Source organism: Pinus tabuliformis, chromosome 7, assembly GCF_031772625.1.
Source record: "Pinus tabuliformis cultivar Carrire ecotype Pingquan chromosome 7, CPIR1, whole genome shotgun sequence".
In the NCBI taxonomy this organism is placed as follows: Eukaryota; Viridiplantae; Streptophyta; class Pinopsida; order Pinales; family Pinaceae; genus Pinus; species Pinus tabuliformis.
In genome coordinates, this window is record NC_142293.1 from 2,053,666,317 (window position 1) to 2,053,738,405 (window position 72,089).

The following is a 72,089-nucleotide window of genomic DNA, read 5'->3' on the forward strand; positions in this document are numbered from 1 at the left end:
AAAGGGCCAAATTCACCTCCGTTTCGCGAAATTTCGATTCACGACTTTCTCCAAGTGGGCCCACTCATCTACACTACACTTTTTTCGGCACCTAAGGCAAAATTAAAATTATTTCCACTAAAGGTTGGCTTCCATCCAAGTGGCAAAGGAAGGCGAGCAGTCACCCAAGCCATTTGTCATTTTTGTAACGCTGCACCTGTAACTAATGGTTGGCTTTCCACTTCCACTTTGTAATGATTCGAAAAACTCCCCAACTCTTGGTCATTCTATTCCCTCATGGCATATTCTATTTATTGTAGGCAAACCATTTGCAAAGGGTTGGTTGGCTTGTAATTTCTGGGAGACTGTGGGAGAGAAACTCAGTTCATGTGGTTGTGAGTGTAGTAAATGTGTCTCTTATGTTTCATATGTATTTCGTAATGTTTCACAGTTCATTTCATATTCATTTCCAATGAAATTTTCTAAGTTAGATAAGGTAGAATTCATTTTTATTTCTCTGCCTGTGGGAAAATTTCATGTTCAGTGTTCTTCTTCTGTTGAAAAGGATTCATGTACTTATGCCCTTTTCACCCTCCTAAACAATTCCTCCATTCCATGTTATTTCAAACTAATTTTGCTAGACTTTCCTCCTGTATTGCTTCACGAAGTAATCTGTGCCTTTGTATTAATTTCTTTGCTCATTGCTGTCCGTTGGTCCCATACCATCCCAGAAACTCAGTCATTCATAAAAAATTGCTTCTTGTATCCATATTTACTTACTAGCCTAAGATAAATATTTCACGGTTAGTCATCTCAGACCATTCTATTTACTTATTCGCTGAGCGTGACTTGGAGAGAGCCCTCTCCTGTTTTGGTAGGGCTAGCTACCAGATTGAGCGTGGTTTGTGGTTACCCTGAATTTTGCCTTCCTTTAGCCTAAGGAAAATTTAGGTGCTAACACCCCCTTCATAACAACTTGGTATAAGATTGAAGGATGTACAAAGATGACACAATAGGAGAAGGAAGGAGGCATTAGAGCCTACCCCCCCTTAGTGACAACTTTTTGAACTCTAACCATAAATCAAAGTTTAGTGAAATTCACCTCTGTGAGATCCTTTTAAAGATGTCTGCAACTTGATCATCGATTGAAAAATATTTCACTTTAAGAACATGGTCATGAATGAGCTTTTTGATGAAGCGCATCTATAGTTCAATGTGTTTGTTGCGCTGATGTTTGACTGGATCTTTGCATAGTTGAATGGCACTTTGATTATCACACCAAAGTGTAGTCAGATGTTGTTGTTGAAAACCAAACTCTAACATGATTTGACAAATCCACAAGGCTTCCTTACTAGCTTCAATGACACCATGTGTTGGAGGAAGTGTAACTAGGTTCGGTCTTCATAAATGTAAACCGTACACGATTTTCTATGTCAACAAGAATTTAACTCCTGATGAACATAATTATACAGTCACAGAAAAGGAATTTTTGGCTATCATATATGCTATTAATAAATTTCAGCATTATAATACAGGATAACCCACCTTTGTGCACATAGACCATTCAACCATCAGGTATCTGATGAACAAAACGATAATTCTTGGTTGAATTAAAACATAGCTTTTATTGATACTAGAATTTGATATTACTATTATAGATAAACGAGGAAAATATAATGTGGCAGAAGATTTCTTATCTAGGTTGAATACTAATGATGAAGATACACCTATAGAGGATAGTTTTCCTGATGATCATCTCTTTGCAATTTCTACTCACATTCCTTGGTATGCAAATGTTGCTAACTATATTGTTATAGTAAAGGTACCTCATCATTTGTCGTACATGGAACAATGAAGAATTATCCAGCAAAGTGTAGGTTCTAACCTCGTACAAAAATACCTGCATACGAATTCTAAAAATAGAAAATAAACAATGGCTAGAGCATAACACACAAAACACATATACAGAGAGATTTTCCCCTGAATCCCAAAACCGAGACTACCAGATTGATTTTTCATTATATTCCTTTCAATGTTACAATACATATATATACTTTCCAAAGCATCCAATACCATGGACCGAAAACCATTGCGCCCAAAACCATGTGCGAAAACCATGCATAAAACCATATAGGTAGGTCTGTCCACCTAATATAGGGTCCAAAAAAAATTTAAACATCTGCAGTATTGTCTCGACATACTTCCTTTGGTTTAACCAAAGCTTCCTCTTTGCTCGATCTCTTTTGATTTCGATGCCCAAAATATAGTTTGCAGCACCAATATATTTCATGTTGAATTTGGAGGACAATTAGCTCCTCAAACCTTGGATAATTTCTTTGTCATTTCCAACCAGCAACATATCATTCACATATAAGACCAAATAAATAGCACAGTCACCAATTAATTTAAAATACACATAGTGATCTGCTTTGCTTTTGGTGAAGCCAAGTCCCCATATAAATGTATCAAATTTCTGATACCACATCCTTGGTGACTGTAAACCCATACAAAGAATTTTTTAACTTTCATACCAGTTCTTTCTTACCCTTCATCAAAAAGCTGTTAGGTTGCTTCATGTAGGTCTCTTCTTCCAGATCCCCGTGAAGAAATCTTGTCTTCACATCCATCTGTTCTACCTCAAAATTAAAAGCAGCAACAACAAATAAAAATAATCTAATAGAAGCTATCTTGGCAACAGGAGAAAAAATATCACCAAAATGAATTCCCAACACTTGGGAATAACCTTTTGCTACTAACCAAGCTTTGTATTTCTCCACCTTTCCTTCTACATTCATCTTCTTCTTGAACACCCATTTGCTGCAAATGGGTTTCCTTCTAGCCAACAACTCCACCAAATCCCAAGTCTCACTTTTGTGCAAAGATGCCATTTCATCAACCATGGCCTCTTTCCAGAGTTTGCGATTCTCTAAATATATTGCTTCCTTCACAGTTATGGGATCATCATCAGCAATAGATAAAGCAAAATTTGAATAGAAATCAAATGGACTATACCTTTTTGGCTGCCTTCTTGTTGGCTTGTTGGGGCTTGACCTAGGTTCGGAATTAATTAGCCAAAAAAATCCCTATACTACTGGCCCTTTTGGCAACAGTCCGTGGAGCGCGGACTGAGGTCTCACCCGAAGTAGTATGGGGGGGTGATGGAACTAGTTTTCCACACCCTTGAGATGTTTAAGGGTTTGGTTCGGTCCAACTGCTCATCCCTGCGTGGAGGCTTCTTCATGCACTTCACTAGCCTTCGTGCCTTGATATACTTGCCTCCAAGCAGCCCTAACTAGGGGCTATAGGGCTTCCGCGCTACTGGAGCAGTGCTCTACACTATTTCCCTAAGTCACACCTGAGATCTTACCTATCTTCCTTCACTAGTTAGTTATCTTCGCGTAAATAGAAGCCTTGTGTTATATTTATTTATACACACATATAAGTTCGCATAGCAAATAAATAGTACACTTGCAATTTATACCCAATAATACATTTAAACAGGAAAAGATACATAGAAATATGGTAAACTTCTCTTTATTAATTCTTCCAACGGTTACAGACTCGACTTGCCCTGTGCACTCAGCTGCAGGGGTCTGCGCACTCAGCTGTAGACTACAGAACTCTGCTCACTTAGCTGAAGAGCCTTCTCCTACTCTACGACCCAACGAAACACTTTACACTTCGACTTAATCTCTTAGACTCATCATCCTTCTATTATTTTTCTTAGCTATATGTTATCTTCTACACTTAGAGCCTCACTCTATTTATACAATCCCATGGTTCACGGACCATGGGTAGGTCTATCAAGCCGACATTACATTACAAAAATGAGGGTGGACAACCCTGTGACTCTATTATGACTTCGCGCTCTGCACCCACAACTCACAGAGCTATTACAAAGGACTTGGTCAAAACTTGGTCTTTAAGCCCTAAAACATGCCTTGGGGGGATTTCATGCCTAACAAGCCCCCAACACAAACATCGTGACTCACCTTCGAGTCACTCTGTTGGTGCATTGATCTTCGCACGGAGTCCCTCCAACTCTACTTGAACTGCTGCAAGGTCAGTAGCACACTGAGCGATTGCTTGCTGGATCTCCTGTACACGTTGTTCCGAGACCACAGTGTCAGAACTGCTTCCCTAAATCTGTGCCTATGTCCCCTGCATTTTTGCGAGCTTGCCTTCAATTGCTGCTATGATGGTGAAAGCCTTGTTGATCCAAGGCTGAACACGCGCCTTCAGGACTGCTTCTTTGTGCCGTGCCATGTCCACCTATTTTTTCAGCGCTTTGGCCTGTTGCATCCACACGAGCCTCTAAGTGAGGGCCATCATCTACACAGTTCCTTTGACACTGTCATATTGCTGCTGGAGTTCACGCACCTTTGTATCTAAGCGCTGGATGTTGGGGTCCTCCTACAGGTTCGTGAGGACCTCAAATGACTCCTCCAACATTCTAGTGCAGTCCCTCACTGCACTGTTGATCTCGTCTAGTCTCGCAGTAATAGCGCTGGCGCGTTGTTCTCATACTTCCGGAGGGGTGGACGACTGCACCACCATAACTTTGCGATCTGAAGGTTCAACTGCAACTGAACCTTAGTCATTTGTTCTCGCACCTCACACACCCCTGCTGCTAGCTTGTGGATGCGTGCCTCTGCCGATGTATTTGCTGGGATGGCCAGCTTAGGGGTGCTTTGACAAGCTTCGTCCAGTACATGTACCATCTGCCAATTCTCTGACACCACTTCGTCATGCTATAAGCTCAACTATTCCATGTTGATCTTCTTCTCGCTTAGTACTTGTAGCGCGTGACTCTCCCTAACCTGTAGTTCTACAGTAATCCCATCTTGTAGAATGTATAATGTCTGTCATGGGAGTGCATCCATCTTGATCCTGACACCCTTTACAGCGCTAATTGTAGGCATGTCGGCCTCATTTGTTGTCACTAGTGCCGGTTCCGGCAACACTATGGTACTTTTTTTACGAGCGCACAACATCTGCTTTGCTGCAAATGTCCCTACTACGAGGCTAGTCGAAAGGCTACCATCTTGAGGAGTGTGCACCTGCAACTTCTACAGCTATGCTCTGAGGGCCCCCAACACAATTTGGTTTTCCTACGTAAAATTTTGGAGGGCCTTGGAGGTGACATCACGCACTATCTCACCGATGTCGTGCAGATCACCCTCGGTAAGGGTGATCGGGTCAATAGACAACTTTGATGCCTTGACCTTCTTGCGCATCCTTGTCCTCTTTCTCGGGCTCTAGCACTTCATCCATGTTGACATGGTTTGTGGGTCCGCACCCCCCACATCTTCCTCTACTTCTTCCCCATGCGAAGGTCACTTTTGGCCCTCGCGTGCCTTCTCGGCTGCCTCCTGTGCTGCTACTACTGCTGCGACCTTTTTCTATTCCGCTATTGTTTGTGCAACGTCCCACTCCTCCTGTGCTTCTGCTACCAGTGCCTCCTTCCTTCACTTCTCAACCAACTATGCCATGTGCAGTTTGGCATCCTCTTTCTTCCTCTGTGCCGCAGACTTCTCCATTGTCGTGATGTCTAAAGTGCGCCACTCTGGCAGCCATGTGTCCAGTATGTCAAATATTACGTCATTCGTGGCTACAAAAGGTAGCTCTCTCCATTACTTGGTTGGGTCCTTGCATGCTCTAATGTCTATGTTGTGGAGGTCTGCTTTAAACTCTACAAAACTTCGCAGGCTGTTGTAGATAGTGGGTGATAATTGCGGCTTGGGGTTGATCCCCATTCTGAGATTCATTTCCGTGAACACCTAGAATATCTTGTTGTCGCGGATCCAGTTTGCGTCCTTCGTGGCCCAGAGCAAACCATACTTCACGGCCTCTGGCAGATCCCTGTCAATTGTGGGGAACTAACTTTCCTCTGAAAATTCCCATGCCACGAGCACTATGGACAATAGAAGCCATGCATAGTGGAATGTTTTGCCTTGTTCTTGAGCCTTGCGGAAATTCTCCAAGAATTCCTTGTAGAGGAACTTGGACCAGTTAAACTAGACCCCTCTTTGCATTACGCAGAAAGTGCCACCACCAACACGGGTATCTCATCTGCGCAGCACTTGCGAATAACCTTACCCGCCAGTATTTGGGTTGCCACCTTAACTGCTTTGTGGTTGATGTTGGATATGGCGTAGCCCCTTTTCTTCTTCTCTAGTTTATATTTCTTCTTCATGGCTTCCGTGATGGCCAAGTCACTGCTTTTCCCCTCTAAGATATCTGCGGGGTCCTCTCCTTTGCATGGGAGCTGGGTAATGCAGTGAATCAAGTGTTCTGTGATGGGGATGGGCTCCTCCAACCACAAACACCCACCATGCACCAAGCAGAGCAGCTGCCTGATGACGAAAATTGTTATTGGGGCGCGGTGGAAATGCGGCACCCAAAGCAGGTTTAGTAACCCTACCTTTTCCACTCCACACAACCACTTTTGCGGCTCCAATTTGGTAACCCCCACCATGGTGTTCTACTTAGGCTTCATGAGCTACATGGTCTCTAGGTGAGGGAACTTCTCATGGTCAACGAGATCCCAATCTTCAAATTTTAAACTAGGCACCCGTCCCAGGTGCATGCCCTAAAAAATGATGTCGTCTGGGAGGAGCGGGGTCTAGAGAGAGCTGTTTCTCTCGTCAAGATCCTTGGGCAATTTAGCCTTCCCCTTTCGCGGGGCGATATAGGCAGGCAACTTTGTTGGAGGGTGCACAGGCTCAATTTCCTCCTTCATGCCTTCGTCCTCATCTTCTTCGATGATAGGGTTCTCCAGGTCTTCCTCTTCCTTGTCAGTTTATATGTTAATGTATTTTCCCTTCTCCTCTATTGTCAGCCTGGTGTGTACAGGGTTTCGCGGGGACACCCATATGGGAACCATCAACTGTTTGTCTTTCTTTGGTATTGGCGTCTGCAGTGATTTATGGATTTTTGCGACAATCCTGACGTCTTCAGGGGCATCCCCTACAGTCAGGGCCTGCGCGGCCTCTTCGACGGCCATCTTTATGATTTCCATAACTTCCTCAGATGTTGCCATCATGTTCAACTAGAAATCTATCGTTCGCATACTCAGGGGCTCAATCAATGTTCTGCATAGGTCAACCAGGGCTCTGCTCAGGCTACGCGGGGTATACAACAACTTAATTTGCAAATGACCAAGTGTTGTTTGCTGGGCAGCCGTTTGTGATTTATAGAGCCTTTTGAATTTGAATTCGACCCTTCCTCCCAAATCTGGTTCATTAATGCTCTCTTAGCAGCAGATTTACCCAAATCTTGCCCATAAATCGCATCTTAAATGCTTGCTGCCTACTCCATTTGGTCACAAGTCGAGCATCACATCGTGAATAGTGACATCAATGGTCACTTTTTGGCAAACCCGCATGGGAGCGCAGCCCCCCTTGCTCATTCGTGGACCTTGCGACTCTTTGCTTCTGCGCGCAGCTCCCAGGAAAAATAGTTTATAGTCCTGCACCTCCTTCCAACTGCCTGGAGCACTAAGACTATGCTTTCCTTGGCTAGTCAGGTGGCTATGCCACTTGTATATGATTTCCTTTGGTCATCCATCACTCTTCCTAGAAAATACCAACCTTTTATTATTACTAGTGGCATCGTGCACTTTATCATTTGCAACACCACCCTGGTTGATCCGCTTAGTAATATGCGGTCCAAGCCAAGGCATCAGACTGATCAATTCACGGTGATAGTCCTCAAACTTGTCAGCGTGATTATGCGCACCCTGTTTTATCACCCTGGTCTTCTTATCGAGAAAATCTTCCTTTATCTTGTCCTCCAACTTCTTGACTTCTGCTTCTACCAGAGCACTTTTCTTCCTTAATCGCACCCTTTCTTTCTCAAGTTCTTGGAGCCTAAAATTTCCCTTTTGGATCTCTCCCTTAGGTCCCAAGCATTCTGCTTCATTCAGTTGTGTGATCCCTTCTTCCAAGGTTCTGTTAATCGTCGTATCTACCTATGCTTCCATGCACAAACTAGGCATTTTATGTTCCATGGGGATTACAATGTTTGTGCCATACTCTAGCCTTAGAGGTGCCTGCATTGTCAGTTTCTTGTACATGGTCCTATAAGCCCATAGAACCACTGGTATGCGCAGGTCGCACTCGGTCCGCTCTGCATTGTGGACCTTGTTCAGTGCTTCGCATACTTCGTTAAAAGCTTCCACGTGGATAACCTTCTATGCACTTGGTCTTTCCATACTTCGTGGTTTTAACCGTAGGGGTTGTTTGCGCCATTGCCTCGCCCACACATGCTTACTAACCGTATCTCCTAACATGAAGATAGTGTGCATCCACACAGGTTTCATACCATATGCCTATATCCATCTAGACAGGTGGGCACACCGACCATTTCATCCAGCAATCTTGTTTGTTAATCACATCTGAGGCTTTCCTAATTGCATGCACATCATCCTCCTGGATTCGCTTCAATCCTCTAAGCTTCTTTGGTGCGTACCCCACCACCTTGCGGGCGTAGCATGCAATACCCATTTCAAAGCTTCCAAAGGTTGTTGTTTCGACACCACACTTCCAAATCTGTACAAGAACTCATCCATCTCACTTAACCCATCATACCTAGGCAGATCCCTTACCTCCGTCAATACACAGTGCAATGATCTCATCATCATGTTACATTTCAGCATGGTTACCTCATGTAACCGGTTCTGCCATTGTTCTATCTCTTCGTTAGAATCTGATATGTAGGACCTTTCGCGCTCCCATGATATTCATCCATCTATGGTTGGATTCACCTAGTATTGTTCTCATGCGGCTAGCTTGTAGATGCAGTCTAAGTCATCATCACTCTTGTAGTTGCGCACCAGCTTTGTGTAGCGCGATCCTTCTGTAGGGTCCAAAGGTACAACTACGTGCAGAGACTTCTTCTCAAAAATCATCTTGTGCTTCTTCAGATTTATCACCCCATTCATGTTAGTGGCCCAATCTATTCCTAATGGCACGGGATAGGGATTGTTGTCATCAACAGTATCTATCACTTCGAAATCTACTATCGTGCTTGCTCCTTCGATATCTACTGTGATTCCCTGCAATCTCCCCATAGGTAGGATCTTTTGTTGGTTTTCCATTCATAGTTGGATAGGAGAGCATTGTAGCATAGGCCTTCCCATGCGCTCCCATGTCTGCTTCAGTATGACGTTCGCATCCGAGACTAGATCCAGAATCACTTGGTCCATCTCATATTCTCTAATCTGTGTGGTCAATCTCATCTCCCTTCCCGTTCACGTCATGTACTTTCCGAGCTTTCGAACTATGCGCGGTTCTCCTGGCATAGTCCTAGCACATCTATTTATGCGTTCCTGTAGCCCCTTTACAACCTTGTTGTCACACAGCAGCTTCATGCATGTTTCCAGGAATTTTGTGAGCATCGATGGGTCCATTTCTGGCTCTAGTCTATCTTTACTTCCTGAAGTGGAGGCATAAGTGAAGCTCTTCTTGGCTTCCATGAAGGTTTCCTTAGCACGCTCCAAATAAAACTTTGGTTCCTTTGTTGGAGCCTTGCGAACCCAAGTACTTTCTTCAGGCTGCTTTTCATTGTCATCCCTTGTCGTAATTCCACTTCGGAGCACAATATTTACATTAGGGTCTTCCTCACCTGACTCAGACATCATCATTTGTAGGTTCTGAGTAGGGGGAGGTTAGAGTGCTCCTTTATTGCACAACCTCACTATCAATGTGGGACAATCCTCCATCTCATGATCAAACAATGTACAATACAAGCATGATGGCCACATTGTATTTGTATAATCATTGGCATAATGTCCTGCCCGTCTGCAATTGTAACATATCAGCTGCCCGCGACCTCTTCCTCGTCCTCCTTCACCTCGGCCTTCTTCATGCCCATAAAATTCAGTTTCCACCATCATAAGTTCATAACTTCTAGAGGTGAGCTCATCATGTCCCCCTGATATACATAAATTACAAAACAACTGCTATGAATTCTGCATGTACTTCTACAATAAATGGCAGTTATCTGTAGCATGCTTTCCTCATTTCTAACAAACCACGCAGCATAATGCAAGCACTGCGCTCACCCTTGCTTGTGCCTCTGGTCATAATGGAATTGGTCCTCCTCCCGCGAGGTGATTCACGAACACTGGGCAGTGTTCCTTGTCATGTCCCTAACCCTTGCAATTTACGCACCATACCTCATCACACACTTTTGGGTGAGTTGTCCTATCTTGTTTCAAACTCTGCATCTCAAGGCACAAGTTTTTCAACTGCGCATGGATCTGTTGAAATCCCAGGTTGGGATCCTATATCGAGGTCTCATGCAGTCTCATCACGATCTCCAAGGCCTCTTCCTGAGTTGTTAGCCTCTGTTGTGACAACGCATTCCTTAAATTCGGTGTTAAAGATGCTACAAACCATTCGTGATGTTGTCCATCTGTCAGCGTCATGTTGGCTTTGCGAATTATGCACTTCAGTCTCTAATCCAACGTCTAAGGTGTCTCACCTGGTAGCATTGGGATTTCCTTGAACCCAATGATCAATTGCACCTTTGACTTCGGCTTGCTAAATTATTTGTTTAGAACAGTTTGAATATCTAGGATCCTCGCATTCAGATTTTCATTAGAATACTTAATTTACTAGGTTAGCACGCGATCCTGTAGAGCATTGACCAACGTTTCTTTCTTCATATTTTCATCCGTGAATCCATGTGCTTCCCATACAGTTATTATCACGAACCAAAACCGGTTCGGATCTTCAGTCCCTACTCCCTTGAACACTGGAAACTTTATCGCGCTCGCCATATTGGTTCACAGTGGAGGTGGAGGTGGAATGGGAGAAGATGGGGTTGAAGACGATGAAACTGGTGGCAGTGTGGGTGGGGGTGGTATGTGTGGAATTCTCTACCTTATCAAATTGATCGCACTTCTTGGTGAGACCTTCGCAAGCTCTTCTTCACCCCCTCGCAGAGGTGAAATCAAGGGGCTAGTTTCTAGTTCTGTACTACCTTCGTTTCTGTAGATTCTCCCACTTCGTGTAGCCCCAAACATCAATTTATTTGCATAACCTATTTTTCACATAGTAGCATTTTAATCCAAGTGTTCAAAGATTTAATGTACTTACCTTGCGGCCCTTTGAGGAAGCGTCGTTATGCTTCGCTATAGCTGACTGAAGTATCTACCGCGAACTCAGTGATGAATCCTCCTATGATTTGATCTAGCTAGTGATCAATAATGCTCATGATCTTGTCCTCTGATGCTTCCAATCTGCACACCAATTTTGTAGTCCACATAATAGGTCTGTCGAGCTTACACATTCCTTGGCTTTTTGATAGCTTCGCGATCCACTCGTATAGCTTAGTAGGGAAAGATGCAAAGAAAATTTCATGGATCTCTATGTATAAGTAGTAGTCTAACCACTCTTCTTTTGATACTTGCGGGTTCCTGTTCTCCTGTTCCACGAACTCGTGAATCTTCCTATCTAACCAATATTCAATTCCTTTCTTTATTGGATTCCAGTGATATGACATTAGACATCTCTATGCAGATCCCTGTCCCGGCAACAGAACCATTTGTTGGCTTGTTGGGGCCTGACCCAAGTTCGGAGTTAATTAGCGAAAAAAATCCCTATACTATTGGCCCTTTCGGCAGAAGTCCGCAAAGTTCAAATTGAGGTCTCACCCGAAGTAGTATGGGCAGGTGCTGGAACCAGGTTTTCGAACCCTTCAGATTTCTGAGGGTATGGTTTGGTCCAAACTGCTTGTTCCTACATACAAGGTGCTTCACGCACTTCCCTAGCCTTCGCGCCCTAATATACTTGCCTCTGCGCAACCCTAACCAGGGGCTATGGGGCTTCTACACTCTGGAGCAGCACTCTGCACTATTTCCCTAAGTCACAGCTGAGATCTTACCTATCTTTCTTCACTAGTTAGTTATCTTCGCGTAAGTAGAAGCCTTGTGATATATTTATTTATACACACATATAAGTTCACACAACAAATAAATAGTACACTTGCAATTTATACCCAATAATACATTTAAAGAGGAAAATATACACAGAAATATGGTAAGCTTCTCTCTCTTAATTATTCCACGGTTGCAGACTCGACCTAACCTACACACTCAGCTGCAAGGGTTTGTGCACTCAACTGTGAACTACTAGGCCTCTGCACACTCAGCTGCAAAGCCTTCTCCTACTCTATGACCCAACGACACACTTTACACTTCAACTCAATATCTTAGACTCATCATGCTTCTATTATTTTTCTTAGCTATATGCTATCTTCTACACTTAGAGCCTCGCTCTATTTATACAATTCCATGGTCCGCAGACCATGGGTAGGTCTATCAAGCTGACATTACATTACAAAAATGAGGGCAAACAATCCTGTGACCCTATTATGACTTCACGCTCCGCGCCCACAATTCGCGGAGCTTCTACAAAGGACTTTGTCAAAACTTGGGCTTTAAGCCCCAAAACATGCCTTGGGGGGATTCCATGCCCAACACTTCTTTTTTGAACTAATCTTCTCATAACTAGAGTTTGTGGCTCTTCATCTTCTGATTTCTCTTCTACTGTAGAGTTTGATTCTTCCTCCTTAAGCTCAAAATCTATCTTCTCAGGTTCCTTTGGTTGGACTTTATGTTTAATAACATCTCTTACCTCTATGAACACCACATCTCAGCTATACACAACCTTCCTTGTTACTGGGTTCCAAAGATTATAACCCTTTAAACCATCTTGATACCCAATAAAGATGCACTTTTTAGATTTACTATCCAACTTTGTTCTTTTCTCCTTTGGAACATGTACATATCCATCACATCCAAATACCCTGAGATGTGAAAGAGAGGGTTTCTTACTAGTCCATACCTCTTGTGGAATCTTATCCTCCGACGCTAATGAAAGTGATATGTTGACCAGGTAACATGCAGTCTCCACCACCTCTGCCCAGAATTCCTATCTTAACCTGACACCACTGAGCATGCTTCTTGCCCTTTCCATCAATGTTATGTTCATTCTTTCTGCAACTCCATTTTTCTGAGGTGTGTATGGAGTAGTCCTCTATCATTCTATACCACACTTCTTACAGAACTCTTCAAATTCCTTCTTTCAAAACTCTCCAGAGTTATATGTCCTCAACACCTTTATCTTCTTCTCTATCTGGTTTTCCACGAGAGCCTTAAATTATTTAAACCTGTCAAAAACTTCAGATTTTTTCTTCAGGAAATATATCCATGTATTCCTTGAGAATTCATCTATAAATGATACATAGTACACATACTTACCCAATGATGGAACCTTCATAGGTCCAAGCACATAATTGTGCATAAAATCTAATATTTGTTTCGCCCTCTTACCAATAGAGGGGAAAATCACCCGATTTTTCTTCCCATATACAAAATTTTCATAGAAATTAAAATCCAAAGAGCTATTAGTCATACCTTCTACCGTACCTTTAGCATGAAGTATTCGAAGGCCCTTCTCTCCAGTATGTCCAAGCCTTTGATGCCATAGCATGGTCTTTTCTCCTTGAGACCACTAGATTTTATGCTCCACTTTTAGGAACCACAGAACTATTGAGCCCATCAATAACATTGCTACCTTGCAGCTTGTATAGAGTTCCAATCCAAACTGCCCGCTTCAATACCAGTGCTCCTTGAACCATATTGCAAGTATCTTTCTTGAACACTATTTTTACAACTGCATCATCCATCTTGCTTACAGAAATCAAATTTTTGGCCAATGCAGGAATATGCAGAACACCTGGAAGTGTTCTAATCCTTCCACCTTGTAACTTCAACTTTACTTTTCCACGACCAAATATTCGAGCCTTCCTATCATTTCTTAACAAGACATCACCACCATTGTATTTCTCATACTCACAGAACCACTCTCTATGGGGAGTGAAGTGAAAGGATGCACCTGAGTCAATTAACCATGCCTCATTATCTACATGTGTACTTTAAGAAGAATCCAAGTACACATCCCCACCTTTATCTGAGGTGGTTTTTTCCTCTGCAGAAGGAGCATCATCAGATCCCTTTCCTTCATTGGGAGCTTTAGATTTATAGTCCCTTTTGTAGTGACCTTCCTTTCCACATTTCCAGCACACCTTTGCAAATTTTCCTGGTGATTTAGATCTCCTACTCGAGGAATTATTTCTATTTCTCTTATGGGATCATCCTCGTATAGACAAGGCATCACCATTATTGCTCTCCATATTTTTCCATCTCATCTCCTCTATCAGCAAGGATGAGACTATTTCATCAAACTACAAGGCAGTTGCATTGCTACCTATTGCAATAACCAGACTATCCCATGAATTTGGTAGAGAACACAACAAACTAATGCACTTATCTTCATCTGAAATTTTAATATCAACAAAAAATAACTGGCTTACCACAGTATTAAATGCATTTAGATTCTCTGACACCAACTCTCCATATTTCATCCTCAAGTTATACAACTTCTTCCGTAGGAACAGTTTATTCACCAGAGACTTAGATTGGTACAAAGTCCCTAACTTATCCCACAAATCCTTTGTTGTAGCTTCCCTTGATACATTCAGCAATACTAAATCTAAGACACACAATCGTATTGTGCTATTTGTCTTCCGATCCAACTTCTTTCATTCTTCATCAGACACTCTCGTTGGTTTGGTATCTGGTTCTACTACGATCCACCGATCTTTATCCACCAACAGATCCTCCATCTTGAGTTTCCACAACTCAAAACTCTGACCATTAAATTTCTCAATCTCTATCTTTCCACTACTCACCTTCTCCTTTCACCACTAGAATCGATCCCGCAGATCTCCCACTGAACAAGGTCTACCTTAGGCGCGTGAAAATTTGTTGGCTTAGGGGTCTCTAACCCAAGTTCAGAGTTAAGTTTTCCAAACAAATCCCTACACTTTTTGCAGGGTAGTGATATTTTAATTCAAGCTTCTGTGATCCATAATTGTTTGTAGGGTAGTGATATTCAAATTCAAGCTTCTGTGATCCATAATTGTTTCCAGGGTAGTGATATTCAAATTCAAGCTTCTGTGATCGATAACTGTTTGTAGGGTAGTTATATTCGAATTCAAGCTTTTGTGATCCATAACTATTTGCACGGTAGTGATATTCAAATTCAATCTTCTGTGATCCATAATTGTTTTCAGGGTAGTGATATTCAAATTCAAGCTTCTATGATCCATAACTATATGCAGGATAGTGATATTCAAATTCAAGCTCATATGATCCATAACTATTTGCAAGGAAGTGATATTCGAATTCAAGCTTTTGTGATCCATAAATCTTTGCAGGGTAGTGATATTCGAATTCAAGCTTCTATGGTCCATAACTGTTTCCAGGGTAGTGACATTCAAATTCTTGAATTTTTGCCTTATTTAACTGACCTTTGATATTTGCTTCTTCATCTCATCCTGAAGATGAAGCACACTAGCTGGTTTGAAATGCGCCGACCAAATATTCTCAATGTGATTTTTTCCAAGAAAAAAAATTCATTAACAAATCCCTACACTATTGGCCCTTTCGACATCAACTCGTAGACCACGGACTGAAGTCTCACTCGAAGCAGTATGGGGGGATGTTGGAACCAAGTTTTTGCACCCAGAGATGAGCATGATGTCGTTTTATGCCCTAAACCTACTTTGCGTAGATCAATAAGCCCTTAGGGCTTATTGATATAAATTTCCTTAATCAAATTCTATACCTCTGTGAAGGTCTACGACTATCTTTCACGGACCCTAAACAGATGAATAAACCACTTACGTGCCTTTGTGATTACTCCTAACTTCGTATTTACCCAGATCAATTTAAGTGTTCAATAACTTTAACATGCAACAAGACATTCTTTGTGTAAACATTTATTATTACTTGTGTTCTTATAACAATGTAAATCATGTAAAGTCACACATCAATACAATATTAATTTATAAACCCATCATTCATCATAACATCATAGCGCATTCATTCATAATATAAGGGAATGGATAAACATGGGAATTATAGAATAATCTCTTTGTTAATACTTCAGTTCTGCTTACAGACTTAAGACTTCCCTGCGCACTCAGCTGCAGGGGTCCGCACACTCAGCTGTGGAATCTACTTTAGGCCTCTGTGCGGATAGTTGCAGAGCCTCTCTTATACTCTGAGATTTCTTCTCTCTTACTTCTACTGACCCATTACATTTGTCTTCATTGATGTCTACTATCTCTTAGACTCTCTAATAATCTCCTTTCTATACAATCCCATGGTCCGCGGGGCATGGGTAGGTCTATACAAGCTGACACAACTTACATAAAATAAGGGTAAAACCATTTATGACACTTTACTATCTACGCACTCTGTGACCACATCTTGCATAGACTTTACATTCTTTACAAAAAAGCTTGGGATTTTTGCCTGAAAACTTGGACTTTTGCCCCAAAATTGACCCTAGGGGACCCTATCCCAATAGGCCCCCAACACAAATATCATGACTCGTCCCTGAATGACTCTACTAGCATGGAGATCTTACTGCGGAGGCCTCCCATCTCTACTTGTGCTACTGCTACTTCAGTCGCACTCTACGTGGTTGCCTGTTTGATCTGCTCCACTGGCTGCTCTATTTTTGGTCCGATGCTGTCTTCCTTGATCTTTTGTTGCATTCTCTATAGGCTTGCAAACTTTTCCTCAATGGTTATAGATATAACATAGGCCTCATCTAGCCAAGGCCCCAATCTAGCCTTGAGGACCACCTCTTCCCTTTGCGCTGTCTCCACCTGTTCGAGCAATTGTTTTGCCTCATGCAGCTTAGCCAATCGCTGTGATATAGTGACGGTGCATGCTTTCACTCTTGCTTCATCATAATGCTTCTACAATTCATGGGCTTCTATGTTTAACCTCTACAAGTTAGGATCTTCCTGGAGCATTGTGACTACCTCCATGGACTGCTTGAAGAGCACGGTGCAATCTCTCACCGTGACGTCTACTGTTGCGACTCCATCCTTCACAGGAGCTTCACATTTTTCTCTAACCTCTGGTGGAGTTGAAGGTCATGACTTCAACTCGAGCTCTGTTATATTCAGGTTCAGTTCAAACTAAACCTTGGCCACTTTCATCTTCGTGTCGCGCACTCCTACAACCAACTTCCTAATCTTTGTGTCCACTAGCGCTTCCTCCAAGATATGTAGTTCAGGGAATGTCCTGCATGCCTCGGCCACCATGGCTGCAGTTTGTTCGTTTTTTGCTTGAACTTTCTTCCATGCTTCCAGAACTGCCATTTTCTCCACAAACATATGTTTGTTGTTGACCCTGTACTTGTTAATCATGCTCAACGTGCATTGTTCTTGGGCCTTAATCTCTACGATCACACTTTCTTGCAGTGTTTGGCAGAACGCACTAGGCAGCGTGGCCAAGTTGAGGCCCACATTCTTCAAAGTTCTCACAATGGCCTTGTCAGCGAATGCCTCCACACTTAAAGCTCCATTAGGTAGTTCGACTGCCCGAAGATCCATTGACCGAACCAACTCTGTTGCTTGAGTGGTGTTCGGTGCCAAAATGATTGATGTAGTGCTGCTCTATCCTACAGCTGCCTGGATTCTAGTTGTTTGGATCTGTAGCTCACGCAGACCCATCTGTATGGTGCTTAGTGCCTGCTTCTTCTATTGCTCAAACTGATGCAGCATTTATGCTATTGTATCCTGCACCTTATCTCCAATATCATCCAAGTCGCCCTTTATCAAGGTAATTGGATCTAGGGATGACTTAGAGTATTTTATCTTCTTGTGTGGTCCTTCCTTTTCCTGCTCCCTATACAACTTCACTCAGAAGGGATTGCTTTCCTATTGGTCTCTACCGCCCTGCTGTGACAGCTCTTCTTCCTTCGTTTGGGGCGAAGGAGATTTCTGACTTCTGTTGGATCCGTGCTCTTCCTGCTTTGTCTGTTCCTTCGCAGCATGCTCTGCTTCTATTCAGGCCTTCTCCTCGGTCTCCTTCTTCCCCTTCTTAGCCAATTGCTGAACCTTCAGTCTGACTGCTTCCTTTTTCTACTTCTCCGCAGACTTGCTAGTCCCGGCTGCCAAATCAGATGTTGAATGCTAGTCTACTGCCAATGCTTCAGGACCTCTACAATAGCGTCATCGGTCACAAAGTAGGGTAAGTTGAATCACTTCTAATCCAAATCCTTCTGCACCTAGATATAAACATGATGGAAGTCTGCTTTGAACTCCATGTACCCAGATAGCTTCTCATACATGGTTAGCGTCAACCACAGATTTTGGTTGATGGTTGCACGGATGCTCGCCTCCATCAGTACCTAAAAGAATATTCTTTCTCTAACCCACGCAGCGTCCTTTGTGGCCCATAGAAATGAAAACTTTGCTGCTTCTAGTAAATCCATCTCAATCAGAGGAAATTGGCTCTCCTACGGAAATTCCCACGCGACCATCACAATCGAGAGCAACAACCAGGAAAAGTGAAAGGTATTACTTTGGTCCTATGCCTATCTGTAGTTAGCGACGAACTCACTACATAGGTAGCGCACCCAATTGAACTATACACCCTCCGTGCACTGAGCTACTAATGAAAGAATTGGTGCCAGCACCTCGTCCACATGACACTTCCTCATGACTTTGCTAGCCAAAATTTGAGTGGAAACCTTCACCGCAGGGTCAGTAATGTTGGTAATGGAATACCTGCGCAGCTTCTTGACAAGTTTGAACTTGTCCTTCATCTTCTTAGTGAGTTCGTGCTCGCTCATCTTTCTGCCATATGCCTTGGGCCGGATTCATTCCTGAATGAGGTAATAATGTGATCTGATGGATCAGTGTATCAGTTATGGGAATCGGCTCATTTAGCCACAAGCACCTGTCCTGTGACAAGAACAATAACTACTTGATGACAATTAGGTTTATCGGAGCGCAGTGGTAGTGAGGTACCCATAGCAGGTTCAGTAACCTTAACTTATTAACCCCACGAATCCATTCCACCAGCTCCAGCGTGGTGACACCAGACTCCTGGTAAAATACCCTCCTCATGAAGGTGTATGTGGCAAGGTGGGGGAACTGATCAAGGTCTACCAAATCCCAATCTTCAAGCTTCAGATGTGGTATCCGTGCCAAGCGTGAATCTTCAAAGAGTAGGTTTTCCCATAGTAGGGCTGTGTTAAGGAGGAACTGTCCTGCATCTGGGTCCTTCGGGACCTTCACTTTTTCCTAGCATGGAGGGATATACTCCAGAAGCATAGAAATAGGGTCTACCCCATCAATATCTATGTATTCTGCGCCCTCCTCTGCCTCCAGATCTACCACTTCCCCTTCTCTTTTGCACTTGGCTTTTATTTCTACTAGGCCTCTGTAGATGCATGTTTCCTTGGTGACTTGCACACCAGCATTGACTTCCTCTGCTTATCCTTCTTTTGCTTGGGCACCTTCCTCATTGGCGTAGGCTTCGGCCTAGGCAACCTCGGCATCATAGGCACTGTTGCTGGAACCTCCATACTCACAAACTCAGGGGAAGCTCCCTTAGAGGCAATAGTCTCTCCAGCGCTTGCAGTTTTTGCGGGACCTGGTCCTAACATGATGTCACGTATGAGATTTTTGTCTGACGCGAGATACTGATGAAACATAAGGCTTGCGAGCAAATCTTCAAAGAACTCACGGTTCATGCACAACAGATAGCAAAACTCAGGAATTCCAGAATTCAAAGTGTTTCTCACTGGACGACCACCTGTAATTTATAGGTGAATTCGAATTCGACCGTTGGCTTAGGGGGTCCTGACCCAGGTTCAAAGTTAAGTTTTCCAAACAAATCCCTACACTATTGGCCCTTTTCACATCAACCCATGGAGCATGCACTGAAGTCTCACACGAAGTAGTATAGGGGGACGATGGAACCAAATTTCCACACCCCAGGATAAGCCTGATGTCATTTTATCCCCTAAACCTACCTTCACGCAGATCAATAAGCCCTTAGGGCTTATCGATATAACTTCCCTTAATCAGTTTCTATACCTCCGTGAAGGTCTATGACTTTCTTTCATGGACCCTAAATAGGTGAATGAACCACTTACACGCCTCTGTGATTACTCCTAACTTCGTATTTACCCAGATCAGTTTAAGTGTTCAATAACTTTAACATGCAACAAGATATTCTTTGTGTAAACAGTTATTATTACTTGCATTCATATACCAATGTAAATCATGTAAAGTCACACATCAATACAATATTAATTTATAAACCCATCATTCATCATAACATCATAGTGCATTCATTCATAATAGAAGGGAGTGGATAAACACATGAATTCTAGAATAATCTCTTTGTTAATACTTTAGTTTTGCTTATAGACTCAAGACTTCCCTGCGCACTCATCTATAGGGGTTCGCGCACTTAGCTGTGGACTCTACTCTAGGCCTCTGCACTCATAGTTGCAAAGCCTCTCTTCTACTCTGAGACTTCTTCGCTCTTACTTCTACTGACCCATTACATTCATCTTCATTGATATCTACTATCTCTGACTCTCCAAGATTCTCCTTTTTATTCAATCCCATGGTCTGCGGGCCATGAGTAGGTCTATACAAGCTGACACAACTTACATAAAAGAAGGGTAAAACCCTTTATGACACTTACTATCTACGCACTCCGCGACCATATCTTGTGGAGAATTTACATTCTTTACAACAAAACTTGGTCTTTTTGCCCCAAAACTTCAACTTTTGCCCTAAAATGACTCTAGGGTATGCTTTCCCAATAAAAAAACCTCAACAACAAAGTCATCCCCTTTAAGCCAAAACAACTCTGATACCAAATGTAGGTTTTAACCCCATACATAAATTACCTGCATATGAATTCTAAAAACAAAAAATAAACAGTGGTGAGAGCATAACACATAAAACACATATACACATAGATTTTCCCCTGGATCCCAAAATTGGGACTACCAGATTGATTTTTCATTATATTCATTTCAATGTTACAATACATATATATATGCATGTTGAAGCATCCAATACCATGGACCAAAAACCATCGCACCGAAAACCATGTGCGAAAACCATGCACAAAACCATAGGTAGGTTTGCCCATCTAATATAGGGTCCAATTTTCTTTTTTCAGGGGCGCTACCCCAGACCCCGTAGAGGGGGGCTACCGACCCCCTCAAACCCCCCTATGACCCCCCCATTGCGCATCAGCACAACGAAGGGGGAGCTATCATGGAAAGAATATAACACAACCCAACATGAAAAGTGAAATTATTTTTATGATATTTGTCAATGAGTTTCTTGCTCATTGAATTAGGTCATGCACATGTTTAAGTGTGTTGGGTCCATATAATACTAGTGATTACCCCATTACTATTGTAGTTATACCCCTTATTTATATTGTTGTGCACCTATTACCCCCATATTGTTATTTCTGTCCCCCATAGAATCCCTCTATTGTTATTTTTGTGGCTTTATGTTATTATTGTTAGGTCGGCTGGATTATATTGTGACTCCTTAGACTCCTATATAAAGAAAGGAGGTTTTGTCATTTGTATCATACAAGAATTGTTCATTTATGTAATGTAAAGGAGGTTTCCCCCTCGAAGAGGCTGAATTCTAAGGCGTGGATCTCTCTTTTCTATCTTTTTGTGAGCTGGTTTCATGACATTTGGTATCAGAGCTTTGGATTCTAGGGTTTCGCTGCTCCAAACAGGCCATCGTGGAATTTTCACTATAACTGTTTTTATGTGACATTTCAAAAGTCGCAAAAAAAACCCATTTGAGAAGAATTGGCGCTGAACCTTGCGTCCAAATTTCAGATCTTTTTGCGTGATATTTTCGGAGATATGATCTGAGGAAGTTGGCCTTTTTGTAGACTCCTGAATTACATTCAAAACAGGTGACCTGGGGAAAATCGTCATAACTCTCTCTCTGAGGATCGAATTGAAATTGCATAAAAAGGTACAGAAGGAGGACGGACTGTAGTTTTTTGTGTGTGTGTTTCAGATTCAAAGGTTGAAACAGTGACTTGTGGCACGTCGTACAAGTTCGCTCTACTGAACCAGTCTAAACGCAAGTCACTGTGGGAGATTTCACATAACGCTTCCTTGGAGAATCCAATTTGGCTCAGACTTGTGGCATTGGAAAGAGGACGCAGAAGGCTACTACAGGTAGCAATTTCAGAACTGGATGATCCGAAATTACAGAGATACATCAGATTCAATATCAGGCTTCTATAAAGTGAAGAAAGGTGTGTAGTTTTTATTATTATTTTTGTGTAAGCTTGGTTTAATAAAATTCAAAGGGCATAGTAAAGCGTTATTATCGGTAACTGATGCCCCGAGGAAATAAAATGCAAAAACCTAGTAAGGAACCTGAAAGCTCTAGCATGACTCATGAAGAAGAAGAAGAAATGCTACATGATATATCAAAATTACAAGAACAAGTGCAACAAATGTCATGCTCACAAAAGCTAACAGAAGCTAAGATAAGTGGCGTGGAATCTAAGATAAAGGGCATGGAAGCTAAGATGGATGATTCGAAGATAGATTTGAATAGAGACATGGCAGATTTGAAGACAGATTTGAAGACAGACATGGCAGATTTGAAGACCGATTTGACAAATTTTCTACAGGAAATACTTACTAATGGTGAAAAGGTTGTAAAGGAAACTCATGATGTGAACAAAAGTAATGTTAATCATGATTCCATAGACGCTAATGTTGGATCGAAGACCCACCATATTCCAAAAATCGATATGAGGAAGTTTGATGGCAAGGATCCCGCCACATGGATATTACAGATGGAGCAATTCTTCGATCTCAATAATGTGCAAAACACACAAAAGGTACGTATGGCAACTGTATATTTGGAACCAAATCAGTTTGTATGGTATCAATGGCTTTGCTCTCGTAAAAAATTTATCACTTGGGCAATTTTTACGGAAGAATTGATAGCACATTATGAAGATACAAAAAGCAACACTTTTTTTAGCCAATTGATAAGTCTCAAACAAAAGGGTTCAGTAATGGAGCACATTGAGGAGTTCCAAAAATTGAACATAAGGGTAAAAGATATTCCAGAGGAGCATAGGATTGATGTGTTCATAGGGTCTTTAAAGGATAATATCCAACATGATGTTCGCCTTTGGGAACCTGATTCATTAGAGAAGGCATTCAGGTTAGCAAGAAAAATGGAAAGCAAAATTATGGCAACTAGGAAGCATACCATTCACAACTATAAAGACGGAAGTGTTGTTTCCCATAGTCTTCCACAACCTACAAGGTTGACACCACAACAATTGGAAGAAAAAAGAGCAAAAGGGCTTTGTTACAATTGTGATAGCAAATACACAAAAGGTCATAAGTGTGCTGAGAAGAAATTATTCTACATAGATTGTGAAGAGGAAGAAGAAAAGGAGCAAGAAAGGTCAAAAGAAGAAGATATACTCCAGGAACAAAGCCTAGATGAAGAACAAATAAATCCGACCATATCTTGTAATGCATTGGCGGGAATTACCACTCCTCAAACCATCAAGATAGAAGGACAAATCAAGAAGAAAAAGGTAATAGTGTTGATTGATTCAGGAAGCACCCACAATTTTATTCATTGTAGGGTAGCAAAAGAATTGAATTGCTTCCTATATCCAGCACCAGAGTGTCAAGTGATGATTGCAAATGGAGGAAAAATAAATTGCTCTGGAAAGTGCCATAATATCAAGCTATCCATGGGAGAATATGTATTGACTAGCCCAATGCTTTCCATTCCAATGGGAGGTGTTGATGTTGTACTAGGAGTCCAATGGCTACAATCCTTGGGTACAATAGCTTTTAATTTTCAAGAACTTTTCATGAAATTTTCTGTGGAAGGAAAGGAAGTTGAATTAAGGGGTATTGCAGGGAAACCAGGAAAGATAATCAGCTCTAATGGCATGAAAAGCTTCTAAAAAAGGAGCAAAGAGGTGTAATTGCACAATTATGTTCGCTAGATGTTTCCACATTGGAATCATCTATTTCTCCAGATCTCCAAAAAGTCTTGGACAATCATTCCAAGGTATTTGAGACTCCCAAAGGTCTCCCACCTATGCGTGATCATGATCATGCTATTCATCTGATTCCAGGAAGTGTTCCTCCAAACATCAGGCCGTACAGATATCCCTATGTCCAAAAAAGTGAAATTGAACGTATGGTTGCAGAAATGCTAGAGGCTGGTATAATTCAACCGAGTCAAAGTTCTTTCTCAGCTCCAGTAGTATTGGTGCACAAGAAGGATGGATCATGGCGCATGTGTCCAGATTATAGGGAGCTCAACAAGCTCACTATTAAAGATAAGTTCCCCATTCCTGTCATTGATGAATTACTGGATGAATTGCATGGATCAATTTACTTCACCAAGTTGGATCTTCGTTCGGGATATCATCAAATCAGAATGAAGATTGAAGACATTCCGAAAATGGCATTTAGAACTCATGAGGGTCATTATGAATTTTTGGTCATGCCTTTTGGCCTTACCAATGCACCTTCAACATTTCAAGGTTTGATGAATTCAATTTTCAAACCATTCCTTAGAAAATTTGTGTTAGTATTTTTTGATGATATACTAATCTACAGCAAGTCTTGGAAGGATCATGTTGAACATGTTGACAAGGTGCTACAACTATTGGAGGAGAAACAATTATATGCAAAAAGATCCAAATGTTTCTTTGGAGTCCAGGAGGTGGAATATTTGGGTCATATTGTATCTCATGAAGGAGTTAAGGTAGACCCTAGCAAAATTAAAGCCATTAAGGAATGGAAAATCCCCACATCCATAAAGCATCTGCGAGGATTTCTTGGGTTGACAGGGTATTATCGCAAGTTTGTTAAGAATTATGGGAGAATAGCAGCACCTCTAACAACATTATTGAAGAAAGATTCATTTTCATGGACTCCGGAAGCAACAAAGGCCTTTGAACATCTTAAAGAGGCAATGTGCCAAGCACCGGTCTTAGCTACACCGGACTTCACAAAAACCTTTATTGTGGAATGTGATGCTTCAGGAAATGGAATTGGTGCTGTTCTAATGCAAGATGAAAGACCCATTGCTTTTGAAAGTCGTCCAATCAAGGGAAAGTTTTTAAGAAAAGCTATTTATGAGAAGGAAATGTTGGCAATACTCCATGCACTTAAGAAATGGCGACCCTACCTAATGGGAAGACACTTCAAGGTAAAAGTGGATCATGATAGCCTTAAATACTTTTTAGAACAAAGATTATCCTCTGAAGAGCAACAAAAGTGGGTCACAAAGATGTTGGGTTATGACTTTGAAATCATCTACAAAAAAGGGAAGCAAAATGTGGTGGCAGATGCACTCTCAAGAAAGGATGAGGATGTGGAAGCATTTTTGTGTGCCATTTCTATTATCCAACCAGATTGGATAAACGAAGCAAGGGAGGAATGGAAGAATGACAAAGAAGTGTGGGCACTTATTCGAAAGCTACAACAAGATTCCAGTACTTCTGATACATTTAGCTGGCAAAATGATTCGTTATGGTACAAAGATCGCTTATACCTCTGTAAGAATTCCCAGCTAAAACAAAAGATTCTTATGGAATTGCACACTTCTCCCTTAGGAGGGCACTCAAGATTTTTAAAAACTTACCACAGGGTTAAGAAGGAATTTTTTTTGGATGGCCTTAAATCAGATATTCAAAAGTTTGTGGCGGAATGTTTGGTTTGCCAAAAAAATAAAGTTGAAACAATTAAGACACCAGGTCTATTACAACCTTTATCCATTCCAAGCCAACGTTGGGAGGAGGTTTCAATGGATTTTATCACAGGTTTACCCAAGTCTGAGGGAAAGAGTGTCATCATGGTGGTAGTTGACAGACTTACCAAGTATGCACACTTTTGTGCATTATCACATCCATTTAAAGCCAGTACAGTTTCTACTGCATTTATGGAAACAGTTCAAAAGCTACATGGAAACCCAAAGATTATTGTAAGTGACAGAGATCCCATTTTCACTGGAAATTTTTGGACAGAATTATTTTCTTGTCTTGGTACTCAGTTAGCTCATAGCTCATCTTATCATCCTCAATCTGATGGGCAAACTGAGATAGTAAACAAATGTTTGGAAGGATATCTTCGTTGCTTTGTATCTGATAAACAGACACAATGGGTCAAATGGTTGCCTCTGGCTGAATGGTGGTATAACACTTCCTTCCATACAGCAACAAAAATGACCCCATTTATGGCACTTTATGGGTATCAACCACCATCCATCACATCATATTTAAGAGAAAATTCTAAGGTTCAGGCAGTGGAACATCACATCGAACATCAACAACAAGTCCTCCAACTCTTAAAGGATAACCTCGTGTTGGCACAAAATAGAATGAAACAACAGGCAGATCAACATCGCAGTGAAAGAAGTTTTGATGTAGGTGATTGGGTATTCCTACGGCTACAACCATATAAGCAAATGTCCCTAAAGCAAGCTAAGAAGGATAATAAATTATCACCAAAGTATTATGGTCCCTACAAGGTGTTGCAAAAGATTGGTACTATGGCATACAAATTGGAGCTTCCTGCAGCTTCTCGATTGCACCCAGTTTTACATGTTTCATGTTTAAAGAAGGTTACAGGCAACAAGCTCCCAGTTTAAACAATATTGCCAGAACTTGACGAGGAAGGAAAAATTATATTGGAACCGGAAGCAGTCACATAAACAAGAACTCGACAGCTACGAAATCGATCAATTTCAGAGTATCTTATCAAGTGGAAGAACTTATCCGTTGAAGATTCCACATGGGAGGATGAGAATTTTATGCAGAAGTATCCAGAACTACTCAAGAGTTGAGGAAAACACTTTTTTGAAGGAGAGGGGCATGTTGGGTCCCTATAATACTAGTGATTACCCCATTACTATTGTATTTATACCCCTTATTTATATTGTTGTGCACCTATTACCCCCATATTGTTATTTCTGTGCCCCATAGAATCCCTCTATTGTTATTTTTGTGGCTTTATATTATTATTGTTAGGCGGCTGGATTATATTGTGACTCCTTAGACTCCTATATATAGAAATGAGGTTTTTTCATCTATATCATCCAAGAATTGTTCATTTATGTAATGTAAAGGAGGTTCCCCCCTCGAAGAGGCTGAATTCTAAGGCGTGGATCTCTCTTTTCTATCTTTTTGTGAGCTGGTTTCATAACAAAGTGCTTCTTAGAAGTCAAGAGTCAATGTATTTATGTAATACCCTTTGATGGCATGTTACACTATGTATAAATTAGTATAAAGGTCAAAGGATACCTCCAAGCAAAGTCCCAAGTCCTCTCCATGTAGCAACGTCCTCCAAATGAAGCAAAATAATGAAATAAATGCATGTCGGCCTTCTAGTGGACCTAAAAGGAGGGATAATCCTCTATATATATAGGTTATCCACTCCATTATAATGTCAAGGAAATCTCATCTAAAATTAGCAAAGGATACTAGAAAAGGAGAAGTGACAAAAATACAAGTTTAAGGGTCTCCTAATGTAGAAAAGGAAGGAGAAGAAAAAGCGAAGTTTTGAGATTGTTTCTAGGGAAAGAAACAATCACACTGCAAAGTAAAAGAGGACAGCTTGCAGATATAACAATTGTAATATCATATTTCATAATTTTTTAGTGTTTGGGCTAAATATTATGCCTACAAGGCCTCCCAAGTCAGGCGAAGAAGTTCCTCTCTCTATCAAAGGCAAAAAGGACCCTAACTCTCCGAGGGTACCTTCCACACGTGGAAAAATTAGGGTTGATGTTCAGTCACATCAAGTTTGTAGATCTACCTAAAAAAGAACCTCATTGGATCAAGAGAAGGGTGTCTCATTAAGTGAAGAAAATCTTGAAGGGAGGAAGAAGAATATCTCATCAAGAAGCTAACTAGCCAAGTTCTATCTTTAGACAAAGCAATGAAGAAAAGAATGAAGTGTTGGTGAGCAAAGTGTCAGAAGGAGGAAGTCAATCTGTCGGGAACAAAGTGCAGAATAGAGGAAGGAATTTACTTGTGCTTCGAGAACATCCTAGTCAAGGTTCTAGGGTTTGGAATTGATCAATAATAAGCTTCAATAATAGAAACTTACTAAAGGTTTTTCCTCTCAAGAGAAGAGAGTTTTTGGCCCTGACAGAGAGCCAACATATTGTGTTCTTGTTCTTATGTTTTGGTAGTAGTTTGATGAAGTACACACACATGCATTAATAAGAAGAAGAACATTAAGCTAACAATAAAATTAAAAAGACTCCACAATATGTTACCAAGTCAAGAACAATCACACCACACCTAATTGCCCTAAATTCTTCAACGGGATCAGAGCTAAGGTGACACATCAAGGAAAGGGAAAATCAAAAACATTGATCAAGGAAGGACATGTAAAAGGTTGAAGCATCAAGCCTAGAAGTCTCAATCACACCAAGGAAAATAACATCTCCAATTCATCATTGATTAAGGAAGTCTACATAGAAAGAAGAAGAGCCTCACATAAAGACACCTACAAAGAAGATCAGATCGAAGCGGAACCTACATCAAGCTACAAGTCATTAAGAAAATTTCATCATCAAGCAACACCACTTGAAGAAGGCAACTTGAAGCACATCAAGATCCAATGAAGGCAAGTCATCAAGTCTTCAAGGAGGAAGCAAATCCATTACATCTCAAAGATCTATCAAGTAAGTATATGTCCCCTTCTGAATATACATCAATGTCCTTTTACGAGGAAAGCAACAAATTGGTAGGTACCAATAAGTTTCTTGCATGAAAGAAGAGGACTGATCTAATTCTCAAGGAAAATGAACTTCTAGAACATATCAAAGGGAATATCGCTATCCCTGCTAAGGAAAAAACTCAAACCTTAGCTAATTACAATAAGGATGAGACAAGAGCACAAAGGATTCTAATAGAATCAATAAAAGACTTTCTCATTCCTTATGTCTCCAAATTTGAAAGATTAAAAGGAATTTATGATAAGCTAGTAGAGTTATTCTCGGTATCCACAACTGGAGAAGTAATATCTCTAGGGAATGCATTGTACAAGATAAAGATAACAAAGGGAGGAATAACTCCCTACTTCACGAAAATCTCTTAAATGAGAGATCAACTTCAAGCGCTTGGGGAAGTCATGTCTAACAGAGAGATGACAACTGTAGTACTCAATGCTCTACCTGAGGATTGGGGCAACTTCACATCAAGAATATATGCCAATAAGGAAGCAACCACACTTAGTGAAATGTGGTCTCTATTTAGGATAGAGGAAACCATAGTTAAAGAAAAGGAGGATGTGAGATCAAAGGAACAAGCATTTGATACCATGGTCAAGAGAAAGGGAAAATTTGGTCCACGAAGAACAAACAACAAGGACATGTCCAAAATTCAATTTTTTGGATGCCAAGAATATGGACACTACAAAAGGAATTTTCCTAAGCTTAAGAAGGACAACAACAATAAAAGAAAGAGGGAAGAATCTCACATGACTCAAGAGTTGAAAGAAGAAGAAACAAAGCAAAAGAAGGAAGATCCTCCAGATCTCTACTATGACTAGGTCAAACACTTTACTTCAAGTCTTCTTTCAAGGTTTTGAGTAGGATAGGAGAATGTAGGAATAAAGTTAAATTGCATAGCTAGAAACATATTCTAGAATCTAGAAGCATGAATTACATAGAGTTCTAGATACTCATGAAGATGTAGCATTTATAATGAGAATAAAAATGCATGGGTAGAAATATCTTCTAGAATATAGGAGCATGGTAGATATAGCTCAAGATATTCATATAGAAGGAGTATACCTAGTATAGGACCTCATCCATGATGAAAGAAAAATTGATCATGATCAAGAATCTTAGAAGACATCCATCATCAAAAGAAAAGGAACATTTGCAAGGCAAGGGTCTTTAAGATCCTATGATGTAATCTTCAAAAGAAGGTTCATAAACCAAAGTAGATGTCTCATTGGGAATCCCATTCATTGGATTCAAGAAAAGGATGATATGTATGCAAGCTAAGATGAAGCAAGAAGGGCCACACCAAGAAGCTAAGATGATCAAAGGAGAATCAAGATGAGGTATATATGCATTAAAGTTTAGTCATGTTATCATTTGCGTATTATGGAGTCATTGGAATAATTCTATAACATTATCAAGTATGAAAGAATCTTTTCACCAAGAAAATGCTTGAAGGCCTGTACTATAATGCAATGAAGGTCAACAAAAGAATATGCTCACATAAGAAGTATAATATTGTTGACTACGAAGCAAGAAGAAATGTTGACTAGTCCAGGAAGCAAGCAATGAAGAAATGCTCTCACAAGAAGCATAAGATGGTTGACCTATCTATCTAAGAAGAATCAAATGAAGAAAGAGATCAAGCATGTGAATAAAACCATGATCACCTAGAATCACTATCTGACAAGATACTCTGAAGATATCTCTCAAAAGAAGGCAGGACAACTCTGACAAATGAAGGAAGGACCCTTGACACCTATGAAGGCCTTGGTGATATGAAAGATCCATATAATTGATTCTACTATACAAAGATGTCGTGATGAAGAAGCCATCCAACAAAACAAAAAGCAATGTTGAAGAAATATCAGGATGAAGTCGTGATGGGCTACTAGGTCGAAGCATGTAAACAAGAGAGTATTCTAAAGCATGGAAATATGACAAAGGAGTAGCCAGATGACAAGAAAACCTGATCTATGACAAGGAATATACTTTCCATGAAGGAGGAAATGACATGAAAAACTAGGAAGGAAAGCAATTAACGGATGGTGCCCTACCTAGAAGAAGTTTGAACAAATACTTCATTACATCAAGCAAGAAAGGAGATCAAGCAGCCGAAGGACCCATGAAGAATAAGTTGTTGATGAATGAAAGAATCCCTAGTTAAGAGGGATCTCTAACAAGTCCCTAGTTAAGAGGGTGTTTTGGATGAGCCCTGAATACAAAGGAGTGACAATTGTGTTTTTCCATTTCATGGGTCATGCACTAGACGAGGACTAACAACCATAAGTATAGATGAAGGCCATGAATGGAAATGTAGACACAACATTCTTGTCTTCACTTGGGAAGAAATAATGAGAGAACTAGGTAATCATCTGGCCTTTGATACTCTTTGAGGATGTGTAGGGAATCCAAGACAAGAGTAGGCAAGAGGACTGATATTATTTGAGGGATGGGAACCCAAGATAAAAATAGTCCTAGAAGGTTATACTTAGAGAACACCCAGGTGGGCAGGTACCTTGAGAGATAATGATAAAGGTGTCTATAAATTATTGGTCTTGCCAGCATCGTAGCTGATGATCTCCTGAAGAGATGGAGTTGTTAGTCAAGGCCTTACACTATCACAATGCTGATTGATATGATGCTATAATAGATGGATTGCAAATCAAGTTTCTCTTATGTGAATTATTCAAGATTGAAACATAGACAAACACCTTGTAATGTTGTATGAATACCTCCCTAGTTAAGAGGGAGTGTTGAAGGAAGTGTAACTAGGTTCGGTCTTCATAAATGTAAGTTTGACTTTTGTATTTATTCAAGAAAAGAGAAATTATTTTTGTGATATTTTTTCAATGAGTTTCTTGCTCATTGAATTATGTCAAGCACATGTTTAAGTGCTTCTAGGAAGTCAAGAGTCAATGTAGTTATGCAAGACCCTTTGAGGGCATGTTACACTATGTATAAAATAGTAAAAATGTCAAATGATACCTCCAAGCAAAGTCCCAAGTCCACTCCATGCAACAATGTCCTCCAAATGAAGCAAAATAATGAAATCAATTCATGTCAACCTAAAGATATCATGTCGTCCTTCTAGTCAGCCTAAAAGGAGGGACATTCCTCTACATAGAGAGGTTGTCCACTCCACTATAACAGCAAGAAACTCTCTTTTGAAATCAGCAAAGTATACAAGCCGAGAAGAAGTGACAAAAAGACAAGTTTGAGGGTCTCCTAATGCAACGAAGGAAAGATAACAAAAAGCGGAGTTATGGGACTATTCCTAGGGTAAGAAACATGCACACGTGTGAAGTAAAAGATGATGGTTTGTGGGTATAACAGTAAAAGAGGACAAGTTTGCAAAACTACCACAAGAAGAATGTCGTTGGATCAAGAGAAGGGTATCTCATTAAGTGAAGAACATCTTGAAGGGAGGAAGAATAATATATCATCAAGAAGCTAACTAGCCAAGGTCTATCTCTAGATAAAGTAGTGAAAAAAAGGACGAAGTGTTGGGGAGAAAAGTACCAGAAGGAGGAAGTCAATGTGCTGGGAACAAAGTGGAGAATAGAGGAAGGACTTGACTTGTGCTTGGAAGACATCCTAGTCAAGGGTCTAGGGTTTTGCATTTATTAATAAGAAGCTTCAATAAGAGAAATACTAAAGGGTTTTCCTCTCAAGAGACGAGAGGTTTTGGCCCTAACAGAGAGCCAACATCATGTGTTCTTGTTCTTATGTTTTGGTATCATTTTCATGAAGTACACGCACATGCATTAATAATAAGAAGAAGATTAAGCTAAAAAGAAAAGTAAAAGGACTCCACAAATTGTTACCAAGTCAAGAAGAATCACACCACACCTAATTTCTCTAGGTTCTTCAACACCATGATACTCTGCTTATGCTGAAGAAAGAGAAATGACATTTTGTTTCTTGCAAGCCCATGTAATAGGTCTAGAACCAAGAGAGAAGACATAACCTACAGTAGACTTCTGATCATCAGGGTCACCAGCCCAATCATAATCAGTTAAACCAACCAATAGAGGAGATGCTTCTGCACTGTAATGAATCCCAAAATGAAATGTACCTTGAACATAATGAAGTATTATTTTAGGTTCTTTCCAATGACTTTCATGTGGGTTTTGCATAAACCAAGAAACAAGGCCAACAACAAAGGAAACGTGAGGACACGTATGGGTTAGATACAAACGTTTTCCTAGAAGCTAACAGTATAAGGTTGCATCAACTTTTAGCTTACATTATTCCATGTGAAAGTGGCGTAGAAGATCACAGGCATACTTGGACTGGGAAAGGGAAATACCTTCATTAGATTGCAAGACTTGAAGACCAAGAAAATAATGCAAGTGTCCTAAGTTTGTCATTTCAAAATGATTTTTAAGGCTAGAATTCACATGATTTGTAAGGTTTGGATCACTACTAGTAAGGATAAGACCATCAAAAAGAATAAAAATAATGATAAGAGACTTACCCACTTTCTTGGTGTAGAGAGTATTGTTAGAATGACACCTAGAAAAGCCAGTGTCTAAAAGAAATCTATCCATTTTGGCATACCAAGCACGAGGGGCTTTCTTGAGACCATAAAGGGATTTCTTAAGTCGAAATACAAGGCTAGAGTTTGTTTGTCTAAAACTAGGATGTTGTTACATATAGATTTCTTCATGCAAGTCCCCATGTAAGAAGGCAGATTTAACATCCATTTGATAGACTTCCCATTTAAAAGAGGCAGTAAGGGAAAGAATAAGGCAGATAGAGTTCATTTTCGCAACAGGGGAGAAGTTTTTAGTATAGTCAATGCCTTAATGATCCAAGTGGATATTGGTGGCCACCCACCTATCCCACATGGACCCCCACAACTGTCTCTTTCAATTTTTCAATTTCCTTAATTGTAGCACAATTTACTATTTTTAGCAGTTTTTCGAGTCCTGAACTTTTGGAGCCGTTTTGAGGCCCTAAACGAATATTTTGGGAAAAATAGGAGCAACATGGGTCCATGGATGAATTGTTCTCATCCCAAAGTTTTAGACCTTGGATATATCTTTCTAATGAGCTATTGTTTGCATCAAACAGAGATCATATGCCAAAGTTATGACCCCGAGAAGTTGGTGCACCAATTTACCCAAACGGGGCCCAAAGTTTGGAATTTCATATCCTAGGGTTAGGTTTTTGGATGTTTAGGGTTTTCCATTGTTTCTCAACAATAAATAGGCCTTCAAGGCTCATTGGAAGACAATTCAGAGGCATGTATCTGCCACATCTCTTCTCAGAGATAAGTTACCATCACCCTAGTTTGTTTATTTCCATTTCTATTTGTAAGCATATTTCAGTATTTTACATTAATGAAATGAAGAATTATTTCCACTGCATCTTTGTATTTATGGTTATCTCTGTAATTTTTTGCGTTACTCTTTAAATCAAGATCACTTCAACTTGTGAAAAAACCTTAATAACAAGATGATCTCTATGTTTATCAACTTTTCCATCTGGTCCAAAGTTGGTTCTGTAAACCCATTTGCATCTAACAAGTTTTCATCCCTTTGGAAGAGGAACAAGGTCCCATGTATCTTTTGACAATAGTGAATGATATTCTTCATTCATAACTGCATCCCAATCTGGATGGCCTAAATCTTATGCAAAGGTGTCAGGATCATAATTCGTTGAAGCTTGAGCTAGCAAAGAAGAGGCTCTATCAAACTGAGAACGTGTACGACATTGATCTGTAGGATCACCTGCAAGAGGACCTATTACATCCCGAGTAGCGTAGACACATTTTGGAAGATGAGGAGCTGAAGGAGGATCCCAAGAAGGTGAGGTAGGATTGTTATCCTCACTGTCATCATCTGAAGAAGGAATATTTTTAGAAGTAGAAGGGATAGAGAGAGGTGGCACATCCTCCAAACTAGGCTCGTAGGCCAATATATTTTTAGAAAACTTTACATCTCTTCTAATTATAACATTTTTGGATTTAGGTTGAAAAAGTCTATATCTTTTGACATCTTCAGAATATCCACCAAAAATGCATTTTTCACTCTTAGGTTCTAAGGCTTTATGTTTCTCATCTGGAGTATGGGCCCATGCTTCTTCTAGAGTGATATTCTTTAAGATATTAGTAGGAGTGAAATTCACTATGTAATTTTCACAGTTAATTACTTCTGCCCAAAAATTAATACTAAGTCCTTTAGATTGAAGCATACAATTGTCCATTTCCTTTAAGGTGTGATTATTCCTTTCAGCTACACCATTTTGTTGTGGAGTATACGGAACAATATGTTGCAATTGAATTCCATGCTCAATGAAAAAGTTGATGAATTTGTTGTTAACATATTATTTGCCATTATCAGATCTTAGCTTAAGAATTTGATGTTAAAGACTTCACTCTTGAGTTTTAAGAAGTATACCCAAGTGCATTTGGAGAAACCATCGATCAAAGTTAAGACATACTTGTAGCCAGAGAATGCAACAACTGGAAGTGGACCACATAAATCACTACGCACAAGCTATAAAGGGGATAAGGCATGCCAAGAGGCACACTTTTCAAAACTATCTCGATGATGTTTTCCTATACACATCTAGAACAAACACCATCTCTGCAAGATACCATAGGAAGACCTGTCAACATATTTTCTTTACATAGATTTTGAAGGGAGTGATAGTTTAAGTGACCAAATTTCTCATGCCAAATTTTTCTCACTTCATCATTATGAGAAAAAAATACCGATGGAATATTTGATGACCCAAAGTTGTTAAACTTATACAACCTTATAGAATCATTAGTAATGCGAGTAGCTAAAATTTATCTAGGATCTCTTAGGTCCTTAATTACAAGATCATGAGGTGAAAATTCAATGGTTTTACCTTCACCTAAATGAGTTATCTGATATACAGATAAAATGTTGCAGGATAAGGTAGGAACACATAATACATCATTAAATTGACCATTATCTAAATGTATAGTTCCAATCCCTACAACACTAAGAGATCTATCATCACCAACATATATATTAATGGTGTTACAAATATTTAAAGAAGAAAACATGGATTTGTTTTTGGCCATGTGATAAAAAGCTCCAGAATCTATGAGCCACTCATGATAATGAGAAGAAGAAGATACATTTAGTGCATAACCAAACTCTTATGCAACCAACTCACAAAATAGAACTAAAGATAGATCAACGACTTCGAAATCAGCCTCTTCGAGGGGGCAACCTCCTTTACATTACACAAATGAACAATTATTGGATGATACAAATGAAAAAACCTCCTTTCTATATATATGAGTCTAAGGGGTCACAATATAATCATGCAGACATAACAATAATAATATAAGGGCACAAAAATAGCAATAGTGGGCTTCTATGGGGCACAATAATAACAACATGGGGACAATAGGGGAACAACAATAACAATAAGGGCTAAAATTATTATAGTAATGGTGGAATCACTAGTATTATAGGGACATAACATGCCTCTCTCCTTAAAAGAAGTCTTGTCCTCAACACTTGAGTAGTTCTGGATGCTTCTATAGAAAATTCTCATCCTCCCATGTGGAATCTTCAGTGGGTAAGTTCTTCCACTTTATGAGATACCCTTAAATTGATCGATTTTGAAGCTGTCGAGTTCTTGTTTCTGTGACTGCTTCAGGTTTCGATATTATTTTTTCTTCCTCGTAAAGTTCTGGTAATATTGTTTGAACTAGGATCTTGTCACCTATAACCTTATTTAAGAATGAAACATGGAAAACTGGGTGCACTCGGGAAGCTGCATGAAGCTTCAATTTGTATGCCATAGTACCAATATTTTGCAACACCTTGTATGGACCATAATACTTTGCTGATAATTTATTATCCTTCTTAGCTTGCTTGAGGGACATTTTTTTATATGGTTGTAGCCATAGAAATACATAGTCACCTACATCAAAACTTATTTCATTGCGATGTTGATTTTCCTGTTGTTTCATTCTATTCTGCGCCAAAGTGAGGTTATCCTTTAAGAGTTGGACAACTTGTTGTTGACGCTCGATGTGCTCTTCCACTGCTTGAACCTTATAATATTCTCTTAAATATGATGTGATGGAAAGTGGATGATATCCATAAAGTGCCATAAACGGGGTCATTTTTGCTGCAGTATGGAAGGAAGTGTTATACCACCATCCAACCAGAGGCAACCATTTGACCCATTGTGTTTGTTTATCAGATACAAAGAAACGAAGATATCCTTCCAAACATTTGTTTACTATCTCAGTTTTCCGATCAGATTGAGGATGATAAGATGAACTATGAGCTAACTGAGTACCAAGACAAGAAAATAATTATGTCCAAAAATTTCCAGTGAAAATGGGATCTCTGAAGCTTACAATAATATTTGGGTTTCCATGTAGCTTTTTGATTATTTCCATAAATGCAGTAGAAACTGTACTGGCTTTAAATGGATGAGATAATGCACAAACATGTGCATACTTGGTAATTTTGTTAATTACCACCATGATGACACTCTTTCCTTCAAACTGGGTAAACCCGTTGTTATAGACATATTTGGGCACTTCAACCCCAATCGTATATGTCGATAAACTAGGGCTCTTCAACCCCTAAAAGTGTTGTTTCATACCATAAAAAGATCATGGTCATCTGGTTACATCGTTCCCCAAAAGTTCCACCTGAGAAACCATCTAGAATTGGCCTAAACTGGACCATACTGACTGCTCCACTATCAGGGTGCAATGCATATTGACTGCTACACTACTCAGGTGTGATGCATACTGATTAGGCCTTATGTACGGTGCGATGGGCGAGGATGGACAAATGTCTGAGACAATTTTCTAAGTGGATGCTCATGGGATCTTCTAGAAACTTATCCTATGACACTTGCCTCTCTGAATTTGCCTAGGGATGAGTAAGAGATCCAAGAAATCTCCAAGTGGAACCAAATGCAACAAGTGGAATGACACTAATAAAAACCCTAGAGATGACTCACACCCTTGCACACATCTATAAATGGATCCCTCATCTAAGAGATCTAGGGGCTAGAAGATTGTGAATTGCAAGGAAGTGTTGATAGTTTGTATTCGAGAAAGAGCATTGTATTGTTGGTGTGATCTTGCTATTTCATGAGGTGAAGAGGGATTGATGCTGGGAGGATGATGCTGGATCAGACAACTAGGTTGTGATTCTCCCTTCTATTTAATAAAGTTCTTCAAGTTTTCTTCCATATGATTGTGCAATCGTGAATGTTCTTATTTGTGAATGCTATTATATGTTTATTATACATTTGATTCTATAATACTTATGATGTAATAGATCAAGATGCTTTGATGGTTCTTTGTTACTGTGTTTCTACAGGTACTCTCCAAGTGGGATAAGTACGGGGAGGAGCTACAAGCTCTGTCAAGAGGGAGCGAGATCAAGCAAGGGAATAAGTGGAAGCTCCAGCTTGGTCCTATTATCTTTCTCTTATCTATTATACATAGAAGAAATCGTGAATTGCTTTAAACTGTTGTTTCTAGGGTAGCTGCCAAAACTAGAGGGCTAGTCGATCGAAAAGACACTAGTTTTCCCAGAAACAAATAACTAGTGTCTTTTCAATCAACAAGCCCTCTAGGTTTGGTAGCTACCCTAGAAATAATAGTTTAAAGAAATTCACGATTTCTTATATGTATAATAGATAAGAGAAAGACAAAGGGACCAACCTGGAACTTCTGCTTATTCCCTTGCTTGATCTCTCTCCCCCTTGACAGAGCTTGTACCTCCTCCCCGTACTTATCCTGCTTGGAGAGTACCTTTAGAAACACAGTAACAAAGAACCATCAAAGCATCTTGATCTATTATATCATAAGAATTACAGAATCAGATGTATAATGAACATATAATAACATTCACAAATAAGAACATTCACGATTACACAATCATATGGAAGAAAACTTGAAGAACTTTATTAAATAGAAGGGAGAATCACAACCCAGTTTTCTGATCCAGCATCATCCTCCCAGCATCAATCCCTCTTCACCTCATGAAATAGCAAGATCACACCAACAATACAATGCTCTTTCTCGAATACAAACTATTAGCACTTCCTTGCAATTCACAATCTTCCATCCCCCAGATCTCTTAGATGAGGGATCCATTTATAAATGTGTGCAAAGGTGTGAGTCATCTCTGGGGTTTTGATTAGTGTCATTCCACTTGTTGCATTTGGTTCCACTTGGAGATTTCTTGGATCTCTTACTCATTCCTGGGAGAATTTAGAGAGGCAAGTGTCATAGGAGAAGTTTCTAGAAGATCCCATGAGCATCCACTTAGCAAACTGTCTCGGACATTTGTCCATCCTTGCCCATCGCACCCTATAGAAGGCCTAATCAGTATGCATCACACCTGAGTAGCGTAGCAATTAGTATGGTCCAATTTAGGCCAATTCTGGATGGTTTCTCAAGTGGAACTTTTGGGGAATGATGTAATCAGATGACAATGATCTTTTAGGGTATGAAACAACACTTTTAGGGGTTGAAGAGTCCTAGTTTATTGACATATATGATTGGGGTTGAAGTGCCCAAATATGTCAATAACAGTTGCCCCCTAAAGCATAAAGTCGTAAATCTTGATGTCTGGTGAAATGCTTTATCGTGAGGATCCGAGGTTTCGAACTGGAAGGTGACCTGTATAAGATACAATACAATACATCATCATAATATAATTTTCATGATCTAGCTGAGGTAGGCATTCCCATGCTCAGCTTTATAAATTCATTTCATGTACATAGAATAGATAGTCGTCTGCATATGCAAACTGGTGATTCTTCAGATGTAGAGTCATCATCCTTGGCCCGGATGACCATCTGTGTAGCATCTTTTTACATTTGATGTTTTTATATCCCTGAATATATCGCAGCATGGATGGATGAAACTAGATCTGGGGTCTTCAAACTCATTCAATTTTCGCCCGATGTACAAGTCAATCCATGTGAATAGATGTTCTAACGTCGAACATGGAAAGACATCGCCTGATTACCAGCCAATAATGTGAGTTGTTAACAGATGCGAGAGGAATCACCGATAATCATAATTACCCTCAAGGTACTACAGTACAATTCACGTGGTGTGAATATATGATCCGATGTCGAACACCATGCAAAATCTTTCGGTCGAAGGCCATTGATGTCAACCTATCGCCAAAATTGAGAAACTTTCCATTGAGGCATGCAAGCTTCAAAGTACTGAAAGGTGTGTTTCTAAGTCAACTTCTTGGATAATGAGCTGATGTCAACAAGAAGTGACTCATCGTAGGAGGGCCTTAACGTATTCCACATCTACGACACGAAATGAAGCAAATTATTTTTTGGAGGTGAAAACGATCTGACAACACAAGGTTCAGGAATGGCGGTCATGAAAAATGGAGGTTGAAGGTATTGCAGTGGACGAGGCATTAACTGGATTGTGGTTTCTCAACTGAATGACTTCTCTTGAACATGTTAGCGACACTGAGATGGATTGGTAGTGTTAACCCCAAAGGATGGATGGTGTGAAAGACCAATGGTGAGATGACCGGAGAATGGAATAACCCAACCCGACTCAATAATGGTGATGGAGTGAAAGTGTCATGTTCAAGAGCGACCTGCTACCATAAATTTCTTCAAGTTTTCTTCCCTTTTCCCCAGTCATTGCTGACTAGTACCTATTTATTTTTGTTAAGCTTGAAGAGGATAACATATGATTGTTCTATAATTTTCCCTTCAGGAAAACCTGTCGCTATGTTTTAACGAGTCTAGTGACAGTGAAACTCAGTCTTTTTCATGTTTAGATAGTTTGAAAAAGGACAAAAATGAAACTCTGTCTCATCTAGCAGGGATGAGTTTGTCGCTATTGTTTTAACGAGTTTAACGGCAAGGATAACTTGGTCCTTTTCATGTTTAGAGAGTTTGAAAAGGGATGAAAAGGAAAATCTGTCTTGTCTTTTTCGTAGAATAATACCTTAAGTCTGAAAAAGGATAAAATAATACCAAAGGGACGACTTTTCGATCATTTTAATGAGCCAAAAAAGACAAGCACTCGAACTTTTTCGTGATATAATCCCTCAGGTCCAAAAAAGATTAAAATATACAGGATGGACGACACTTCTAATCACTTTAACGAGCTAGAAAGGCCAATTGCTCGACAATATTTTCATATTTGTAAGCTTGGAACTTCTAAAAACATGGTCGTTTCTGGGAAGAGGTTGGCTAACAAGACCACTCATCGCATCTATTCCTCAAAATGGTAAACAACCAAGTGGAAGCATATGGTTGGCCAAAAGAATGGAGGTGATGGGAGGTACACAACCAAGGCTCAAAAGGCTGAAAATAGTAGCACAAAGGTTAATTACCAAAGATGGGTTCATTTTTTAACGAGCTAGAATCGTGGGGGAACTCTGCTCAGTTTTTAGTTTCATTTTTTTACGCAAGCTAGAAACGACAAAACTAAAAAGCTAGAAAAGGCAAAACTAAAAAGCCAGAAATGACAAAACTAAAAAGCTAGAAAATGAAATTAAAAAAAAAATGGGAGAAAAAGGTTTGCATGCCCCCAGCATGATGAAAAGGAGAGTCTCCTGTAACCATATGGAAACTACTGTGGTTATGTAGGATGGTTTCGTCCGTACAATAGACAAAACACTTCCTTAGCTTTGTCCACAGAATAGACAAAGTTGAATGGTGTGTCAGACCAATCATATAACCTACAGGGAAACTTATCTTTTCGGCTAGGTTCATCCACAAAATAGGCAAGGGTGCATGCGCCCTAAGGTTTTTTGCATTCACCCGACTACTCATGGCAATTAGGTGGATGGAATGAAGGTTGAAGAGATACCGTCGATGCAAAAGAACCAGTTAGGGATGATGATTGACTTGGGGCTATGCTTGGACAAGGAAATGAAAGCTGGTCAATGGTGAAAATTTTTCCTTCATGAGGGAAACACATCACTCGGAAGAGTGTTGAAACAATAGCTTCCATGTTATAAACATAGTCACGTCCAAGGAGTAGATTGTAAGCTAAAGGTCCCGGGACTGTCATCACGTTCAGATGAACGGTTTTCCTTCTCAAAGTTATTGGTAACTTAGGAAGGATCCCTAACGGTCAACTGGTTCCTTTGTTAAAGCCTGACAAATTCTATGTAACAGGCATAAGCGATGGTGAACCAAGTGCTTTCCAAGCAGTTGAGGAAAGGATACTCACTGATGCACCTTCATCTATGATAGTGCCAGATACGATCATTTTGTAAACTTGTACTATGATCCAGAAAGGTACATAAGAAGGAAGGCGGGATCTTGCTAGTTGATTCCAGTCAAAGGAAGTGACTAGACTACTTGGAGGGGGTATCAAATAAACTGGAGAAATAACCCCTTGATCTACGAGAACTGGGGGATTTTCCTCCTATTGTGAAGGAACGGGCGGATTGCCCCCAAGTTTATTGGACTCTGAAGTGACAAAAAAAATTTGAACAGTATCATTCTCACTCTCTTCGGGAAGGGTATGATCTTCTATCACCTTGACTTATTGACTTTGGTCGGGTATGGACTCTTGAGATTCACTTTCAAAGACAGTGATTTCGACTGAAGGTTGATTTAAGTCAGTCGGTTTTTAAACTAGTAAAGGACTTGGGGAGAGCTTCCTGTAACTAGATGGAAGTCATTGCGGTGAAGCGGGACGATTATCCAACACTCTTTTGGCTTCATCCAAAAAAGGACAACGGTGAAGGGAATGATTACCTTCACATAACCTACATGGAATTTTGACCTTTCCTTTCTGTCCATGAACTTCACTATTACTAGTTGATGGTGTGCTGTCAACATGATCACCAGAGGTTGATGACACTTGATGGTGTGAATGGGGAGACCATTCTCTCAAGATCTGAGGAAAGCAAGGACAATCTTGATGAAAATGGTCTCCTCTACAAATTATGCAAGGAAATTTGGGTTTAGGAGATTTAATGTGCGGATTTTCACTAGATGATTCATGGTTGCCCCCTTGCTAAATTGGCTTCTTCTTCTTCTCCTTCCCTTTCTTCTTCTTCTCAGCCACCTAGTTACTAGCATCACTATTTTCACCAAGCGAAGAGGAAGAAGGGGAGGGAGAAGCAAACGAAGAAGAAGGCGAAGGGTCAACTTCAGTATCAACTAGATGCTGACTTGATTGTGTAGGAATCATGGTATTTTGAACCACAGAGGTTGAGAATAGCCATATTGGCAGGCCAATTGTAATTCCTGGAAGGGACAATGTAGCCATATATGGAGCACCAATATTTCCCCAAGAAGGAAAAGGACTAGCATTCCCCTCAAAAGGGATTCCTTGATTGGTGGACTCCATATATCTCAACCTAAGATCAATGAAGGAACAGGGATGTTATTTCGAATTTAATTAATTTTAATGACACTTTGACACAACTTTTCTTTTTCAATTTTTAAGAGTCGAGAAAAAGCTAAATATGACTCTAGTCCCCTTCGATTTTTAATGAGCCTGAAGTGACAAGTGCTCAAATGGACCTTTTCTTTTAAAGAGTCGAAAAGGAATGAAAGTGACTACTTTGGAAAATCTAGACAGAGGGATTACCAAACTAATCGCAAAACTGCAATATACACCTTGGTGATAATTAAAGAGAAATTACCAAGGACTTATGTATGGAAGTCAATCTTCTTGAATGTTGTGCTCAGTGCATTGCGATCAATAGGGCGGCAGACTCGACTTCCTATGGATAAAGGATATAAGCCTATTGTGGTCTCCCAATATATACTCGACGGTACGGGGAGCACAAGTCCATGCTAGCACTTGTCGTATCAAGGAGGAGGAATCACCCAACCTTTGATGAAAATGATAGTTACTAGTTTTTACGACACCAGAACACGTCTCTAGCCTAGACCTCTAAATGTGTTCCGTTAAGTTCCAAAGTGTTGTTAGGTTCATTGAAATTTATTTCAGATTTGATCTTGTTTAAAGTTTGCCTTTCAATGGTTCACCTTGTGATGTTGATTTGAGATTCCTAAAATGCAATCTACAATGATAAACAATCGTTGTTTACTCTGAGAAATGAAAATCCTAGCTACTAGGGAAAAAAGATTACAATTCTTTCAAACAAAGAGCAAAGAGCACACACTAGTGAATTTTCCTAAATCATTTTTCACACACAAACTAAATGCAAATGCAAATTCATGTATTTATTTTTCATTCCCCTTAATGTGAAAAATGCCAAAAAGGAAAACTAAATGTAGCAATGATCTGAAATATTTTACTCAAAGAGACATTTTCGACAATTTCTTCTTCAAAATAGAAAGGAAGACTAAACGCCACTTTTCAAGTTTGAATAAAAAAACACTTTTGACACTTCAAATATCAAAAAATAAAATCAAATACATGACAAAAAGTTCAATTGACTATTCAGGGAAGGAAGAATCAATGACACTTCTATTTTTGACACAAAACAACAGTTACAACACTTTTTGTACCAAAGCGACAGATCGATTTAAAAAACGTTTCGACAAAGGATTGTAAATGATGGAAAAATACATAAAAACATTTATTAATCCTAATCAATGCAGGCTGATCTATGTGATGCAAGCAGGCTTCAGTAAGGGGGCACTGTTCATAAGCAGCAAATCAACTAAACAGAACTGAAAAAAAGGACAAAAACCCCCAATTTAAAGAATTGAAATAGGTCCAGTCATTCATCGTACCTGGGCTTCACAGAAATATGGATGCATCGCACCTACTACACTCAGGAAGTGCGATGCATACTAGTTTATAGTGACAGACAGTGCAATGGGCAGGGAGCGCAACTGAAATGGGTTTTGGCTCAAATTTATAGCTGATTTCAGTGAGTTAAGCTGAGCTATGATCGATAGTAAAGAGCAAAGTACAGAGGAATGTATTGAGAGGTTAGTGAGCTACCAAAAAGGCATCTAGAATGCTTGTAAGTCAAATGTTTAATTCATAAACTAAACCAGAGATTGACTCAAGCAGCATTCATCTACTATGCAACTGCAAAGTAAAAGCAGTTCGAAGGCTACCTGGCTAGCTTCAAGCTCTGTCTATAGTTTATAAAACAAACAATAACAAGAAACAAACATCTATTTGATCCCCAGTGGAGTGGCCAATTTGTTTCTAGGAAAACTAGTGTCTTTTCGATCAACTAGCCCTCTAGGTTTGGCAGCTACCCTAGAAACAAAAGTTTAAAGAAATTCATGATTTCTTCTATGTATAATAGATTAGAGAAAGGCAAAGGGACCAACCTAGAACTTCTGCTTATTCCATTGCTTGATCTCTCTCCCCCTTGATAGAGCTTGCAACTCCTCCCCGTACTTATCCCGCTTGGAGAGTACCTGTAGAAACACAGTAACAAAGAACCATCAAAGCATATTGATCTACTATATCATAAGCATTATAGAATCAGATGTATAATGAACATATAATAGAATTCACAAATAAGAACATTCACAGTTGCAGAATCATATGGAAGAAAACTTGAAGAAATTTATTAAATAGAAGGGAGAATCGCAACCCAGTTGTCTGATCTAGCATCATCGTCCCAGCATCAATCCCTCTTCACCTCATGAAATAACAAGATCACACCAAAAATACAATGCTCTTTCTCGAATACAAACTATCAACACTTCCTTGCAATTCACAATCTTCCAGCCCCCATATCTCTTAGATGAGGGATCCATTTATAGATTGTGCAAGGGTGTGAGTCATCTCTAGGGTTTTGATTAGTGTCATTTCACTTGTTGCATTTGGTTCCACTTGGAGATTTCTTGGATCTCTTACTCATCCTTGGGTGAATTGCGAGAGGCAAGTGTCATAGGAGAAGTTTCTAGAAGATCCCATGAGCATCCACTTAGCAAACTGTCTCAGAAATTTGCCCATCCTCGCCCATCACACCCTACAGAAGGCCCAATCAGTATGCATCGCACTTGAGCATTGTAGGAGTCAATATGCATCGCACCCCGATAGTGGAGTAGTCAGTATGGTCCAGTTTAGGCTAATTCTGGATGGTTTCTCAGGTGGAAATTTTGAGGAATGATGTAATCAGATAATCATGATCTTTTAGGGAATGGAACAACACTTTTAGGGGTTGAAGAGCCCTAGTTTATCGACATATACGATTGGGGTTGAAGTGCCCAAATATGTCTATAAAACCCGTGATAAAATCCATTGAAACCTCCTCCCAACGTTGGCTTGGAATAGATAAAGGTTGTAATAGACATGGGGCCTTAATTGTTTCAACTTTATTTTGTTGGAAAACCAAACATTCTTCCACAAACTTTTGAATATCTAATTTAAGACCATCCCAAAAAAATTCCTTCTTAACCCTATGGTAAGTTTTTAAAAATCTTGAGTGCCCCCCTAAGGGATAGGTGTGCAATTGCATAAGAATCTTTTGTTTGAATTGGGAATTCTTACATAGGTATAAGCGATCTTTGTACCAAAACAAATCATTTTTCTAGCTAAATGTATCATATTTTATGGGATCTTGTTGTAGCTTTTGAATTAGTGCCCACACTTCTTCATCATTCTTCCATGAATCCCTTGCTTCATTTATCCAATCTAGTTGGATAATAGAAATGGTGCAAAGCAATGATTCAACATCCTCATCCTTTCTTGAGAGTGCATCTGCCACAACATTTTGCTTCCCTTTTTTGTAGATGATTTCAAAGTTATAACCCAACATCTTTGTGACCCATTTTTGTTGCTCTGCTGAAGATAATCTTTGTTCTAAAAAGTATTTAAGACTATCATGATCCGTTTTTACCTTGAAGTGTCTTCCCATTAGGTAGGGTCACCATTTCTTAAGTGCATGTAATGTTTCCAACATTTCCTTCTCATAAATAGCTTTGTGTAAATACTTTCCTTTGATTGGATGACTTTCGAAAGCAATGGGTCTTTATTCTTGAATTAAAAAAAACAATTCCATTTCCCGAGGCATCACATTCCACAATAAAGGTTTTTGTAAAGTCCAGCATAGCTAATACTAGTGCTGGGCACATTGCCTCTTTAAGATGTTCAAAGGCCTTCGTTGCTTCTGGAGTCCATGAAAATGCATATTTCTTCAATAATATTGTTAGAGGTGCTGCTATTTTCCCATAATTCTTAACAAACTTGCGATAATACCCTATCAACCCGATAAATCCTCACAGATGCTTTATGGATGTGGGAATTTTCCATTCCTTAATGGATTTAATTTTGCTAGGATCTACCTTAACAACTTCATGAGATACACTATGACCCATATATTCCACCTCTTGTACTCCAAAGAAACATTTGGAGTTTTTTTCATATAGTTGTTCCTCCTCCAAGGGTTTGAGCACCCTATCAACATGTTGAACATGATCCTTCCAAGCCTTACTGTAGATTAGTATATAATCAAAAAATACTAACACAAATTTTCTAAGGAAGGGTTTGAAAATGGAATTCATCAAACCTTGAAATGTAGAAGGTGTTTTGGTAAGGCCGAAAAGCATGACCAAAAATTCATAATGACCCTCATGAGTTCTAAATGTTGTTCTTGAAATGTCTTCAGTCTTCATTCTGATTTGATGATATCATGAACGAAGATCCAACTTGGTGAAGTAAATTGATCCATGCAATTCATCCAATAATTCATCAATGACAGGAATGGAAAATTTATCTTTAATAGTGAGCTTGCTAAGCTCCCTATAATACAAACACATGCACCATGATCGATCCTTCTTGTGCACCAATACTACTAGAGCAGAGAAAGAACTTTGACTAGGTTGAATTATACAGCCTCTAGCATTTCTACAACCATATGTTCAATTTCACTCTTTTGGGCATAGGTATATATGTAAGGCCTGATTTTTTGAGGAACACTTCCTAGAATCAAATGAATAGCATGATCATGATCATGAATATGTGGGAGGCCTTTGGCAGTCTCAAATACCTTAGAATGATTGTCCAATACTTTTTGGAGATCTGGAGAAATAGATGATTTCGATTTGGGAACCTTTAGCGAGCATAATTTTGCAATTACACCTTGTTACTATTTCTTTAGAAGCTTTGTCATTCTATTAGAGCTGATTATCTTTCCTGGTCTCCTTGTGATACCCCTTAATTGAACTTCCTTTCCTTCCGAAAAAAGGGTCTTGAAAATTTCTTGAAAATTAAAAGTTGTCATACCCAAAGGTTGTAGCCATTGGAATCCTAGCACAACATCATCACCACCCATTGGAATGGAAAGCATTGGGATATTCAATACGTATTCTCCTATGGATAGCTTGATATTATGGCACTTTCCAGAGAAATTTATGGTTGTTCCACTTGCAATCATCACTTGACACTCTGGTGATGGATATAGGAAGCAATTCAATTCCTTGGCTATCTTACAATAAATAAAATTATGGGTACCACCTGAATCAATCAACACTAATAAATTTTTCTTCTTGATATGTCCTCCTGTCGTGATATTTTGAGGAGTGGTAATTCTGGCTAATGCATTACAAGATATGGTCGGATTAATTTTTCTTTCTCTAGGGTTTGTTCCTGGTGTATATCCTCTTATTTTGATGTTTCTTGTTCCTTTTCTTCCTCCTCTTCACAATCTATGTAAAATAATTTCTTCTCAGCACACTTATGACCATTAGTGTATTTGCTATCACAACTGTAACAAAGCCCTTTTGTTCTTTTTCCTTCCAATTGTTGTGGTGTCAACCTTGTAGGCTCTGGAAGACTAGGGGCAAAAACACTTCCATATTTATAGTTGTCAGTGGTAGGCTTCCTTGTTGCCATAATTTTTCTTTTCGATTTTCTTGCCATATTGAATGCCTTCTCCAATGAATCAAGTTCCCCAAAGGCAAACCTCATGTTGGATGTTATCCTTTAAAGTCCCTATGAACACATTAATCCTATGCTCGTCTTGAATATCTTTTACCCTTATATTCAATTTTTGGAAGTCCTCAATGTGCTCCATCATTGAACCCTTTTGTTTGAGATTTATCAATTGGCTAAAAAAGGTGTTGATTTTTGTATCCTCATAATGTGCTATCATTTCTTCCATAAAAATAGACCAAATGAATTTTTTTTTACAAGAAAAAAGCCATCGATACCATAAAAACTAATTGAGTTCCAAATAGTTTCAATGTGTACCTTTTGTGTCCTTTTCACATTATGGAGATCAAAATATTGTTCCATCTGTAGTATCCATGTTACGATATCCTTGCCATCAAACTTCCTCATATCGATCTATGGAGCATGGTGGGTCTTCAATCCAAAGTTAGAGTCTATGAAATAATTATTAGCATTTATTTTGTTCTCATTACGAGTTTCCTTTACTACCCTTTCACCATTAGTAAGCATTTCTTGTAGCAACTTTGTCAAATCTATCTTCAAATCTTCAATGTTTTCTTTAAGTTTTGCTTCTATCTATTGGGTTGTGTTATATTCTTTCCACGACTAGCCCACGTAGTTAACCAGGGGGGTTAGAGGGTGGGGTGAAGCCCCCCCTTCGTTGCACTGATTGTGTAGCGAGGGGGTCATAGGGGATTTGAGGGATGCAGGTAACCCCACTCTATGGGGTCAGGGGCAGCGCCCCGGAAAATTTTGGTTTTGGACCCTATTTTAGGATGGGCGGACCCACCTATGGTTTTGTACATGATTTTCACACATGGTTTTGGACGCAATGGTTTTTGGTCAATGGTATTGGATGCTTTGGCATGTATAAATATGTATTGTAACATTAAAAGGAAAATAATGAAAAATCAAGCTGGTAGTCCCAGTTTTGGGATCCAGGGGAAAATCTCTATGTATATGTGTTTTATGTGTTATGCTATCGCATTGTTTATTTTCTATGTTTTAGAATTCGTATGCAAGTAATTTCTGTACGGGGTTAAAGCCTACATTTGGTATCAGAGTTGTTTTGGCTTCAAGGGGACGCCTTTGCTACTGAGGGGTTTCACTCAGGCTTGTGGTAGACCCTGTTCAGTGGGAGATTTGCGGGATCGATTTTGGTGGTGAAAGAAGATGGCGAGCAGTGGAAATATAGAGATCGAGAAATTTAATGGTCAAAGTTTTGAGTTGTGGAAACTCAAGATGGAGGATTTGTTGGTGGATAAAGATCAGTGGATCGCAGTAGATCGGGGTACTAAACCAACAAGAGTGTCCGATGAAGAATAGAAGAAGTTGGATCAGAAGGCAAAGAGCACAATAAGATTGTGTGTCTCAGATTTAGTATTTTTGAATGTATCAGGGGAAGCTACGGTGAAGGCTTTGTGAGACAAATTAGGGACTTTGTACTAATCTAAGTATCTGGTGAATAAATTGTTCTTGCGGAAAAAGCTGTATAACCTGAGGATGAAAGATGGAGACTCGGTGACAGAGCATCTGAATGCATTTAATACTATGGTAAGTCAGTTATTATCTATTGATATTAAAATTTCAGATGAAGATAAGTGCATCAGTTTGTTGTGTTCTCTACCAGATTCGTGGGATGGTCTAGTTATTGCAATAGGTAGCAATGCAATTGCCTTTTAGTTTGATGAAATAGTCTCATCCTTGCTGATGGAGGAGATGAGATGGAAAAATATGGAGAGCCAGAATGGTGATGCCTTGTCTGTACGAGGATGGTCCCAGAACATAAACAAAAATAAGTCATCGAGTGGGAGATCTAAATCTAGAGGGAGATCTAAATCTCCAGGAAAACCTGTAAAGGTGGTGTGCTGGAAATGTGGAAAGGAAGTGCACTACAAAAGGGACTGTAAATCTAAAGCTCCTAACAAAGGAAAGGGATCTGATGATGCTCCTTCTGTAGAGGCGAAAACTGGCTCAGATGAAGGTGGGGATGTGTACATGGCTTCTTCAAGTACACATGTAGGTCATGAGGCATGGTTGATTGACTCAGGTGCATCCTTTTACTTCACTCCCCATAAAGAGTGGTTCTGTGAGTATGAGGAATACGATGGTGGCGATGTCTTCTTAGGGGATGATAGGAATACTAGAATTGTTGGTCGCAGAAAAGTAAAGTTGAAGTTGCAAGGTGGAAGGGTTAGAACACTTCCGGGTGTCCTGAATATTCCTGCATTGGCCAGAAATCTGATTTTTGTAAGAAAGCTGGATGATGCAGGTGTAAAAACAGTGTTCGAGAAGGATACACGCAAGATGGTTCGAGGAGCATTGGTAATGATGCAAGGAGTTTGGATTGGAACTCTGTACAAGATACAAGGTAGCACTGTTGTTGATGGGTGCAATAGTTGTGTGGTTCCTAAAAGTGGAGTAGAAAATCTAGTGGTCTCTGGAGAGAAGACCATGTTGTGGCATCAAAGGCTTGGACATACTGGAGAGAAGGGCCTTCGAATATGTCATGGTAAAGGTATGGTAGAAGGTATGAGTAATTGTTGTAGGGAAAAGTATCCGACTCGGATGACCCTATCCCACTCTAAAGGTGACAGTTCCTTAGCAACAACTGTAAAACAAACTACTTAAGGTTTACTTCTTTATGAAAGCAAAAGAGAAGGGAGAATTGCACTAACCGTTGCCTTGCGCTTAATGTCGAATCCAAACTCTTCTCTTTGGCCGCTTGCTCCTAGCTCTTTGTTCTTCTGCTCGCCCAGCTACAATGAGATCCTGCAAAATAACAAAGAAGGAAACTACAAGAGGCATGCAATCATAACTGGTTCATGGATTAGTGTAAACCAAACATGCAATCATCACAATATATTATTGAAACAAGAGCACATAGAAGAACCTCAATAGCTTTTATTAATGAAGAAATAAAGGTTCTAAGAGTATTACAACCATTGAAGGCTCCAACCCAGCAACACCTCCCAGCAGAAAGAATTGCTCTTCTTCACCTCTCTCAAACAATCACCCAATAACTCCATAGTGAAACCAACAGCATATCATTACTTTGCACAAAATTCCAGCCTCCTGAGCTCATAGGAGAGAGCTCAATATATAGATGAATTGAGAAAGGATGAGTCAGCTTGCAACTGATGTGTAGCTGCCTTGTGTCCTCTCTCTCTTCAGTTAATCTTTAGTTGATCTTCAGTTCTTGAGTCCACTTGGAGAACCTTGCTTCCACTTGGAGAAACAGAGCCTCTGACTCATCACAAGGCGAAATCCTTGATCCAAGTGTCATTTTTGGAGCAATGACTCAGTGTGCCACTTGTCCCATCTCACTCAGCGCAGGTGGCCTTTGTTCCACTTGCTTTGCAATGCAGGTACACCATGGAGGATCTGAGTTTCAGCGCAGAAGCCTAGTGGAGCACCTGCTTTGATTTCAGGATTGCTTGTTTTTGAGTGTTTTCAGGTGGAGAACTGATCTGAGAGCTGTTTGTTTGCTAACCTTGTTCCTCTAGGGGTAGGAACATCATCTTTAGGGAACTTTGGATCCCTTGGATTATTGACAATTCATGCCTGTTGCTGTAAGGCACAAAATTGTCTATAACAGATGCCCCCTAAAGTATGAGGTCGTTTATCGGGTGAAATGCTTTATTGAGAGGATCCGAAGTTCATTCAATCTGCTGAGAAGTGTCATGTAATAAGATACAATACAATACATTATTTTTCATACATTTTCATGATCTAGCTGAGGCGGGCATTCCCATGCTCAGCTTTATAAATACATTTTGGTACATAGAACAGACGATCGTCTGATTGTAGACCGATAATTCTCTGCTGAAATTATCATCCTTTGAGAAGGATGATCATCTGCTGTAATGATGTACATATCAAATGTCTTTATGTCCTGAATATATATCGCAGCCCGGATGGATGAAACTAGATCCGGGGTCTTCAATCTCTTCCGATCTTCACTCGATGTACAAGTCGATCCATGTGAGAATTTTTTGAAGTCGAACATGGAAAGACATCGCTTGATTACCGGTCAATGATGTAAACCGTTAACAAGCGCGAGAGGAATCACCGATAAGGATGATGACCCTCAAGGTACGGCAGTACAATTCACATGGTGGGAATAAAGGACTTGGCGTCGACCACCATGCAAAATCTTCTGGTCGAAGGTCATTGATGCATACCTGTCGCCGGAAGTGAGAAACTTGCCATTGAGGCATGCAAGCTTCAAAGTACTGAAGGGGGTGTTCCTAGATCAACTCCTTGGATAATGAGTTGATGTCGACAAGGAGCGATCCGTCAAAGGAGGGCCTTAATGAATCCCACATCAGTGACACAGAACGGAGCTAGTGATTGTGATGAGGTGAAAACAAACTGTGATGTATGATTCAGGGTGGCGGCCATGAAGTGGATGAAGGATAATGTATGGCAGTGGATGGGACACGGTTGACTCTTTGCAGAACCACATCTCTTGAACATATAACGACACTGATGTGATGGATTGGTAGCATTACCCCAATTGTGGATGGTGTGGCGAGGACCATGGTTATGAGACCGGTGAATGAAACAACCCAACCCGATGTGATACGGAGGACAAAGTGTCATGTTCAAGAGCGACTTGCTACCATTAATGCTGTGAGGTTCTCCCAATTTTTCCCCAGTCATTGCTGACCAGTACCTCTTTATTTTTGTCAAGCTTGAGGAGGATAACATATGATTGTTCTATAACCTGCCCTTCGGGCAAGCCCATCGCTATGTTTTAACGAGCCTAGCGATAGGGAAACTCGTTCTCGTCTAAAGACAAGTTTGTCGCTATTTAATCATTTTAACGAGTCTAACGACAAGGAAAACTCGGTCCTTTTCATTTTTAGAGAGTCTGAAAAGGTACGGAAAGTTAACTCCAAAATTCCTTTTTCGTCATCTAATCCCTTAAGTCCGAAAAAGTATAAAACAATACAAAAGGGATTAATTTTCGATTTCTTTAACGAGCCGAACAAAACAAGCACTCGATCTTTTTGTGCAATAATCCCTCAGGTCCAAAAAGATTAAAATCTAGAGGAGGGATAGCTCTTCCGGTCTTTTTAACGAGCTGGAAGGCCAAAACTCGGCAAACTTTTCATATTTTACAAGTCAGTGAAAAGAGCTCAAAGAAGACTCGTCTTTTGAGGAACGAGTGATAAACAGGGATAGCAGCAGATTCCAGGTACAGGTTGGAATTTTCCAATCACGGCAGTGTCACAAGGATGGCTAAGTGAGATCACTCTTCGCAGCTGTTCCTCAAAATGGGTAAACAAACATATGGAGATGAACGATTGGCCAAATGAACGGATGGAGGTGAGACTGCAAGAACATGACCAAGGGCTTTAATATGGCTGTCAAAGGTTACATTTACCAAGGTTATTTAAAGGTTCATTTTTTCTGGGTGAGCTCGAACTCTAGGGGAAGATTGCTCACAACTTATGTTTATTTTTTAACGAGCATGAACTATGTGCTAAAACTGCTCGGATCTTGCGTTTATTTTTTAATGAGCATGAACTGTGTGCTAAAACTGCTCGATGATATGTTTGCATGCCTCCAGCATAATAACACAAATCGAGGTGCATGCCCCCCAAGCTTCATTGCATTCAACTTTGTTGGTTGGAATGAAGGTTTACCTTTGAGATCTGGAAAGGGGATCGTTTCATTTTTTAATGAGGTTGACATAGTAAAAGAACTATCCTCATTGCCCACTGTATTTACAGTACTCGATAGAAAATCGAAAACTGAAGGATGATAAAGGTTATTTTGAGTATCTTCCCCACAACCCGGGAGAAGGGAGCGATGGTGGGAATCATTCCATGGTGCCCCGTCAATTACCATTGATTGGACTATTCCTTTGTCGGTTCCATGCACTCGCGACCAAGGACTTAAAGGGGTGCCATATTCTCTAGACCTATCTATCCAAACGCTTGATGAGTGTTGATTTGGGGTTGCCCCCCAGGCCAAGAAAATTGATTGCTACAATACTTCCATTGGGCTTGGGGACAAAACCTTTGCATGATCCATGCTGATATCGTTTTCTGACATCTTTTGTGTGGAAGATATCATATTGCAGGTTCCTACTGTCACCACTTCTCCCACAATGAACGTTGGCGGAAGGGTGAAAGTTCCCATTAATGTAGGATCTTTTAGTAGGCCTACTCCGATATTTTGAAACGAATGGTCGCTTCCATGGATCAGAGGAACACTTCCTGTAACTTGTGAACCATTAGGGAGGAAATTTTGTTGGTCAATGATCGTAATCTCTCCTTGAAAGGGGAATGCGATTTTCCTAAAATAGGTCGACGCAACAGCTTCCATGGCATAAATCCATGGTCTTCCCAGTAGGATGTTATAGTCAAGATTGCCATCGATGACTTCAACATCTATTTCTACTGTTTTTCCCCCTAGTTCAACTTTCAAGTTACTAAGGATACCGTAAGGGGTATATGTCCTTCCGTCGAATGCTTTTAATGTTGTCGATGATCGCGACAAGGTTGGAGATCCTAAAGTTTTCCAGCAACTCATCGACATAATACATGTCGATGCCCCCTCATCAATAATTGTTCGATGAACAGTTTTGTTGAGGGCTTTCACTTGGACGAGGAAAGCTAGTTGAGCTGGTAACTGAGGATCATATCCTTTGTGATCAAAGGATACAAGATTGGAATCTTTAGGATCCACCCCACCAATTGCTGATAACAATGCCTGCCTTTGGGATGGGCAATTTTGTAGTACTTCAAGAGTCGACATAGCAGACGGCGATTGCGCCAAATCTTCCACTATATTATAATGTTGTGCCGCTCTGGCACGAGGATTAAATGTCGACTTGTGTACTACTCCCTTTGGCGGTTTTATTGTTAATTCATGTGTGATGGGGGGTACAACTTCTGCCGAAGTTGTTGTCGAACTGCTAGGTTAATCTTTACCTTTATCGTTCGACACCTGTGGATTCCCGTAATCTTTGTTCCTTGTCGAAATCAAAGCATCATTCTGTTGCTTCGATATCGATAACATAAGCACTTGCGACGGTGAAGCATTTCCACTACCAACCAGATTTTTTCCTCGATCGGGAAACAGATTAGTTAACACAGCTGGAGTTTGCGAACTCTTTAAGAATCTTTTTAGATCAGCTTTGTATGGACATTCTCTCGTCCAGTGATCCTCATCGCATATCTGACACCCATAAGGTGGTTTCCTATCTCGAGGAGGGCTTGAAGAAGTTTTTCGAGGAGATGACTCTCCTTGTTTCTTCTTCTTCCCTTTGTTTTGATTTTTCTTGCTTCCTGGTTGATTGGTTTCTTTGCCCTTATCTGTCGATACGGCATTTACTTCTGAAGCAAGAACTTCTTCATGCGCATTTTGATTCGAATCCTTACGGGCCTTCTTTTGATTGGTCCTTTTTGGATTCGTGTTTGCCGTGCCAATCACGCCATCGCCGGCCTGAGAGTCACTGTTTGATTTAGGAGGAGGAGGGATTGAAAACTTTGGTCTAGGGACGTCTGGTATTTTGTCATAGAGCGTGCCGGACTGAGTATATACTAAATCCAAGTATTGTGCACGAGCGATAACTTGCTCTTCTGTTACGACTCCTCCCTTTGCTACATCTTCCGTTATGGCCGGAAGTAACGATTTTATAAACCACTCAGCTAAAAGCTGATCAGGAACGTATGTTTTAACCATTCTTCGTCGACGTCGCCACTCATGTATATGATCTGATATATGAGTTGCGGTTGTCTGTTTGAAGTTGGTCAATATCTCTGTTCCCGTTTCATACCTTATTGGTAATTTAAAGTGGGTCAAGAACATCGTGGCAAGGGAGCCAAAATTGTCGAACGAAGCTTTAGGCAATTCTATATACCACTTTGCCACTGGACCTGTCAATGTCCTCTGAAAGAGGCGAAGCCTTATCGAATCATCATTTAAAGTGTTCGACGAACACCATAGATGAAACGTCATCACATGATTCGACGGGTCTTCACCTGGATTTCCATTGAATTTAGGAATGTCGGATGGAAGTTTGTGTGGAATCACTGGCCACCAAGGGGCGTAAGCAATTGGATCATTGGTTAACCGATGTAAATCAGGCAACTCTAAAGTCGCCACGAATGGTAACTGCTGGTTCAAGTTAGGTGAAGCGTAACTAGGATACGATGGAATCGCCTGAACAGTCGGTCTTTGCATACCAGCATAATGGAGTTGATGTTGGTATGATGAATACGGTTGATGGACTTGACAACTATAAAGTGGTTGATTTTGACTATTTTGAATATATGGTTGTCCAGTATTCGCAAATATTTGCTGTTCAGAACCTTGGTACACTTGTTGGAATTGCGGCTGTTGGTATTGCACTATCCACGGTTGCGACACCATGGTTTGTTGCGCTACACTAACCATTGGACCAAGATGTGGGGTAGTTATACTCGACTGTACTTGTGTTGCCCCACCAGTAGGCGATTGTGGTTGGGTCGCAGGGTCAAGGGGCTATTGCATGAGAACCTAAGAAATCTGAGGTTGACATACAACAGGCATTGTTTGAACTTGCGACACGGTCACAATAGCCGGTGTAGTTGGGATGTTTGTCACAGGTACACACTGTTGCATAGAATATACAACTCTCGGTGGCTAGGATAGCATAGGTACCCAACTACTCGTTGCAATTCCGCCATAACTTGAATAAGGTTGAGAACTCCCGTATGGGTACCCTCCTGGAGGGGGTAATGAAAGGGCATACTGCCCCCCATACGGTAGCAATCCAGAACTCAAGGCAATTGATTGTCCTGGAGGACTGGATGGCCTACTTAGATTCCCAAAAGGGTCAATTTGATGAGTCTCACCATAAGAGTTACCAGACATTACTCCGGAACAAACAGGAACAGACCATACTGTAGAGATAGTCTCTTGGTGGACTCCTTCTAGCGACTGAGAGCTAGCTGGGACAGATGGTATGCCGGCGAACATTGTTGGATTTGGAGCAGGTAATTCTGTCGTCGCCGCGTCATTTGACACAGTCCTAGATGTCGATGGTTGTTCAGACATTTTTAGTCTATCCAATTGATTGCCTAGTGATTCTACAGGAGCTTCCACTGGTGATGGACAAACTTTTGTTGTAGCAGGAAATAGAGTGACCCCTACTCCAAACTGAATTGGAGTGGACACTTGCGGTTCCTCTATAATTTCCTCTATCGCAATCAGACCAGGTGGAAGAGGAAGACCGTCAGGTCCGTAAAAGATTTCCGGTGCCGAAGAAGGGGTTGTATCAAAAGCGACAGATGTTTGAGGAACAAAACTCTCCGGACCAGTTACAGATTGAACTAGTTCAGTCATACAAGTATTTGCCCCCAGACTAGGATCAGTATTACTGTCCCTCTGTGGCGGTTGAACTTCTTCTATGGAGGCACGGTTTCCGGAAATGTTTGGAGTGACCAGAATCTCAGATGTTGTTGGAACACTTGTTCTAACTTTTAAAGGAGATTTTGAACTGGTTCGACGAGTTCGCTTTGCCCGGATTGTTTTCGATTCCGGAGACAAAGACGGTTGACTCGCAAGCCTCCGAGAACGACGGATATTCAATTGACTTTCTTCCACAATTGCGGATTACTCGATCAACTAAAATATAAAGGGGAAAATTTGTGTTTCCGATTTGAATGAATTTTATTAGACGCTTTTAAACATAACTTTGCTTTTTCATGTTTTAAGAGTCGAGAAAAAGCTAAAGATGACTCTAGTCTACTTCGATGTATTAACGAGCCCGAAGTGACAAATTCTCGGTTGGACCTTTTCAGTTATAGAGTTTGAAAAGGGCCAAAAGAAACTGCTCTGGAGATCTAGGCAGAGGGTGTGCCAAACCTTTCGCGAAAACAAAGAATACGTTTTACGGTACGGGTGGTCGATCTTCGTGAATGTTGTGTTCACTGCATCGCGATCAGTAGGGCGGCCGACACGGCTTCCTATGGATAAAGGATAATTGCCTATAGGGGTCTCCCAATATATACGCGGCGGTACGTGGGAGCACAAGTCCGTATTAGTGCCACCGACTCTCAGGAGGAATCACCCACCTTCGTAGAGATCGACAGTCACTATGTTTAACGACGCCGGAACACGTCTCTACCTAGACCTCTAGATGTTTGCGTTATGTTACAATGCGTTGTTAGGTTCATTCAGTATATTTTAAGTTGATCTTTTTAAAGTTTGCCTTTCAAGGTTCACCACGAGATGTATATGACAAATTCCTAAATGCAGCCTAAGATGAGAAGCAAGCTTTTTTCAAATCTTTTTGACTGATGAAAATCTTAACTACTGAGGGAGAAGAAAGGCAAATTCTTTTCACACAGTTCATACAGCACAAACTAATGCACTTTCTCCTAAATCATCATGCAAACTTTTTCAAATGCAAAATGCACAATGCATGTATTTTCTTTTCCCTTTCTTAATGTGGATGGATTACAAAAAGAAAGTGGTTATATAACTTTGATTTCGATTTAGAGTGAAAACAAACAAGTTTGTCCAAAATCAAAAGACACCTTAAGATTCACTTGCTTAATCACTGGAAATACATGAAATCAAACCATACTAACGAAAGTAAAATGACTAATCAGCTATGGACAACAAACAAGCTAACTCTTTAGACCAGCAAAATGCCTAACACAGGTTCAGATCTAAGAGGCCAAAAGCAAGACTAGTTTACTCTTCGTTATGGGAAATTGTAAATGAGTAAGAAATACAAAGAACAAGTACAATTTCGTTATATAACAGAGGCAGAATGATGGCAAGTAATATTGGTTTCAAAACAGGCACAAGACTGACACCTAGCAGCAAAAATAAGTGAAAACAGGCAAGAGAAAGGAGGAAACCCCAAATGCACTAGGCAAATTTGGGCCAATGCAGGCTCTGCACAGCCAAACTGGCTCTCACCGCAGGTAGCCCCTTCGGGACCTGCGTTGCAAAGCAGGTAGCCTGTGTACTACCTGCTTTGGAAAACGAGAATTGCATTTTCACAGTTTCCGGGTCATAATTTTCTCAAAAATGCACGGTTTTTGCTCAAATCAGAAGCAATCAGTCAAACACACTCAAAGGGATGATTAAGAAGATGCAAAGCTATCACTAAGAGCTTACAAGGATCCTTGTAGATCAGCTCTTCAAATCATGAACTTGCTCAGAAATGAGCTAGAGTAGCTGCCCTCTACTTCACTTTTGATATAGTCAAAAGCTTTTCGATTCGGTACTCTTTTGTTCAGGAAATGAATAGCAAAATACTACAAACACAATCAAACGGATACGATCCCCAGCGGAGTCGCCAGTTTGTTGTAGGGAAAAGTATCCGACTCGGATGACCCTATCCCACTCTAAAGGTGACAGTTCCTTAGCAACAACTGTAAAACAAACTACTTAAGGTTTACTTCTTTATGAAAGCAAAAGAGAAGGGAGAATTGCACTAACCGTTGCCTTGCGCTTAATGTCGAATCCAAACTCTTCTCTTTGGCTGCTTGCTCCTAGCTCTTTGTTCTTCTGCTCGCCTAGCTACAATGAGATCCTGCAAAATAACAAAGAAGGAAACTACAAGAGGCATGCAATCATAACTGGTTCATGGATTAGTGTAAACCAAACATGCAATCATCACAATATATTATTGAAACAAGAGCACATAGAAGAACCTCAATAGCTTTTATTAATGAAGAAATAAAGGTTCTGAGAGTATTACAACCATTGAAGGCTCCAACCCAGCAACACCTCCCAGCAGAAAGAATTGCTCTTCTTCACCTCTCTCAAAAAATCACCCAATAACTCAATAGTGAAACCAACATCATATCATTACTTTGCACAAAATTCCAGCCTCCTGAGCTCATAGGAGAGAGCTCAATATATAGATGAATTGAGAAAGGATGAGTCAGCTTGCAACTGATGTGTAGCTGCCTTGTGTCCTCTCTCTCTTCAGTTAATCTTTAGTTGATCTTCAGTTCTTGAGTCCACTTGGAGAACCTTGCTTCCACTTGGAGAAACAGAGCCTCTGACTCATCACAAGGCGAAATCCCTGATCCAAGTGTCATTTTTGGAGCAATGACTCAGTGTGCCACTTGTCCCATCTCGCTCAGCGCAGGTGGCCGTTCTTCCACTTGCTTTGCAACGCAGGTACACCATGGAGGATCTGAGTTTCAGCGCAGAAGCCTAGTGGAGCACCTGCTTTGATTTCAGGATTGCTTGTTTTTTAGTGTTTTCAGGTGGAGAACTGATCTGAGAGCTGTTGGTTTGCTGACCTTGTTCCTTTAGGGGTAGGAACATCATGTTTAGGGAACTTTGGATCCCTTGGATTATTGACAATTCATGCCTGTTGCTGTAAGGCACAAAATTGTCTATAACAGTAATAGCTCTCTGGATTTTGATTTTTGTGAAAATTGTGTATATGGGAAGCAGAATCGGGTGAGTTTCCCCTTTGGTGGTAAGAGGGCGAAAAAAATATTAGAGCTTGTGCACAGTGATGTTTTTGGACCTTTGAAGGTTCCATCACTGGGTAATTCTATGTACTATGTATCATTTATAGATGACTTCTTAAGGAATACATGGATATACTTCCTTAAGAAGAAATCTGAAGTCTTTGATAGGTTTAAAGAATTTAAGTCTCTGGTGGAAAACTAGACAGAGAAGAAGATAAAGGTGTTGAAGACAGATAACGGTGGAGAGTTTTACAGTAAGGAATTTGAATAATTCTATAAGAAGTGTGGTATAGCATGGCATAAGACTACTCCATATACATCTCAGCAAAATGGAGTTGCAGAAAGAATGAACAAGACATTGATGGAAAGGGCAAGAAGCATGCTTAGTGGTGTGGGGTTAGGACAAGAATTCTGGGTAGAGGCGGTCAACAAATCACCTTCATTAGTGTTGGAGGATAAGACTCCACAAGAGGTATGGACTGGTAATAAACCCTCTCTTTTACATATGAGGTTATTTGGATGTGATGCATATGTACATGGTCCAAAGGAGAAATGAACCAAGTTGGATAGTAAATATGAAAAGTGCATCTTTATTAGGTATAAGGATGGTTTAAAGGGTTATAAGCTTTGGAACCCAGTAACAAGGAAGGTTGTGTACAGCCGAAATGTGGTGTTTAGAGAGGTAAAAGATGTTATTAAACATGAATTCCAACCAAAGGAACCTAAGAAAATATATTTTGAGCTTAAGGAGGAAGAATCAAGCTCTACAACAGAGGAGAAATCAGAAGATGAAGAACCACAAACTTTGGGTGTGAGAAGATCAGTTTGAAAAAGAAAGTAGCCAGAAAGTATAGTCCATCTGCTTTCTGTTCAAATTTTGTTTTATCTGTTATTGATGATGATCCCAGAACTATGAAGGAAGTAGTAGATTAAGAGGATGGAAAAATATGGAAAGAGACCATGGTTAATGAAATGGCATCTTTGCACAAAAATGAGGCTTGGGATTTGGTGGAGTTGCCAGCTCAAAGGAAACCCATTAGCAGAAAATGGGTGTTCAAAAAGAATACAAATGCAGAAGGAAAGGTGGAGAAATATAAAGCTCGGTTGGTAGAAAAAGGTTATTCCCAGGTGCTGGGAATTGAATTTGGTGATATTTTTTCTCTTGCTATCAAGGTAACTTCTATTAGATTACTTTATCTATTGTTGCTTATTTTGATTTTGAGGTAGAATAGATGGGTGTAAAGACATCATTTCTTCATGGAGATTTGGAAGAGGAAATCTACATGAAGCAACCTAAAGGCTTTGCGGTGAAGGGTAAGAAAGAACTACTATGAAAGGTAAAGAAGTCTCTGTATGGGTTAAAGTAGTCACCAAGGATGTGGTATCAAAAATTTGATACATTTATATGGGGACTTGGCTTCACAAGAAGGAAAGCCGATCACTGTGTGTATTTTAAATTAATTGGTGACCGTGTTATATATTTGGTCTTCTATGTGGATGATATATTGCTGGTTGGAAATGACAAAGAAATTATCAAGGATTTGAAGACCTAATTGTCCTCCAAATTTGACATGAAAGATCTTGGTGATACAAACTATATTTTGGGCATGGAAAGTAAAAGAGATCGAGCAAACAGGAAGCTCTGGTTAAACCAAGGGAAGTATGTCGAGACAATATTGCAGAGACTTAATATGCAGGATAGTAAACCATTGAAGGTTCCTATTCCTGTAGGTGTAAAGTTATCTGCTAAAAAGTTTCCTAAGACACAAGAAGAGGAAGAGGACATGTCCCGTGTTCCATATGCAAGTGTAGTCGATAGCCTGCTGTATACAATGGTCTATACTAGACCAGACATTGCACATATAGTGGGAGTATTGAGCAGGATTATGTCAAAACGAGGAAAGGAGCATTGGACAACAATGAAGTAGGTTTTCAGGTATTTGCGTGGCACTAGTGATTATGGTTTGTGCTGCCAAGGAAGACCAGGATTGAATAGAGTGTTGGATATTCGTGGCTTTGTTGATGCAGACTAGGCTGGAGATCTAGATCAAAGAAGATATACAAGTGGGTGTGTGTTTAACCTATTTGGAGGTGTAGTCAGTTGGATGAGTAAGAAACAATCTGTAGTGGCACTATCAACTACAAAGGCAGAATACATGGCAACCACTCATGCAAGCAAGGAAGTAGTTTGGTTGCAAATATTGTGTTCAAGTATGGGGTTAGTACAGGGAGCTATAAAGATATATTGTGACAACAAAAGTGCAATTTTCTTGGCAAAGAACCCTGCATATCATTCAAAGAAAAAGCACATTGATGTTTAGTATCACTTTGTGAGGGATGTGATAGAAGACAAAAAGGTGTTGCTGGTAAAGGTGGACACTTTGAAGAATACTGCAGATGCATTGAAAAAATGTGTGAGCTCTGAGAAGTTCTCTTGGTGTAGAGAAACAATGGGTATTGGTGTTGCAGGGCTGGATAAATGACTAGGCTCTCTTGTGGCCCCTTGTGGAAAGAAAACAACAAGTGGGAGAATGTTGGGTTGTGTTATATTCTTTCCACGACTAGAACACGTAGCTAACAGGGGGGTTATGGTGGGGGGGGAAGCCCCCCCTTCGTTGCGCTGATTGTGTAGCGGGGGCGTCACAGGGGGTTTGAGGGATGCAGGTAACCCCACCCTCCAGAAAATTTTGGTTTTGGACCTTATGTTAGGATGGGCAGACCCACCTATGGTTTTGTGCATGACTTTCACACATGGTTTTGGACGCGATGGTTTTCGGTCCATGGTTTTGGACGCGATTGTTTTCAGACCATGGTATTGGATGCTTTAGCGTGTATAAATATGTATTGTAACATTGAAAGGAAAATAATGAAAAATCAAGCTAGTAGTCCTCATTTTGGGATCCAGAGGAAAATCTCTATGTATATGTGTTTTATGTGTTATGCTCTCGCATTGTTTATTTTCTATGTTTTAGAATTCGTATGCAAGTAATTTCTGTACAGGATTAAAACCTACACTATCTTAGCTTCCAAGCCATCAATATTAGCCTCCATGCCATTCATATTAGATTCTACACCATTCATATTAGTTTCCACGCTTTTATTTAAACCATCCATCTTAGCTTCTATTACTTTTTCTGAGAGTGAAATTTGTTGCACTTGGTCTCATAATTTTGATATATCATGTTGCATTTTTTCCTCTTCTTCATGATTCATGCCAGATATTTCAGGTTGCTTACTAGGTGTTTCTATTTTCTTTCTTTGGGGCATCAATTAATGATAATTATGCTTCGCTATGTCCTTTGAATTCCTTCAAACTAATTTTTCAAACCAAACTTATGCAAAATTTTAAAAAGACTTCACACCGTCTTTTACTTTGTAGGAGCTCAATATTGAATCTATTGTATCTTTGTAATTGCAAATCTTTCAGGTTCGAAATTTCATCCTATCATAGCCCTCTACATCCTCATTCTAACCCTGCAAGTATGATCAATATTGGATTCTCCAAGAAAGTGTTATGCCAAATCTCCCACGCTGACCTGATTATAGACCGGTTCCATAAAGCGAACTTGTACGAAGTGCCACGTGTCACTGTTTTGACCTTCAAACTTGAAACCGATACACAAAAAAATAAGGCCCGTCTTATTACTTCACTTTTTTACGAAACTTCATTCTGATGGTTAGAGAGAGATGTATGACGATTTTCCCCAGGACACCTATTTGAGATATAATTCAGGAGCCTGCAAAAGCACTAATTTCCATGTATCATATCTCCTAAAATAAAGTGAAATGAGATCTGAAATTCGGACCCAAAATTCTTCTAGATTTGGGTTTTAATTTAAGCTTTTGAAACTTCATAGAACAAACATTATAGTGACAATTCCACAATGACCTATTTGGAGCAGTGAAACCCTAGAATCCAAAACTTTGATACCAAATGGTATGCAACCAATTCACAAAATAGAAGAAAAGATAGATCAACGACTTCAAAATTAGCCTCTTCGAGTGGGAAACTTCCTTTACATTACACAAATGAACAATTCTTCGATGATACAAATGACACAACCTCCTTTCTATATATAGGCATCTAAGGGGTCACAATATAATCAAGCCGACATAACAATAATAATATAAGGGAACAAAAATACAATAGTGGGCTTCTATGGGGCACAATAATACCAATATGGGGACAATAGGGGCACAACAATAACAATAAGGGCTAAAATGATTATAGTAATGGGGGAATCACTAGTATTATAGGGACCTAACACAGACCAAGATGGTTGACAACCACATGCAACAAGTGTTATTCCTGAAGATGAAGTTGAAGTTGAAGAGTTATCCAAATGAATGTTATGCTTCTTCATTCCTGCTTCCAAGGCTTTCATATTCTTAAAGAATTTCGATTCTAAGTGGCTATCATGATTACAAAAGTTTCAATGTCTATCAATCTTCTTCCCTTTGTTTTTAGTTGCCTTATCATTTTGTTGAGTTTATTTTTAATTGTGAGACTAAAATGGCTTAAGACCCGTTTAAGTAAATAAAGTCTTCAAAGGTCATTCATCGTCATGTTTTAAATTTCGAGGTTTTAGGTCTAGGGTTGAGTCAATTTTGTCTTGAGAAGTATTAAAAGACCAGCAGGCCAGAGGGATGTCTTTGATAGATCATCACTTCAATAATTCTCATCATTGTACAGCTAACTTTGGACTTTGTTTTCAAAACTCTGTTTTTGAAAAACACAGGTCACCATCTTGTTTTTGTACAATATTTTCAAAATTTCAAGTTCTCCAAATGTTGCAACGCAGCCTTGGTCTCCTTCGCCAAAGCATATCAGAGCCATCCCTGCAAAAATTATCAGAAGAAATCATTATTTCAACCAATGTTTCTTAAAAAGGGAAACCAGAAGTCAGAGCCTATTAATTTGAAAAAGTGTCAACACCCAAACATTACAAAATGGGTTTTGGTCAAGTAAAAATTAAAGGGGAGCCAATATAAATACATTCCTCTTCATAAACAACCCATTCACCTCTCAAGAGCAAAGTGCATCCCTGCTAAGGCAATTTTACAAGTTATTGAGCAAATCGGGCAGTTCCATGGGCACGCTACGCATCAGCTGAGGCACGCTACGCACCCAGGGCACAATACGCATCATCATGATTTTTCCTGTGTTAATTTGTTTGTGCGCTACGCACCAGAGGCGCGCTACGCGTTGGGTAAGGTGCACTACGCGTTGGGTTTTTTGCCCAGAAACTTGCCAGCAAGCATTCAAATCATTTCTTAACTCAAGAAAACTACAGGTAGGCTTCATTTCCATGGCTGGTTTTGGTTTTGCAAGATTAATGTGAAAGAATTATGATAAATATGCCATGAAAATTAAATGTAAAAGCCCTAAGTTGTTGTGTGTATTTAAAGGCCTAGTTTGCTAGGGTTTCAAAGTTATATGCTGCCCAACGTTTTCCCATTTTATGCTTCTTTCCCCCCCCCATATTCACCAGCATTTCCCTTAAAATTCCCCATAAAATTCTACACTATCCCTCCACAAAATCCCAAACCCTACTTCACCCCAAACCCTACAATATCATAATTTTCCCTTCCCTAAATTCCTTGTTTATTTTCAATGCCCCTAATTCCCTCATGTTTCCCTTTCCCTAACAATTCCCTTGTATTTATGTCCCCTTGGTAACAGAATTTTGAAAAAGGAAAAAGTGAAACAACAGTCAATTGTGTGCACAGTCAGCATATACATTTCAGCCATCTTGTCTTCCAAACTATGTCAGAAACCGAATCAGCTTATGAGTAGAGTTATGACAGTGATTCAACACCAGAAATAGAGGTGCCAAGGAGGTATCACAAGGGTGGCAAAGGTGGTCGGCATGTCAGGGAGCAGCCCACTTCTTTGGCTCATTTGCAAGCTTGTCCACTTGCAATGAACTGTTTTCAGTACCAATCATGTTTTGAATATTGTGAGCAGATCTCACAAATCCAACATCACCGGGAACTAGTCCGTTTATTTGTTCTACATTTGCAGGATGGTCTTGTAAACCTTTCTGGAGTGAATTTCACCTTGTCACCCGAGACTATTGCTCAGGCCACTGGGATACCAAATGTGGGGGAGGAATGGAGTAAACACCAGCAGTTAGAAAGATATTACTATGAGCCATATATTAAGCCCAGATGTGTAAGACACTTGACTGCAGTTTTTCCTTTCAGATTCCTAAGGGATGAGTATGCGCCATTGATGAAACTCATCATTCGATATTTCAGTTGTGAGGGCAGATTCTCACATCTCTACATGTACCATGTCCGTTTGTTGATGCATTTCACAAGGGTACGTATGATGAATATTCCATTTTTCATGTGTCGCAACATAGAGAGAATGGTGCCTTTAGTACAAAGGAAGAACCCAACACATCAGCATAAAAGCATCTATCATTATGCATTGATCAAAATCATAGTGATGCATCAGTTGGCACAATAGGGCATTACTTGGGAGGATTTTATTTCTCGTGACCTTTTCACAGCACCTCAGCCACCTCCTGATATTGTTCATGACGAGGGAGGGCCTTCACATTAGTTTGATATTCCTGAGATAGAGCATGTCAGCGCTCCAGCATGTGTGACATATCAGCAAGGAAATCGGGCCTTATTTGCATCTACACGACGAGTACTATCTCCACCCGGGGTGGAAGGGGTCTCGTTGACTTCATCAGCACAGCGAGTGTTATCTCCACCTCGTGTGGAAGGGGCCTCGCTTTCGACAGCAGCACCGCAGGTACAGGATAAGGGCAAGAAGCCCAAGCATGAGGAAAGGCCTTCAGGTGAGCCATCATGTTTTGTTACTAGTCATGATGAGACAGCTTCATATATCAGGTATCTAGAGCAGCGCAATAAACAGTTAGAGGACGAGCACACACTTATAGAGCTGCAACGAATCCGTGAAGACCGTAGGTTGGCCCGTAAAAGACTAGGTGATTTGACACCTGTTTCGTGGCAATTTTTGCTTGGGAAGGTCAACCGACACTTGGAGGGGTTGTTGGCAAAGGCCAATAGAGACAAAGACTTGCTTCGGCACATGAAGAATCATTACTGGGCCCGCATGCATTTTTCTAAAGCGAAAATGAAGATCCTTAAGAGGCGATTGAGCAAGGCACTAAAACGGCGGAAAAGGCCTGATCCACTCCAAATTTTGGCTGAAGGCTCTTTGACTGAGCATGGTACTTGATTGGGGACCCCCAGCCCAAATTTCAAGAAATTTGGGGAAACTTTTGTCAATTTTGAAATTTTTGTGTGAAAAACAGGTTTTTGGCCTCAACGCGTAGCACGCCGCCCGCTACCCTGAAGATGGGGAGGTCCAATTCAAGAAAGGTTTGAATTTTTGGATTTTTCATGATGAAATACATATGCTCAGCCACTGCCAAGGCATTTCATCAAGGTTTGGGTCCCCAAAAGGTCAAAAAACATGCAAAAAATGACCTCACTGCCCCTTTTTGGACACACAGGTAGCAGCCTTGGGAGAATGCATTTTTGGAGGGACCAATGGGAACCAAATTGACAAATTCTACTTAGGTTGGAAAGACAACATCTAGAAATTTACAACAAGCCCACCTGAGCCCAATTTGGATGTCGGGAAGTGCCCCAAAAGTGAGTTGAAAGGCGCGCTACGCGTAGGGTTTTGGCGCGCTACGCATCAGGGTATTTTCTAAGTTTTTGATCTTCAACACAGGAAAACACAACTATTTGACCAGTTTTGACTTTTGATGGGATTTTTCACCCTCTTTGATGTAATTAATGTATTTTCATGTTGACATGACACTTATTTACCTACTCTAGAAGATTCATTCATAAAATAGCAAAAAATTAATGAATGAATTGGTTTCCTAGCTTATAGAGGCAAGTTGTTTTGATTGCCTAGATTGTAGTGCTTTGTTTAGAATTGGTTGAAACAACTCCTAGGATGATGAGCTCGACCCCTAAAGGCAAGTAAATGTGTTAGCTTGCCTATATTATGTATCTTCTTAGTCATTTTCATGGTTGGACTCTTGAGGGATAAGCTTAGACTGTATTACACATTGTATCTCTGCAATTTTGGCAAAGGAAAGACCAGGGTTTTGCAGCACTATTTGGGATTCCTGTGGTTATTTGTGTTGATGGTGTGTTTCTCTCATGTACTTGTAAGTTTTTTATGTGTATCAGTTTCCTACTATTCTCTTCTGCAAATTAAACAAATGAAGTGTTGAGGTAGAATTCATAATCTTGTATGCTCTGCCTTTAAGTTTGTTTAATATCTATGTTTTCATCTGTTTAAGGAGAACTCCTGAAAGTTTCTCACTCTCCTTAGCTCCTCACCAGTCATATCTATCCATTCAATTCCTTTAAAGACATCAGGATGATTGCCTACCTTGCCCCAAAATTGCCTTTCCCTGTTTTCCAACAAAACCCTAAAAATCTTAAATCAAACTATCTTTATCAATTTACTAGCCTAAAATCAGTATTCATATGGGTCATCTCAGCCCCTTCGAAGACCTTTTTCCGAGATAGACCCGGAGAGAGCCCTCTCCTGTCCTCGTAGGGCTAGCTACGAGGATGAGCTTGGTTTGATGTTGCCTTGAGTTTCGCCTTCCTCGGCCTGAGGCAAATTCGAGCGCTAACAGGACCCTTGTTTGGTTTAGGACCATTCTTTTTAGGATGCTACTTCTTAGGATTCTTTAAACTTGGTTGTTGCTAGGCTGCTAAGGCTTTCTTATAAGAGTTTCCAGTATTAAGAAGACCAAAATGTAAGATGCTTGCTTGGTATTTTATTAAAGAATCAAAAAAGGAATCAAAAGAGTGTTGGCATTATGGCTAAAGTGTTGTCCTTGATGGCAACCCATTCAGGTGATAGATCACAGTACTTCAAGTCAGCAGCAGAGATTGATGATCAGCTATCAAATATTGAAGAAAATAAGGGGTACGCAGGTACACCTTACATAAGGTGCGTACACGCAGGTTGGTGTTACATAAAGTGCGTACATACCCGCAGTTATCCCGTTTAGGAGGTGCGTACCCCCAGTACACACATTTCAAGGCAAAGAAATTCACATGTGGGGTTTTCTTATGTTTTACTCTTGGTATTTAGCCAACGGTATTGTGTTATTATGGTGTCGGCCCGTGGTATTGATCCATGATTTGAGGAAGAGCTCTCCTATACAAAGCAAAGGAGATCATTTGGCTTGAGTATGTTTTTTTTGGGTTGAACATCTTATGAGAGCTAGATCTGAAATATAATGATCTCTTGGGAGTAATGTCTAGATCTAAATAAGGCGAATCTATTGATGGATTGAGATCTCTTCGGCGCATGATCAGATCTGTAGATCTGACTGTCTGGGTTATTCTTGAAGTCTTGAAATCATCTATGCTCGGAGGTACGCAGGTACAGTGAAAGAAAAGTGCGTATATACGCTGACACAAAGCGTTTCAGGTGCGCTGGTACGTAGGCACAGAAGGGTTGCAGGTGCGGAGGTCCGCAGGCAGTTCAATGGACACAGAGCGGGGTAAGCAGGTGAGCAGTTGACTACAGTGCATACGTAAGCAGGCGAGCAGTTGAGCAGGGTGCGTACGTAAGCAGGCGAGCAGTTGAACAGGGTGCTTATGTAAGCAGGTAGTACATGGGTGAAGCTGCTTACTTCTCTTAAAATCTCTGTTTATCATTTTTATGATCTGGGTTGTTGAAGTGAGGTTTGGTTTTGATATTATGTTCAGATAACAGCAGTGATTGAGTGAATGATTATGATTAACTTCAGTTTTGGATCGGTTTAAAATGACTTATCTTCATGTGATCTGATGTACTAGATCTGGTTGATAACTCTCATAATATCATTGTATATGTATGGATCTGATGATTTGGTGATTCAGAAGGTTGTTTGATTATGAGCTTCAAAGTTGTTGTTGGGTCCAGTATGAAAATTGGATGAAATGTGGCCTTTCAGATTATGTGTTGTGCTTCAGTGTATCCAGTCTGAAAATTGATGAAACGTGGTACCTGGAGGAGAGAAGATTGTAGGCCAGCGCCTACGTACTAGTATATAAGCTAGTACAAAATCTAAGGGAGATCTTTGGAGCATTATAGCAGGTAGCAGCCTGCGTACTAGTAAATGGATCGGCTAGTACAAGAGCAAAGGGGGTTGTAGCTCCCGTACTGGTATAAGACTGCACCAGTACAAATATTGTAAAAGGATTTTCTTATTAAGAAGAAGATTGAGATGACTTGCAGCAGGTGGTTTTCGCCCGCATTGGGTTTCCACCTTATATCATGGTGTTCATGTGTGTGCCTTATGTGTGATGATCTATTCTATGTTACTGCATTTGTTAACTGATAATATGGTTGATAAAGTTCTAATGCACTCATTGAAGATTAATTAACTTAATCATAAGGAGTTGTGGAAGTAGCATATATGAATCTGATTATGGAAATGAAAAAGTTTTATTAATGTGATAATACTGATTCACACCCCCCTCTCAGTATTATTTCCAACAATTGGTATCAGAGCAAGTCCTTTGATAGAAGCTTGATCACTTGAAGGAGATCCGTGGAACAATGGGAAAGAAGCTTAAGAAGAAAGCAGCTAAGAAAAGAAAGTCATCTCAGAAGAACTATGACAGTGGGAGAATCGATTGGGGATTAGGTATAAGAAGCTCTTCAGATTCAGAATCAGATTCAGAATCATTATCAGGTATGAATATATTATCCTCTGATGTTCCAGCTATCTTTCCTTTTGGAAGAGATGAAAGTGACAACGAAACTACTGAATTTGCTCTTATGGGTGAACAAGAAAGATATCAAATAGAGGCAGAATTTAAAAGGCTGACAGACAAAATTAGAGATCAACAAAATCTATTGAACAAAAGGGAATGTGATTTCAAAGAAGAAGCTACCAAACTAAAGGCCCAACTAGAAGAAGGAAACAAGGTATGAAAGCTACTCAAGGACAAGGAAGACCAATGTCAAACATTGCAGCATGAAGTGACATCATTAAGAAAAGGAGTCAACGAAAGAAGCAAAACCATCAAGAAACTCAAAGATAGATCCAGCTACTATGAAAATCTTGAAGCTACAATCCTCTCACTAAAAGGAGATCTTGAAGAATCAAAGAAGCAGAATACAGATCTACTCCAAGCTA